The sequence below is a fragment of the Acinonyx jubatus genome, chromosome A1, assembly GCF_027475565.1.
Source record: "Acinonyx jubatus isolate Ajub_Pintada_27869175 chromosome A1, VMU_Ajub_asm_v1.0, whole genome shotgun sequence".
NCBI lineage: Eukaryota > Metazoa > Chordata > Mammalia > Carnivora > Felidae > Acinonyx > Acinonyx jubatus.
Genome location: NC_069380.1, coordinates 195577026 through 195635610, shown reverse-complemented (window position 1 = coordinate 195635610; position 58585 = coordinate 195577026). Strand labels below are relative to the sequence as shown.

General features: G+C 42.2%; 1 protein-coding gene across 1 annotated transcript; it reads right to left on the bottom strand.

Annotated features, from left to right (window-relative positions):
* Window positions 1–45281: 45281 nt before the first annotated feature.
* Window positions 45282–55964, bottom strand: ESM1 (endothelial cell specific molecule 1). Its single transcript, XM_015086128.3, has 3 exons — window positions 55221–55964; window positions 51794–51943; window positions 45282–48195 (listed from the first exon to the last, which is right to left on the bottom strand). The coding sequence occupies exons 1-3, from the start codon at window positions 55519–55521 to the stop codon at window positions 48098–48100; spliced, it is 549 nt and encodes a 182-aa protein (XP_014941614.1). The 5' UTR covers window positions 55522–55964; the 3' UTR covers window positions 45282–48097.
* Window positions 55965–58585: the final 2621 nt, after the last annotated feature.

Here is a 58585-nt window from a genome sequence, read left to right as displayed (position 1 = left end):
ACAATGCAGTCCCACAGAGCCTATGCATGGGAAAAGAGGCCTCTTATCTGCCCTGGCCACACAATCGCCCTTACATGAAAGGCCTGTTCCAAAGTGAGTGGGTGCATCTTTGTAGTTAAGTCCAATGACAAAGTTCTCCTGATAGCCAGCAGAAGCAGGTCCAAAGGGATTTTAGGTCTGAAAATCAATTATTAAAGTTCCGCACTTTGTAGAATTTTAAACACCATTCATTCAAGGACAGTGAGTCTCCTACAGTATCCAAATTAAACTCTATCTCACACCATGAAACTTACCACTTACAATTATCTGACATCCTTTATGCTAATTAACACACTGTTTTAGGTTTTATTGCAATAAGAATACTTTAAGTGCCCCGAAATCTACTCCTGGGGTTTGGATTTCTGTTTAATGTTCTGCATAACTAATAACACTGTGAGTTTCAAAAATTATTAATCACCTCTAGGGTGCAGATTGGAGTTAACTTGTACACAAAAATTACAGTTGATACAAATTATTTTAAAGTCAATTAATCTAAAGACAATGTAACATTGACTCTGTTGCTACTTGCCAAGAATAACAGCTAATACCCCCTACTCAGGGTAGCCCTCACTTCCTTCCCATGTAAAGCAACTAGTAATCAATTTCTCTGTCTCTACTTCTCTCTCACTCATTTACTCCCTTCCACCCTCTCCCCTCTCTGTCTCTGTCTGTCTCTTACACACACACACACACACACACACACACACACACACACCATTCAACACACTTCTCTGCTTGAATGGGAAGGAACAGAGAAAATTAGGCAGCAGTGTGCACTTTCACAAGGCTCCTATTTCTCTAGCTCAGCAAAACTGATGATTTAGTTCATTTACTCTCCATGGAGCATTTCTCAGAAACCGTAGGGAACATGCATTCTGGGAGCATGACTGGAAGGTTCCGAAAAGGCTTATTTGGTCTTTTTGTGAGTCTGAGGTTTCAGATCTTACTGCTGTGAAAACTGCAGAACTCCCGCTGCACCAAGTATGGGGCTCTGCAACTGAGGGGCAGCGGGTTCCTGGTAACACGGTCACACCCCAGGACTCCCACAGAAAGTCTCCTCCCCCACCCAGTCACATGCCCTCCCCACCAAACCGCTGTGTGGGGGTCACCTCTTCCTCCTCCTCATGCCACACCCTACACCTTCTAGTCTCCTCCACTGACATTGGCTTGTTGTGCCCTGGTGATTTGAGTACTCACATCTTTCTTATAAGCCACACAGTTAGATCCAATCTAATATTTTCAACAGCCTCATGGCACCTTGCACAGGATAGGTGCCTCACAAATATGTGTTTCCATTTTCTCTGTAGGGTATTGACTTATTCAATGATTTTTGGACTCAGGGTGGAATATTCAAAAAAGACTCCGAGGGGGCAATTTCAAGATGATTTAATTTTTAGCATTGAGCTCTGCTCCCTGGGTGGGTCTGTTCCAGGTATCTAGAAAAGACGTGCAGGTCAGATTTTGGAGACAAGAAGCGTTTAATGAGAAGTTGGTTCAGGCTGTAAGCTAGCCTACCTCTTCCCACATACCTCTTGGATCGAGGAAAAAAATTAGTAATAATAACAACAAAAATTAGTATTTTGAGAGTGTTTCCTTTTTGCCAGACATGCTATGAGTGCTTTACTCATTTAGTCCGTATTATAACTTTATAAGATAAATGCTGTTAATATCTCTGTTTTATAGATTCCATGGTGCCTGCTGTTAGAGATTCATTTAAACCACATCCTCTTTCAGGCAATTCTCCCTATTTAAATGCACATATTCCTCAGTATGACAACGTGATGAAGTATTCCAGAGGAAAAACAAAGCTTAGTGTGCATTAATTTACAAGATGCCTCACCTCCTAGAGGTCTGCACTTTTTGGCAGAGCTGGAGGAGGAGGCTCCGAAGAGAGGGCATAGGCAGGTGCAGAGACAGAAAGTGGGGAGACACCGACATCATATCAGTCTGGGAGCCCCGTGTCTGGGGTTTCACTGCGCAATGACGGCAGATGTTGGCCACGACAACTCTTGTGTCTTTTTAATACAGGGTTGTCCCTTGACCCCAGACCAAGCAAGAGTTTGGAGAAAGTGAATTTGAGCCTAAGAACAATGGACGAATGACGCCCAGACCCAACATTCAATCCACAGCTGGTCGGCAGGTGAGGGTGATTTTGCCCCCAGACACATTTGCTGGGTAGGGGTGAGTGCTGGTCAAGGTCTACTGGCACTTAGTGGGTAGAGGCCAGATATGCTGCCACACATTATCTGGTCCAAAACAGAAGTGGTGCGGATGTTGAGAAACTGCGTTAATACATCTAGAGCTGTACCTGTACGGCTCGGAGTCCTGTCTGGGCTTCTGGGCAGGGATCAATCTGAGCCTAAGTCCCAGGGGTGCCCTCCAGTGGCCATTGCGAATCTCAGGAGCCGAAATCCATGAGTGGCTGCAGGTCTCAATCCTTTCCCCACTGTCGGCTCAACTTCCGGTGGAAGAACTGGAAAGGGTGTCCTATCCTTGGCAGGCACTGTCTCCTCCCCCACGCACATGAATTTATGTGAAAGCATGGAGCATGAGGCTTCTCTCCTCATGATGAAACTCCTCCAATTCGCCAGTCTGTTAACTTTATGAATACAGCTTTGAGTGGCAAGAGAAAGGTACAGAGTGCCCTTTTCTGAAGAGGAAGCATGCAAACCAGGGAACTCGTTCTCTTTTGTGCCAACGAAACGCACCAAGTCAGTGTGGGGACTTGTACTCCCAAAACCAGCACAGTAGTGTCTTCATTGCTCTCCTGGGCATATTAATGAGCTTAGCAACTACAACCACTTCCTTCTGATGTCTGTGAAACCAACAAGCCTCCTTACTTGTGCCTAGATCTCTGACACCCTATTAAATTGATCTTTCATTTGCACAACAATGAAAACACATTATTGGAGCTTTTCTTTCTTACTTCTGTAGTGTTTAAGCTCTTAGATAATCGCTTTGATGCTTATGTGAAGTCTGTATAAAATACCCAAATTATTGGTAAAGTGTAAGCCTGAGACTCATTCTACGTTCTTTTCTTTCTTTTTTTATTTTATAAGTTTTTTTCTTAATGTTTTTTATTTATTTTTGAGACAGAGAAAGACAGAGCAGGAGCAGGGAAGGGGCAGAGAGAGAGGGAGACACAGAATCGGAAGCAGGCTCCAGTCTCTGAGCCATCAGCACAGACCCCGACGCGAGGCTCGAACCCACAGACCGTGAGATCATGACCTGAGCCAAAGTCGGACGCTCAACCGACTGAGCCACCCAGGCACCCCTCTACCTTCTTTTCTGACTCATGTTGGATGAAGCTATTCGCTGTCTCCGGCCCCAGACCACATGTGCCAAGCTAGGCTTCTGTTGACTTTTGATCAAATTACTCAGCCTGGTAGAATGAGGGGAGGTGCAGTGCTTCTCAGCCTCTAGAGGGCTGATTCTTTGGTTCAAGTGACTAATAGGACACCCACACAACAGAGATTGAATTGTCCAGCCACAGCCGTTGGCTTCCTGTCTCTCATATCGGCCGCCTCATTTCTACTGTGCCGGGGCTGTGAAGAGGTCTGGTGAATGGTTGGCCAACCTGTGGGAAACTCTGAATCCATCTACTGAGAATGTTTCAAAGATTTTATGTTCAAAGTCAGTCTTGAAGAATAATGCCCCAAGTGGTTCTTTCATCCCACCAGTAACTTGACCACTGACACTTCAGAGGAAACCAGAGAACGAAGCAGTATTTACTACCTTGTAAAGTATAAATCACTGTGGTTCTTGAGACTGTATGTGTAGGAGGGAGAGGTCCACACTATGCTTCATTTGAAAGTACTTACTTATTCTTTTCAAGGTAAAAGATGTTACTCAAACACCAACTCAGCATGAATCTCTGGTTATAAGAGCAAACTCACCCTTCTCATGAGAATGTTCAGAGAAACCATCAACCATGCGCTGTAACATCAGTGTATGCATCTAAGTTTTGTTCTCATGGCAGCAGGTAGCAAGAAATATCTCCCATGCTCCAGGGATCAATGGCTAAGAAGGGAGAATTTGGATAGTCATCTTAAAAGATAATAAACCTACCTGATAGCTTTGATCATTAGATCAACCTTAGAAAGCTCCAATTTCTAAGAAAGAAAGCTTCTGAAAGGACGATGATGAGATTTAGGATCCTGAAATGGGATGTGCCACTTGAGGGCGCCATCAGGTTTTAAGAAAAGAACTTTATGTTACTTTCAAGTGCTCTCTTTGGGAGCAATATATATATCCAACAAGTTCTATGAAATAAGACTTAATTTGGGTCTCACTTCTAGGAAACGAAAGGGAAACAGTAATCTAGTCTCTTTAAGCTCAAGTGGGATGAACCAAGATTCAGTTGACAAGTTCTAAATTCCCTTCTACAAAGCAGCCTTTACCCAGCCAAATGAAATAAAAAGGGATATTGTGTTAAAAGATGCTCTGTGTATTTTTGTAGAAGAGACAGTTGCTTAAGATCAACATTCCAATGTGAAGTGAGAAAAATAGTGGGAACGAATTGCATAATAGGAGCCTTCTTGACTTTAAACTGGAAACTGAAACTGTTTGGGTTCCACGGGGAAAACTTTGCTTTACTTGGGGATTTGAAAACTCCCACAGAAAAGAAAAGCTGATATGTGACCTCAGCTTCCTTATCAGCCTTTGTCTTCCCGACACAGGTCCTATTTCAGAGGGGAATAGTAGAAAATGATGGGGGGGGGGGTGGTGGGGTTAGATTCCCAAACTAGGTGCTATAGAGGGCTCCTGTGGGAGAGTGGGTGAAGCTTGAGAGTGAATTTTCAAATTCAGTGAAACATATCAGTGTTTATGAAGAATTTTCAGAATGAGGTATCCAAAAGGAAAGTAGATTGTAACAGAGTTACAGAGAACAGAACAGAGTGGTATTGATCCAAATTGGTATTTCTTCTCCCCGCCTTCCATCTAACCCAATCTATTCAATATTTGGTACTGAGTGCAAGGTTCATGATTTTCATAGAGCTTTCTTTTATTTTTCCAAATGATCATTTCATTTCTTAATTTTTTAGTGTATGCATTATATTTAATTTATGCATATATGTACATATATGTATGTATGTGTGTGTATATATATATATACATATATGTGTGTGTGTGTGTGTGTGTATATATATATATACAGCTCTAATTGTTTCACATGTGAATCTAGGCTTCCCCACTAGACTATAAGATCCCTGAAAATAAGGAACAAATATTGTATCTTTGTCATTCCTATTGCCCAGCCCAAGAACATGTCGGGCGCATAATTAATGTTTCCAAATTTACTGAGTTATCTATCCAAAGAGAAATAAGAAGATGCAAAGAGTTTCCTTCCATTTGCTTCTCTCTAAAGGAAAAGAAGGTGATTTCTATTAGTGAAAAAGCTTGAGGATGTCAAGGACTTGAAAAGAAATATGGATCCAAGTTTAAAAACACATACATACTAGATGTTTGTCCTTCTTAATATCTTTCACCTAGTTTGCCCAGTCCCCCAGACTCTGTGTTTATGAGTCTGTTTTTGTTTTTTGCCTTGTTTCTTAGATTCCACATATAAGTGAAATCCTATGGTATTTGTCTTTCTCTGTCTGACTTATTTCACTTAGCATTATACCCTCTAGATCCTTCTATATTGTTGCAAATGGCAAAATTGCATCCTTTTTTTATGGCTGAGTAAAATTCCACTGTGTGTGTGTGTGTGTGTGTGTGTGTGTGTGTATAAACAAGTCACGAAGATTAAAAATACAGCACAGGAAATATAGTCCATAATATTGCAGAAATGTTATACTGTGACAAATGCGGGAGCACTGGGTACTGTATGGAACTGAAAAATCTCTATGTTGTACACCTGAGACTAATATAACATTGCATGTCAACTAGACTTCAATAATAAATATTACAACACAAACGCATGCACGTTCTCTACCCGCCACTGAGGCTTTTTTTTTTTAAGGTCAATTAAAAAACAATCCAAGAGCTGTGTTTTGGGGAAAAAGAATCTAGTAGGATTGCAAAGGTTTATCAGAAGGAAAAACCGGTGTCCAAATTCATTATTGTTTATCAGAGGCTGACTCTGTGCAAGCCACTTTCTAGTTATTCTCTTTAAGCTCCAGGAATCTTGCTTGGAGAGAACTAAGCAACGCATCAAACGCCTGGGGTGACTGGCTGGTAGAGCTGAGACTCAAACTCTGAGCATGTGATGCAAAGATTAGGACCCTTTCACTACACGGAGGCCTTTCTGGGATAATGGCTGTGGGGTTTTAAGCCGTAGGCCAAGCAAGCACTCAGCCAGAGCTGGGGTAGGATAGCGAGGAGGTGTGGCTGCAGCCCTCCTCTGCCAGCTCAGCCTTTGTGGGTGCTGTGAGTACCAGCCCCTCCCTGGTTCTAAGGGGACTGGGCTCTGAGCCCTGCGGGCGTTGCCACGTGACCAGTTGGAGACGTCCCATCTCACTGTGGTCTCCTCTCATTATTAGGTGGCCACCTGGAGAGCTGGGATTGCCTCCAATGCCCTCTTGCATTTCCAGCAGGGCCTCTCCCATCACTGGCACTCACTATCTGTGGCATTGAATCTTCCGGAGGGAGATAGGCAAGTCTAACTACGGTTACGGTAGTAGGGCCGGAAAGGAAACGTGGGGCCGAAAAAAAAAAATCTAGAATTACCAACTAGTTAGCACATGTGAGAGTGAGGAAGACTTTCATATGCTTCTAAGAGTCTATGTCCAGGAAAAAAAAAAAAAAAACTCAGAGGGGAGGTGGTTAGAGTGAGAGGGGTTAGGGGCAAGATACACTTGTAGCATTAAAAAGACATCCAGATGGACTTGCCCAGACACAGCTTAAAACTGTAGGGCTGGCGGCTGAGAGAGAAACCCATCCTGTTGGCCATGACTTAAAAATCATCCAAAGTTTCACTGTTTTTCATTCCCTCTGATACCATACTACCTGGTCGGAGCCACCATCGCTTTTTGTCCCAATTATTGTGGATGCCTCTTAACCGGCTTGGCTTTTTCTGCATTGGCACCGTACCTCCCCCAACCCCCGCCCCCCACCTCCCACCTGTTCTCAATAGGGAGGGCCATGTTATTCTTCTAGAGTGTCATTCAATTCTCTCCTCAGCTCAGACCCTGCCATGGCCTTCCTCCACACTCAGAGTAAATACCCAAGTCCTCACAGAGGCCTGCCTGCTTGGCCCCACCTGAAGGACAGTGGCCCCGTCATCATCCTCAGACGTCATGCTCCGCTGCCTCTTCCCTGCTGACCCAGCTCCGGCAACACCAGCCTCCTGCCTGAAGTGCGTGTCGGCCAGGCCCACCCATACCCTGGCCTCCGCCCTGGGCTCTTCCTCTGCTTACAGCCTCTCCTTCCACTCAGCCCTATGCTTCACTCCCTTCCCTGCTGTAGGACTTTGCTTGACCGCCATTTTCTCAGCGAGGCCTCCTGCAACCCCTCACTTTCAAGTGACAGTAACCCCACCCCAAGTGACTCTCCTTTCCCTGTTCTTTTTCTCTCCAGTGCTTACCACCCTCTGACATTCTGTGTATTTTCTTTGCTTGGTAAATTATCGTGAACTGTTTATTGTCCATCTTCTGACACTAGAAGCCGCGTGTGTGCGCGGGTGTGTGCCTGTGTGTGTGTTTCAGCAAGCATTAAGAACGGTGCCTGGCACATGGTGAGCAGTCACTAAATATTAGTTGAATGCATGTTGAATTATTGATGCAGACTAATAGCTTTAGCTGTGAGATTGCCAAGGGCAAGAACGTAAAGAGAGGAGAAGGGGACTTGTTGTTGTTTTATCCTTTTTCAAGTTTTTATTTAAATTCCAGTTAGTTCCCATACAGTGTAAGAGAAGGGGAGCTTTGAACCAAGCCTGGGCACAGAGGGGTTGGGTGGGTGGTCACCCAGGGCCCCATTGCTAAGCTGGGACATAAACCTATGCTCCGACTCTGAGACCACCCATTGATCAAGACACCAAGCAGCTTTATCTTCCAGAAACTGGAAAGCCCAACAAGGGCAAAGAGGTAAGAGGGAGCGGTACGTAACCATTAGTAATCATGTTTCAGATCCCAGGTGTCCATAAGAACATAGAGAATTATTTTTCAGTCTGTGGCAATGGACGCCACTAAGGATCTAGTGATTTTGCTGGTTCTGGAAGCAGAACCAGGGGTTATTATTTCATTACCACTGGAGCCCGGTTGTACCGCCTGGAGAAACGAGGGTTACTTTAAAATAAGGCGGGAATCAAACTAGTCTCCAGATATGAATTATCACCAGAACATTAGTTAATTTATTGAAACATGGCAGTAGCTTACTAAATTGTACCCCGGCAGCGTGGAAGGCTCAGTATACTTTCCTCAGGGGCCTGAACTGCCGCGGGAGACGCCTCAAAGACCACGGGTTTGTATTACTTGATGATGCAGTGACTATCTTGTTTCGCCTGGCTTTCCCCCTAAAACTCTGCTGGTTATTTGTCTGGAAATTTGACTGTTCAGTCAAGGTGGTCGTGTGTTTTGAATCATGAAATGTGGCCCATTGTCCTCTATCCAAACCCACAAGATGATTTCAGAAGACATCAGCCCATCACGAGTCCCTGGAAGATTGGTTCATTGAAAGAAAGCCGTGTGGTTAATCGCCTGTGGCCCTCCAGACACAGCTGTCAGGCTCAGTGTTCAGCCAAGCAGCAAGACTCCACTGCAAATAGCTGCTGATTAGCTCCGCAGCCAGGCAGTAAATTGGAAAGCCAAAGAGTAAAACCAGATCAGTGGGAAAGAATTGCTCACTCATCAGTGAATCTAGGTATGAGAAGTCCTCAGAGAGCACCATTACAAAAATGGCTAAATCTTTGCAATTGTCAGCGACACTTGGGCGCCCCAATGTTCAAACGCGCAAGGACCCCGGACGTAGATTCATCAGCACCGCCGTCATCCACCTCCGCGGAAGCGGAATGCACTCATTAAGTTCCCACTGTCTCCATCGTGCTATTCTGACCACCCAGCAAGTGGCCCCAGCACTTAGATGTTCACGAAATAATCTAGAATAGTTGCCTAAGGCTGAAGCTACCTTTCACAGCGACCAGCTTCTACTTGACTGATGTGTTTTCTTGTAGTTGTTGTTTTAACCTTTCTGATATCATGATTCATGCTGGCGTCAGATACAGGCTACTTTGGATTCCCTGCCCAGGAAGAGTAAAGAGATAACTGTCTGAATAGTATTTTCATGAGTATAAATCCATTTATTCCACGCAGTAACTCTGAGGGGCAGATATTATTTTTACCAGTTTATAAATGATGAAACTGACTCTCAGATAAGACAGGTGACTTAGCGTTTCATCATCTTGGATAAGTGGTAGAATCCATGTTTGATGACTCTGGGAGAAAAACTCCAGAGAGCTATATAAGCTTTGCAAAGGAGAACCCTAGTGGTTTACGAAGAAAAGGATATTGCTGACACCAGTGTGTGTGTGTGTGTGTGTGTGTGTGTGTGTGTGTGTAAAGGGAATAAAAGAGGCAGGAAGAAAGACAGAGGGAGAATAACAATGAATCCACTTGTGCTGATTCAAGAAAGAAACTGAACCCAGGGAAACAATGGAAGTTTAAGCACCAGGACCAAAGAAAAAGCCGCTCATAGGATGGCTGTGAACAGAGCCCATGGGACCCTGCCTGAATGAGCAAACGAAGTGACCTGAGGGGCCGAGAGAAGCAGAATGGAATCTACATCTGGAAGGGAAGAGGCTTGGACTAGAAAGACAGGAAACAGCCACACAATCATTTCGAGCTTGTGAATGGGCTTTGATTCTAGAAGGAGACTGAAAACAAGGAGTGCCTGGAAATGCTTGCACAGTGCAGCAAACCTGTGCTAGTCTGTGTGACAATAGACTCCTCAGCTCTGGAGAGCTGGGCCCCACTCTTTCTCACCTGAGTGACCGTCTCTGTTGCTCTTACTACCCCTGTCTGGCCCTCCTCTGTCCCTTTCACCTCCCTTTGCCCTTGCACGTGGTCAGGTCCTAGTCCCCATCCTGTACCAACCTAAAGGGTTTCCTCACCGAACCCTTCCCACTTTTTGTTCCCTGTGCCTTCTATGACAGCATATTTGTCATTTCTTCTCAGGCTCCGCTACTGGAATGTGTGCTCCATTAGGGCGGAGGCCCCGTCTCTCTTGTCCAGTTCTCTGCCTCCAGCTCCTAGGGGAGCATCTGGTACAAGGAAGGGGCTCAGTACGTACTTTTTACGTGGAATTGAATGAAGAATTTGGATTCACTTCGATGAACTCAGCAAAATGCCATTATTCAATGATCAGAAGTTGCTATCTCAGAAGAGGAACATGGACAGAGGCTATACGCCTTAGGGCTTCATCTTTGAAAGTACTACCGTCCTTCTTGCGTTGCAACTTTTTCTTGTGTTGGTTAACTTCCCACTGTCATCATTATTCTGGAATTCATGTCAAGAATATAAACCAGGTTGAGTTCCCTTTGGGGACTACTGAGGGATACTCCATGCTTCAGGAAGATCTACTGCCTTGTAACAAGCCACCTCAACCCTCACTGGCTAAAACAGCAATTATTTATCTTTTCTCACAATCCTGTGAATCAGATATTGAGTTAGAACTTGGCTGGGTCGCTCTGCTCCGCAAGGCATTGGCTAGCGTCACTAACTCAGCTGTCTCCAGGTGGCAGCCGGGCTGGGCTACAAGGCCCAAGAAGGCTTCACCCACATGTACAAGACATATGACCACGGACAATGTCATAAGACCTCTGTGTCCCTTCATCGCTCCTCCTATGGTCATCTTACAGCATGGCATCTGGCTTCCTGGGGGAAAGTAAACACTGCCTAGTTTTTTAAAAGGTAGGCCTAGAACCAGCTAAGTGTTATTTAACCCATTCTGTCGGCCAAAGTAAATAACGAGTCTGGCTCATATTCAAATGGGAAGGAAACGGACCCCATCTCTTGGTGGATGAAGCAGCACGTGTAACAGGGAAGGGAGGAAGTCGCAACTTTTCCTTTTCCGCATCCCCCAATTTAAGGCCCCAGATGAGCATATTAACCTTCCTTTGTGTTTTGTGTCTATTTGCCTTCATGTATCCCAAAGGAAAATTAATCTGATACTCAAAACAAAAACAAAAAACAAAATCTGGGTCAGGTGCCCAAGTTCTTGACTCTAACCTGCAGTGAATGCCGGCTTGCCTAAAGACTGCTGATGCTATGCGGAAATGAAACGACGTTGACACGCTGCATTCAGATTTGTAAAAAAGAGAATGGTGGCAAAGCCTCATCTGAATTAGGGATTGTGTTCTATGCCCGGATCATTTTGGATTTGCAACCTGCTTGTGCCACTGAGTTAATAAGACTCTTTATATAGACTTAAGAACACTGAATAATATCCCCAAAGATCAAACGCCATGATCACCCCAAACATCAAACCAATGAGACCCGGAAACAGATGGAAACAAGGCATAATGCTTGTGCCTCTAGATGTCAGCTCCCGGAAGTACAGAGGATGCTACTTGCATTGCAGCCTCCAGTAGATCGTTTCCTGAGGATGGCTTCAAATCATAGATTGCAAAGACTTGTATTATCCAGCTCAGGCCAGTCTGTGCCTATAATCGCCACCCTCTCTGGTGATCTCCATAGCCCTCAGGGTATCTTGGAAAGTTTCTAAGTTCTGGGTTCAAGATTCAGCCCTATTGTTTACTAATTGTGTGGTCTAGGGCTAGCCGAGCCTCTGCGTATTCTATGACCTGCTTGCAGGACTGAGACAAGAATCAAATGAGAAAAGAGATATAAAAAGTACTTTGCGAATTGCGAAAACATTCCTACTTCTGGTATTTCTTTCAATTACATCTCCTAGCATGCACATATTCTCAGTCGCTGTAATAGACAGATGACCCAGCTGGACTAATGCTATGTAAGTACTTGCTTTCCTCGTCACTCTTCTAACTTTACATGTTAACTTATTTGCTCCTCACAGTAAGGCAGAGTGTACTGTTTATTATTCCCATTTTACATATGGATAAACAGAGGCATGGGGAGGTCAACTAGCCTGTCCAATATATTCCAGATAGACAATGTTAGAGCCTAGATTTGAATCCAGACAGTGCGGCTTGAGAACTCATACTCACAAATACTAAGTCACACCATTTCATCACCTCAGAAACCATAACTGGTCCAAGAATAGAGCCATTGGTCAGTGATAATCAAAGCTGTTTTGGCATTGATGTGTGGATAGAGAGAGAGAAGGGAGCTCTCTTTCCGTTGGAACCAGGTCAGCCTGGAGGTAGTGACAACTATTTTCACTGACACACAGAAAAAGTTATCTACAGAATGGAGATCTCATACAGGGTCTATCGGTCAGGAAGGCTCTTCATTGTAACAAACAATCCGAGTGAGTTATTTTGGTTTCTTCCAACAGTCCAACACCAGTCATCTTGATGGAGCGGCTCACCTCCAAGTAGCAACTTTGTGACCCATTTTCCATCTTTTTGGTATTGAAGAAACTGGGTGGCTTTCTGTTGGAGCATGCCGTCTGGTACTTCTGGACTTAGTTCACGTGTGTGGTTGAATAAAGGACAGAAGAGTATGTGTGGGTAGAGTATCCAAAAGCTGGACTTAGTTCTCCACTATCTTATTATTCCAAAATAGATGTCTAAAGAAATGTCTAAGGTCAGAGAGGGAGAAGTTAACAGCCTTCCCTTTTTTTATATCTCTTCTCCAGTCTCTCCTGGCTCACAAATTCAAGCCAACGTCCCCAAACAGTGGGTTGCTGATGGAAACAGGCATGGGACAGGCATTGGTACGTTAAAGGCTTAGATGCACGATTCTGGCACAAAGGCACACAAATGTCTGGAAACAGAGGCACAAAATGAATTTTACTACTTTTGTTTCATTTTAATAAGCCATGTTGCATATACTTTGTAGCCAAATGCTGAGGTATTCATTACTATGGTGAATAAGACCTAGCCCCTGTAAGTGTATAAGACAGATGCCATATATAAACAACAAAACGTGATCAATCTACAGTCGATGTCAGGGTAAAATGCTTGAGAAACCAGGAGGCAAAGGAGATCAATGAGAGCCTCACAGAAATGTTGCTTCCGGTAAGACTTTATGGATCTATGAAGGATCCATGGACAAGAAAGCTTTGGGATAATCTCCTCAACATCTTACCATTCCACTCTGAAGAGCAGAAGGATTGCCCCCTGGGATTCAACAACATCAGAGCTTAGCTCAGGTAATGTAAAGAACCTAATATCCTGCAGCTGCATCATTCGTATCAAAGTGTTTCCTGAGGGAAAATACAGATCGGAGTCAATACTCACCAACTCTTGGGCTTCCCTGAAAGTCAAACTCTTCTGGGACCTGGGACCATCCCTTCCTTCCTCCCTTCCTCCCTCCCTTCCTTCCTTCCTTCCTCCCTCCCTCCCTCCCTCCCTCCCTCCCTCCCTCCTTCCCTCCCTTTTCTTTCTTTCTTTCTTTCTTTCTTTCTTTCTTTCTTTCTTTCTTCCTTTTTCTGTGTCTCATATCTTTGAAGTGGACCAGGAGCTTTTTTTTTTTTTTTTTTTTTTTTACCTGTGATTCAGGGCTTGTTCATTTCTATGCTATTTTGTGCTATTTCCTTTGTTATTGTCTGTGGCTGAAGCTTATCTACCTTCTAAAACTTCCTGAAGTTTAGACTTCCCCTACCCTGTGACTTATTCAATTCAAAATGGCACAGTTATCTCATAAGCAGCTCATTTTATTAATTAAGTATGGGGTCAAGTTTGAAATACTGGCTGTATAAAATGAAACATCAGGCTCTGTGAACTGTGAACGTGTGACTCATTCTGTGACGAATTAGTAAGGACCCGCAGGCCCCATCCCCTTCCCTCTGGCTTTCTTCCACCTTTCTCCGTGTAAAGGGCTCCAGTGGTGTTTTAGGTCAGGTGATGGTATAACTAATCATCACACTGGGACAATTTTGCCAGTGAAATTAGGTACTAACAAATCATTAACAAGCATTGATTGAACTACAGCAGGCATAAACTGGGACTGTTGAGGCAAGCTGAGAAGTGAGAGCATGCAATTACTGTGTCTCCTAAGGCATTCTTTTGGTGGCCCTCATCTTGGCCTGACTGTGAAATGACAGAGAAAATATTTCCCCTTTTCCTGCACAGTGAGGGCTTTTCAGGCAGAGGAAACTAAAACCTGAGCGAGAGGACAAACCTTAGAAATGAACTGGTTTTAGATCTGAAGCGGTAGGCTTCCACTCACAGAGGAGTAAAACCTATCTCCCCTAGAGCCAAACACTTGTTTGCATTCCTGGGAAGGGACTTTTCCCCTTTCTCTTCCTGAAATCAATGGTTTACATTCAAAAGGTTGAAAATGACAAGGGGAGAAATGGCCGTTTCTCCCTCTTTCAAAAGCAGAGTTTCAATTGATGGCCTTTTTTTTTTCCCTGTGTATGGGTCAGACTTTCTTGTTTCCCTACATATCTCACAAATTTGGTTGAAATCTGGACATTTAAAATAATGTAATTTGGCAACTCTGGAAATCAGATCTCCCTTCCCCCATTTGTTGCTGCCATTATAGTTCTTTATTCAGTGACTCTTCTGAACTAATACCATAAAACATATATTTTTTGTCACGTGTTATCACTGAAGTCTCTACTCAGCTTCGTAATCAGAATTCTTAAATGCTTGAACCTAGTAAATCTTCCAGTCTTTGCTGTGGGGCTCTGTGGCATTGGGCCATGCCTTTGACATTCAGTTTACAACTCTGCCTTAACCTTCACTTCCTATAATCACAGAGCCTCAAAGTCAACCAGAGGTGAAAGACTGGGGCCTCCAAGTGTCATTAATGAGCAGGCACACAGCCCTATGTATGCACATGGTCATCTAGGTTTTCAGGAATATGTTGGGGTGTTTCAATGCACCTAAAGATACATTATTCTCTAGCACTTCCTTTTAAGCTTTTGTTTATTGTTTGCCCCAATTGTTAGCCATCATCTAAGATCAACTGTGAGATAGCTGTAGGGAATCCCAGGGAATTTGACAAATCTTTCACTGTTTCAGGAGAAGCCAGAAATCTATATTTGCGTGTGTGTGTGTGTGTGTGTGTGTGTGTGTGTGTGTGAAATGCCTCAATGTCTAAATGCGAACAACGAATTAGTAATTTAAGATAAGCAGTGATTTAACAGGTAATTTGAATTAGTAATAGTTAACAACCTTAATCAGCAATTGAAATTAGTAATTTAAGACAAACTGAACAAAGTCTACAGATTGTGAATAAGCAGGCTGCAGGCTCTATGCAACCTCTAATGTGATGTTAACAGTGGGACATAATGGGAAACATTTAATATGGTTGGGCTGGGGTCATATTATAAAAAAAAAAAACTTGATTCTAGGTTTGGAAATTGTGCTTAAATTTGTTTGCTCTAAAAAAAGTGAATATTTTGGGGCAGTAAAGTGGAGTGATGTGAGTTCTGCTAGAAAAAAGTTAATCTGTTGATGGAGTAGAAAGTAGGGAAGAAAGTTGGGGGAGGGAAAGTGGAAGGCACGTAGATAATTTATGAAGCTACTGCTATATTTTAGGCAGGAGATTGTGAAGACCTGGGTAGGATTTGGGTAGATGTCTAAAACATGCATTCAACAGAAAGAAGTTGCAAGGAATAATGAAATGCAGATGAATCAGTACAAATAAAACTCTACAGTCGTGCTAGAAGAATCCATGGGGCCAGATCATCCTAAAAGTTTAAGAGCTGGATTAGAAAGAACAAGTGGGTTGTGAATGCTAACAAGTTTTGCAGCTGTGTCCTGTGCCCAGCCACAGTGAGGAAAGGTGGGTCTCATGCACTTGGCCCCACACCCACAGGGATGTACCCAATAGCCCGAGGAAGAGAGCACTAAGGAACCAAGCAAGCTAATGATGAGAGATGAGGCAAGGGAGCACAGCCCTACTCTGTCATTATGTTGATGGAATCCCCAAAGTACAGAAGGACCAAAAAGGTCAGAGCAGTTTCTACACCAGCTACGAAGCGTATCTTCTAGTTTCCTTCCATCTCCCAGCGTTCTTAAGCTGGAACTGTCATGTCACTTCAACTGTCTTCAGGGACTGCTATCCCAACTTTGTTCACTTTTCTCTTCCTCATTCTCTCTCCTCTCCCCAAAACAACTCAGACCTGATCTCTGTTTTGTTCTTTCACACTTTTGTTCTAGATCTCAGGATAACCCACCTGAGATAGACACCACTGATGCCCACCCCAGACTGTCTTACCCCACCCGAGTTTACCTGCAGTTGCTGTGGGAACTCTTGTGCATTATGCCCACATCAGGTACTCCCATCCTGCTGTCCTCTGCTTGGGGCTTTCTCCTGTGCCTTGGGAACTTGCCTCGACCATGCACAGGCATCCTGGGTGGTCCAGGAATTAAACACCCCAAGGGAAACCCTCAGCCATAGAGGGATGGATGTCAGGGGAGTAGTACCTGATCTCAAGGGAATAGTTCTAATATGCATTTCATACATCTTCTTTACATTTAAAGGATCTTCAGCAGGAGTGAGGCCTCATTGCCAACAGCAGTCATTCTCTCTTTAGTACAACTTTTAATGATTTTTTTTCTCTTCACCGTCTGACTTCCTCCACTCCTTCCTCCCACCTACCTGGAATCACTTTCCGGGAAAATTGCCTGCACAGGAGTCTTTATGTAAAGGTCTGCCTTTTGTGGGAAACCCTAAAGAGATACTACTTATTCTATCTGTCAACAAGTCATTGTATTATTAAGTTGCCATTTTTAGATTACACTTGAGTGATTACAGATGCCCTCTCTGGAGAAATAAAAATGATTCCCTTGATATAAGGAGGTGACAGTGGAGTTGGTGACTGGGGGGCACTGTTATAGTCCACAGCAGAGACACTTAAAGGCACATGGTTCCTATACATATCCCTAAACACCCATGTAAACCCATATGTAGAGGCTTTTGCCCCATGTGAACATGAGAACATGCCCTCCATATTTACATTTAAAACCACAATGTAACAAACAGAGGTCCCATGCCTGAACAAGCTGCTTTGTTCATTAGGGAAAGACATAAACTACTTTTTCTCTATGGGGATCAATTTGAACTGCAAATTATGAATGTGGTAGAAGCCGAGGGAAGTCAAACTTGGCACTACTGCATACAACCATTGATTGATGAACTGCTATGAACCAAAATGGTCAAGCAGCATTCAAAATATGTCTGCAAGCCCTATAATTCAATTTAAGTGGAAAAACCTCTAAAAGCCCACACCATTTTACGGTTTTCACTGCACTCATACAAAAAATGTTGAGTTTAATGTGGAAATAAGCTACATTTACATTTAAGAGACATTATGCCCAGAGTAGAGAGAACGGTATGGTAATAGTCACAGTACTGGCAAAACGCATCACTTCTTTGTATAAATTTATATTCCTACATTTTCCATTGGCTCTTCCCCTTTTGGATTTCTTATAACCCATCAATCCTTCAATATGTTGATTTGTGTGTATTTATTGAACAGCTACTTTGTAAAGACACACTGTCATGCCCACCGAGATCTGGCCTTCCATGAGCTTCCAGTCCAACAGGAGAGTGAGCTAACACAAAGGGTTAGATTTTCAAATCAAACTCACGTGAATCAGACATCTTACCCAATGTCAAGCTTTATTAACAATGCAAGGATACAAGCATTCAGGAAGCCCAGACAAAAGACAAGGAGGTCTGGAATATCCCATGTGGCCCCCCACATCCAGATCCTTTCTCCCACATTAGACATGTGCTTTCTGGCCAGTGTAGATAAAGTTTCTAAGTGACAGTCATGGATCACCTTAAATAGCAGGGAGTATGGACGTTATGACGTATCTCCATTTCAAAACCAAGAAAATTGTATCGCTTATAAGACACTCTCCAGGGACCAACGCTTCATAATCCATAAATACCAGATATGTTCCCTAAGCAAACCAAAGACATCCTGTTAAAAGCAATTCACAGAAGACTCTCCTCCTTAGAAACACCATGAGTCTGGGGAGCCTGGGTGACTCAGTCGGTTGAGCGTCTGACTTCGGCTCAGGTCATGATCTCGTACTCTGTGAGTTTAAGCCTCGCGTCAGGCCCTGTGCTGACAGCTCAGAACCTGGAGCCTGCTTTGGATTCTGTGTCTCCCTCTCTCTCTGCCCCTTCCCCGCTCATGCTCTGTCTCTCTCTCTCTCTCTCTCTCTCTCTCTGTCAAAAATAAATAAACATTAAAAAAATTAAAAAAAAAAAAAAGAAATACCATGAGTCTATTTCCTGGAAGTCCATTTATCATGTTGACAAGGACATTCAACCAGGTCACCTGCCTTCTTTTCTTGCCCTAGGAGCACCGCACCCCACTGAGTAATGGGGAGAGAAAATGGATCATGGGCCAGCTGCTTCAACTCCTTCCTCTCCAGGGAGGTAGGACATACACCCAAACAACTACAAGACCCAATAGAAATCAGTTGTTATAAGGTGTCATATGGTGACTGGTATAGAATTCAGAGGATGGTAAAGCATAGAAAAAATTGTACTGTCTGGGAGAGCTCACCATGTACGTTTTCTTTTTTTTAAATTTTTTAATGTTTTTATTTATTTTTGAGACAGAGACAGAGCATGAGCAGGGGAGGGGCAGAGAGAGAGGGAGACACAGAATCTGAAGCAGGCTCCAGGCTCTGAGTTGGCAGCACAGAGCCTGACATGGGGCTCGAACTCACGGACTGTGAGATCATGACCTGAGCTGAAGTCGGACGCTTAACCAACTGAGCCACCCAGGCGCCCCTGTACGTTTTCAATTATCTGAAATTGTGGCTCCTTTCTGTAACTGACACATCCAGGAATCCTCAAAGACCACTAGTCTCACCATTCTTTGAAGACTGAACCAACCAAATGAAGATACAAATGTATGATGATTAAATGAGATCGTCATTGTGCGAAACACTCAGCACATTGCGCATAGCCAAAGAGGAGGAGCCGGTATTATCAACCTAAGTGGCAGAGAAAGGATCAGAGTACAGTTGTCTGGCACGCATTCAAGTCCCTTTCAAGTCCTTTTCCACTATGATGTTTATTGGAAACAGGGCCAGTAAGGATATCCAATCCATAGTTCCATCTTTCTCTCATGGAATACACAAGCTCTCAGGGGAGAGTGGGCTCTTTTCTGAGTATCATTTCCCTGATCCCACGACACGATCTTTGCCATATACTCCATGCCACTCAACACCTTTTATACATGACTGTCAGACTACCGCTGTGAGGGGTCCTGGCTGGGGAAGTCATCCTCCACTGCTTCTCAATAGAAACTGAGCCCCAGAGGAAATGGAAGAAATGGAGATGGGGGGGGGAGGGGGGGGTGCCTCCCAGGCATCTACTCCCGGGAGGTGACTATGTTCAGCTGGCGACAAAAATCAAATGCAACATTAAACACCAAAAAGTTAGACAACACTTTTTGTTGCCCTGGTCACTTTAGTAAGTGATCCTTTCATTTATACTGACGAAAGGCGTATTCCCTGAGTTTACACAGCCAAGAGATCATACGAAGGAGGTAATCCTTTAACAATGGTGTTCCCGTCCTTGGCTGACCATAAGAATCATCTGCCAGCTCTGTAAAATACCAGTGCATCACTTCCATTCCAGATTTACTAAATCTAAATTACTGGGGATGGAACCCTGTGGCTTCTGTGTTTTTTCAGCGTCCAAAATAATTCCAATGTGCAGCCTAATGGTCTAACATTAAAACTATAAAATTGGGAAATAATTCCACAGGTCTAATACTGCCATTGAACAAAAAAAAGCACAATTTAGATCTATATTAATTTCCCATTGCTTCTGTAACAAATTATTACAGATTTAGTAGCTTAAAACAACACAAATTTATTATCTTATAGTTCTGGAGATCGAAAGTCCAAAATGGGTCTTACTGAACTAAAATCAAGGTCTTTGCATTTTTTTTGGAGGTCCTAAGGGAGAACCTGTTTGTCTTTTCCAGCCTCTAGAAATCACCTGAATTCCTCGACTTGTGGTTCCTTCCTCCATCTTCAAAACTAGCATCTACAAATCTTTTTCACTGCTTCCGCTGACACATATAAGGACCCTTATAATTACAGGGGACCCATCCTGATAATCCAGAATCATCTCTCCATCTCAAGATCTTCAATTTAATCTCATCTGCAACATCTATCTTGTCACGTGAAGTAATGTATTTACGTATTCCCAAGGTGAGCATGTGGATATCTTGGGAGGTCAATTATTCTGCCGACCACAGAATCTTTTCAGAATGGAGAAATGGTAGCAGGGGTCCATCAAAGTGCAATTGCCTTTGGCTGCATAGCTGGGTAAATTTTAAAAATTGCTTAGGGCTGCCTGGGTGGCTAGGTCAGTTAAGTGTTGACTTTCCATTTGGGCTTAGGTCATGATCTTATGGTTTGTGGGTCTGATCACTCTGCCAGGCTCTGTGCCAACAGCATGGAGCCTGCTTGGGATTCTCTCTTCTCTCTCTCTCTCTCTCTCTGCCCTCCCCCTGCTCTCCCTGAATTCTCCCTCTTTATCTCAAAATACATTTAAAAAAATTGAAAAGAAATTTTAAAATTGCTTAGACCCTGAGAATGAGTTTTATCCCATCACCCGAGCAGAGAGATTTCAGGTATGGCTTCTGGTCTGACTCTCACTACTGCTGGCTCCTTCCCTTCATGCCTCTGACCAAACTCTCCAGTACAAGTTTAGGTTTCTCTTCAGGCTACTAGACAAATGCCTCAGTGCTTTTTATAGTAAGTACATTTGGAGAAAAAGTGGAAAATTATGGGTTTCCCATTTTTGTCAAGAAAGACATCATTTATAACAAAAAGAGAGGAAAGACCCTAAATATGTGAACACGGTTGAGCCGTCGAAGCACAGCCACTCACTTCTTTTCTTAGCTGGGACACACACACACCCATTGGCACACTCTCACAAGCTCACATTGCTCTCCAGCTGGAAATCCTTTTAAAGAAGGAGGGAGAATCTGCGGTCATTCTCTCTCTTATCATCTATGGGAAGAAAACCTTGCAGACAGACAGGTGTCACGACGCCGAAACCTTTCCAGAACTTTTCCAGGATGGGCATCCCATTTTAGTCCACCATTTCTAATCACCCTGGGGATGATTCTTCCTCTTCAGGGACCACCTCGCACTGCTTGCAATTGAAAGGAGATACTTTGATAGATTACAAATTGTTTTCAGTAGCTGACCTAGACATAACATCACCGCTTCCTGATTATATTGATATGTGTTTCTATTATTTGCTTATTTGCCCCTCCAGAAACAATTCTTTTTTGTTGTTTTATGTAAACAGCATTGCAAGGTCCCTGTATTAAATCATAATTATTTACCCATGCAGTTCATGCACCTTTGTCCCTGGGGAATCTGGTGACGTGAATTTACAGGAACATCAGGGTATTTCTCACCAACAGTTTCCTGTTATTGATATGCTTTTGTTTAGTTGTGATTTTTTTTTTTACTCATTCAGTTTCTCAAGGGAAAAATAAATAAGCACGTGACAATTATCACAGTCGTGGGATATCATCTGGGAACCTCACAAACGTGTTTTCATCAGGGACTGAGCACTCTGGCAAGGCGCAAACGCTGTGGAATTGTATGGACAGACAATTGGTTATCATTCATTTGTTCTCTCTGTTTCCCACGTGCTTCTGATAGCTATGTCAGTGAATGTGTATTATAGCACATACGAGAATTTCCACAGTCTAGAAAGAGCCCATACAAAAATAGAAAACAATTGAAAAGACCTATCAATGAGAAATAATTGATTTTTCTGAGCTCCAAACTACAGGAGTCCGAAGTTTGATTTTTTACTTGCCAAATCACCATGTAGTTAGTCTAATCAATACAGATTAGAACTCTCCTGAGCCAAAGGCTTTGTGCCAATTAAAGTAGAAAATTCGTATTCTTCCACTACTGAATTGAGACTTTATAAAACTTGGAAAGATACGACATGCACACAGATTTTCTTATCGTCTCTTTAATACATATTTATCATGATTTTCAGTGTCTACTGTTTTTGAGAAATAAGAATCCTTGTCATCAAAAACATTCAGGAAAACAGCTGTTTTTATAAATCTTCTTTTCATTATATCAATATGCTTATAAAACATGTACTGAAGACTGACACCAGCAAATACATTCTGGAACTGTCCTGTCCAATGCCATGGCCACTGGCCACATGTGACTATTTAAATTTAAGCAATTAAAATTAAATAACAGTAAAATTCCAGTTTCTTTGTCACACTAGCCTCATTTTAGCTACTCAATAGCCACATGTAGCTAGCGGCTATCTAATTGGAAAGCAGACATTACTGGATGTTTCTATCATTGGACAGCAATATTCTAAGATGGGACTCAACTTGCATTAAAATCCCACAACTAGAAAGTGAATACCTTTTGAGATGAACATTTACCAACGGAAATTGTAGCTAAACTTCAAACTTAGGTTTGAAGACTCTCCACCTGAATACTTCCCGCAGTCTAAGTGGCCTTTTAAGCCCAGCATCTCTCTACATTTCTCTGTCCTCTTCAGTTCTGGCTCATTTTGGAAGCAAGTTAATAGGGTATATAGATCTGGTAAACCTCAATAATGAATAAGGAATATATATAAAAGAGGGGGGGATTGCGAAGGAATATTGTGTCCTGGGGCAATAGTACTTACTGGGGCCAACAGACCATTTGCCTGATGCTTATTCATTTTTCTTTTCCCCTCCTTTAAGCATCAGATGTAAGTGCACATTTAGGTGGACATCAAAGCCCGTAAGTCTAGAAATCAGTTGTTGAAATATTACCCTTATGATCTATTTGCCCTTCTCGTAGGCCCCTTTCCTTCTAGGGTCTCTCAGATTTTATTACCCACCTCCCCTCCCCCAGACTCACCTCCAGCCTGTTGATCTCTTAAATACGTTCAAGAGAAAAACTAGGGGAAAGCCTCTACTTCGGATTTTGAGTCCTGGATCTGCCACTTACCTGGAGCTTTATGACTTTGGGCAAGTGACTTCTCCTTTCTGAGCCCGGACTTCTCACTCGTACAAAATGAGAGCTGCGCCACAAGGTGGCTGTGAAGGCTCCAGGGGATGATAGATGTGATGACAGCACATGAGCAGTGGCACATACCGCTAATGCAAGGGGCTGTCATCACTAGTTATTCTGCATTATTGGCTCTACATGCGGTTCTGAAGGCCACAGCACCTGGGAGTCACGTGGAAGGAAAACGGAATCATTGATAAGCCCAGAAAAACTGCACTTGTCAACTCTAGGATGCGGTATTTTCCATCATTTTCCACCTCATTTTAGAGATGGGAAAATCAATGCTCAACATTAAAATGCTTGTCCAAGACCCCGCAAGTCTTGGCCAGACAGGGCCACTGGACATTGTACACTGAAGTTCCTCTTTAGAAACTAATGTGGCTCATTAGCCTGGGTGGCTCAGTTGGTTGAGCTTCCAAATTTGGCTCAGGTCATGATCTCAGGGTTTGTGAGTTTGAGCCCCACATTGGACTCCCTGCTGTCCGCGCAGAGCCTGCTTCAGATCCTCTGTCCCCCTCCCTCTATCCCTCCCCCCACTTGCGCTCTCTCAAAAATAAGGAAACATTTAAAAAGTGTGTAACAAATTAAAAAAAAAAAAGAAACTAATGTAATCTAATTTATACAATCTTATTTAAGTCACTTAATCAGGGTATTGTTTTCAAAACTATGCACTAAGAAGTAATATAAACATAAGCATAACAGAATAAACAAAATCATAGTGTGATGAGAAAGAATGGAGGGGAAGCATCTATCCAAATAGAGCATTTATAATTTATACTCAGTTGGTTCTATTTTTCTACTTAAACTTCACTATAAGGTTCTCTTCCAAGCAGAAGGAAAAATAACTTTTGTTCTATCCCTTTTGTATCTAGTCATCTCTGATTTGATTTTAAGGAGAAGGATTTCCTTGTTGACGAGAGAATGATTGATTTTTAAGTTCATGAAATTGAATTCTTGCCAGGATGATACCAGCCAAGGCAGTTTTTGCAACAAATCTCTGGCCAGGCTTCCAGCACACCCCTGCTGGTCCTCCCCACTGTCTGGGGATTTACATGGACAGGGTGATGTTAAATGTCATTACACAGCCAAGTTAAGGGACAGTGTGAAGATTGCACACATTACCCCATGTCACATGCCAGCCCAGAGCTTGGCCCATGGAAGATATGTGTCAATATAAGCTGATCTCCTCTTCCCTCTTGAATGCGCATGGTCTATTCCATTTAACACGCATTTACTGAATGTGCAAGATCCAGACAGCACTGCGAGGGAAGCAGTGCTGACCAAAATGGTCTCCACTCCTGAGCTGCTCACACTTTAGGAGGGATAATGAAACAAGCACGCTATAACTATACACAAGGCAAACTGTAAATAACTATAATACAAGGCAAAATGTGACAAGTACAGAAGAGGGCAACAAGCAAATTTCTAAGGAGGCACAGAGGAAGGAGAAAACAATTTGACGGAGTGGTAGACACGCCTGAAGATTTTGGGTTTGTTGAGAGGTGACGGAGAACACATTTACAACAAAGCAGCATGCATGATTGCAAATTAAATCAGAGACATCACCGTCCCTCAAAGGTCCCCAGCTAACCCACCAGGAGTTTGAACTTCATGCACCTTCATCTTACCTGGTCTCAGCCTCTCTCCATCTTCGTGGTTCCTCTCTCTTCTGTTCTTTGGTCTCTCTAGCGCTACCCAGTTGGAAAAAAAAAGGAATATTATTTTAATTGCTTAGATCAACTTACTAGCATCTCCATTTCCAAAATGGAACGTAGCAGGCTTCAGTGGCCATTGGAAAAGCAGCCCAGTATCACTAAGCTGAAATCAAATGCCACCCTCTCTTTCCCCACCTAGAGAAACAAATAAATTCCTTTCTTTCTTTCTGCAGAGGAATTCACTCTTCGCTAAAGCTACCGCAGCACTTCCAGACTCGAGGGGTTCCCCCCTTTTTGCACCAATTGAATCTTGGAAAATTCAAGGGGAAATTCTGGCGTCAAATATTACAATAGTAATATTTTCTACGCTATCAGTCCTATTTACTACTTATCACTATTTCATTCTAGTCACACTTCCCTCAGGGCTGGTAGGGGGCAGTCTGCCAGGGCAGACGATCAGTGTGCTTTGGCCATGTCAAGAACCGGAGAGAAAAGCCAAAGAATACTAGAAAGGTCATAATGCTTTTATGTGCCTATCAGTTACCCCATCTCTTCTAGGGGAGGAGGCTCTAAATGGGATTTTTTTCTGCCCAAGTAACCATAATTTTTACCACTGTCACTGAGTGAAACCAAGACATCTACTGTAATGTTGCTGCAGCTGATTTGACCAGAGCTTAGTGACTGAGCTAAATGAAGGGCGAGGATGGATACACCAGCCTGGAGAAAGCTAGTCTCCTGGGGGTGATGTGCACTAAATCTGCATAATGAGGGCCCTGAGTGTTGAATGGTGGCACATTATCCCAATCAAATCTAGAATCAGCCAAGAGAAAGTGAATGTTCCGAAGTAACTTTAATTTTGGCAAAATCTTTATATATGTGTGTGTGTGTGTGTGTGTGTGTGTAAAATTTATTGGCAAATTGGTTTCCATACAACACTCAGTGCTCATCCCAACAGGTGTAATTTTGGCAAAATCTATCCACACTGATTGCTTTCCTTTCCTACCCCTGACCTGAAGCTTCCTCCCTCCTCCTAAGTTGTGTTTTTCTGTTTACTGATAGGGTGTGCGTTACTGTGGGCTCTCATTATTCGAATAGAGGGCAACCAAGTCTAGGTGTATAAGTTGGGTAGATAATCTAATGATCTAATCCATCCAAGTGGTCCTCTGTTTTTACTCGGTTAGCTTGCATCTGCTGCATAGACAGTTTGAAGATATCTTGTCTGAGAATGCAAAGTTTACTTTACTGCTGGGGTTTTTATAAGCTTCATGAGATGCAACTTTCTGTGCTTTCAGGCTTCTCCATCACCTTGAAGGTGGATGTAAATGGGGACAAGCACAACCCAGGAAGGTAGGGGAGTTTACCCCTAGGGGTCTCCCTTCACTAATGGGAGATAGGAGCTAAGGAATAAATGCTTCCCCCCGGTCGCCTTACAGGAGTACTGCTCTAAGATATATTTCATAAGGTTTCTAACGAGGCCCCAGGATGGAGGACCAGTTGCCCCAAACTGATCAACTGGATGACACATTCTAATAAGGCCTTTTCCTGCTTTCCTGTTTTCTTCTCTTGGCTTGGCTCCCCCTCCCTGTGAGTACTTAAAAATACCTGCAAGACTTTATCACAGGCTCTGCTTTGGTGGAAAGACATCTATTATAAGACAAAACACTGCCCGATAACTATTTGTTTTCAGGATAAGAATTTTGTCTTCCTAACATTATTTCTTTTAATGTTTATTTATTTTTGAGAGAGAGAAAGAGACAGAACGTGAGCAGGGAAGAGGCCGAGAGAGAGAGAGGGAGACACGGACAGGCTCCAGGCTCTGAGCTGTCAGCACAGAACCCAATGTAGGGCTCAAACTCACGGACCGCGAGATCATGACCTGAGCCCAAGTCGGATACTTACCCAACTGAGCCACCCAGGCGCCCCTTGTCTTCCTAATATTAAGATGCCACACGCACGCTGTTCTCCTCAACGAATGGATGCTGGTGGCACACTGACAGGTTCTCAGAACCCAGCGCTCTGCCAGTGTAACCCCCCAAATCCCTGTCATTCGGCAACAGTCTATGGAAAGCTGAATAATTCAAAGACAATATGAATAAATTACATCTTCATTCTTGCATGGTATGATGTATGGAATGGCATGCAGGGCCTTTTGATGAACTCGAGAACGCGTTCTTTTATACATGCAACCATCATTGGTGGTACGGGGGTGGGATTGCAGAAGTGCTTTCCACTTTCGCTTTAAAGTTTTAAAAGAATCCTAAAGTATACGTATATGCAAGCATTACTTTCCAGATTTACCTAAGACGTACTTTTTTCCACCCCTTTACTTTTCATCTTTTTGTATCAGTTTTTACTCTTTGTATAGAGTATGGCCTTTGAAAGCAAATAGATTTTAGCTTTTTCTTACCCAATCTAATAACTTCTATTTTCCCAATGGAGGGAGAGGGAAGCCACTCTATGTATTTGAATTTATTTCTTCCGTCATCTCTTAAAATGTCTTCAACTTGTATATTCAACAGAATGCAGACGCACTAAAAGAATATTGTAAAGCTTCTTTATTCGTTCCCTTTTTTTCCTCAGTGAGTTTTGAAGTGTTGGGCTATAGTTTTAGTTTTTGTGATTATTCTTAAGTACGTTTGTTTTTTAAATGACTTGAATTTTTCTTGCTTGTCTGAACTTGTTCTATCCTTCTGAACAAATGATAGATCTGAATATGCTTTAACTACTCTTATAACATTATCTGCTATTGTAATAATGTCAAAATTTAGTTTTACCTATTTTAAACACGTGCACACACACACAATGATCATTTGCATGTCAGTTCTTTAATTTTTAAATTTTTAATGTTTATTTAATTTTGAGAGAGAGAGAGAGAGAGAGAGTGCAAGCAGGAGAGGGGCAGAGAGAGAAAGACACAGAATCCGAAGCAGGCTCCAGGCTCTGAGCCCAGAGCCGGACGCGGGGCTCAAACTTGAGAACCGTGAGATCATGACCTGGGCTGAAGTCAGATGCTTAACCGACTGAGCCACTGAGGCTCTCCTTGTTTTGTTTTTAAATTTGCCATCTGAATGACTTAAATTGTTTTTATGTTTATTTATTTTTTGAGAGACAGACGAGGGGGGGCAGAGAGAGGGGGACAGAGGTTCAGAAGAGGGCTCTGTGCTGACAGCGAAGAGCCCGACTTGGGACTCTAACTCACGAACTGTGAGATCCTGAGCTGAGCTGAAGTTGGAAGCTTATCCGACTGAGCCATGCACGTGCCCCTCAATTTTTTTAATTTTTAAAATTTATGTATTTATTTTGAAAAAGCGAGCATGAGCAGGGGAAGGGCAGAGAGGAAGGGAGAGAGAGAATCCCAAGCAGGCTCTGCGCTGACAGTGCCGATGGGACTCGATGGACACAATGGGACTCAATCTCATGAAAGGTAAGATCATGACCTGAGCTGAAATCAAGGGTCAGGCACTCAACCGACTGAGCCACCCAGGCTCCCCTGCAAGTCAATTTTTAATCAAATTTACCAACTTAAAAACATTTATTTCTGTGTTCACAGTTGTGTCTTTAATTCCATGCATATTCTTTTCCTTTTGTTGAAGTAGATACAATAGTAATTCTTTCAGTAAAGACCTATGGGTGGTAAAGTCCTTCAGTCTTGTATGTCAGAAAACGCTATTATTTTGCCCTTATCCTTAAATTTTTCTTAATGTTTATTTAGTTTTGAGAGGGAAAGAGAGAGAGGGAGAGAGAGAGAGAGAGAGAGAGAGAGAGAGAGAGAGAGAGAACGAGTGGAGGAAGGGCAGAGAGAGAGGGACAGAGATCTGGAGGGGGTTCTCTGCTGACCGATGCTGGGCTTGAACTTATGAACTGTGAGATCACGACCTGGGCGGAAGTTGGCCACTTGACCAACTGAGCCACCCAGGTGGCCCTCTTTTGCCCTTATCCTTGAGTGACAGTATATCTGGATATAAAAAGTCTTGTTGATAGTCATTTTTCCTAAAATACTGAACATATTATTCCAGTTTCCAGCAGCATCATTGTTGCCAGTAGGAAATTCCTGCCAGACCAATGACTGTTCCAGACTAATTGCTGTTCTTTTTAAAGTAATCTCTCTTTTCACTCTGGAAGCTTCAGCTTTCTTTGGTCTTTATTCCTAATATCCTGCAGTTTCACTCTGATGTACCTCAGTATGGATTTATTTATTTTAATTTTTACCCTTTGGGGTAAAATAAATTTTATATTTCCGAGACTTGTGACTGATTTTTAAACCATCTATTCTTAACACATTTCTTTCTGTTCTATTTGCATGTGCGTCTTCACTTCTGTGTGAACATCTAAATGTATATCTAGGTCCTCAGGTTTTACAAAATTAATTTCCTTTTTAGAAAATGCATGTTTCAATTGTTGATTTTATTGGCCGTCTTTCTTAGCAAGTATTTTGGAATTCTGGTGTACAGGCATATTTTTGAGTGGAAAGTTTGAGGATTTTGTTTCTGTGGGATTTTTTTTTTTTTTTTTTTTTTTTTTTTTGCTCTCTCCCTTCCGCTTCCATGTTCCCATCCCTATTTAGTAGTTTTGTAGTTGACTCCATCAGAAGCCACCGTCCTTGCAAATAACCTAACAGGCCAGGGAGTTTCCGCAGTGATGGTTTTTGGAGAGACTACAGATTCATTCACCCAGAGGGCATCTTGGTTCATAGAACTACATTGGGAGGTTTTCCCCAGTTCAACAGCTTCCTTAAATCATAGCTTCTGGCAGAGGGTTCAACCTTCCTCCACACCTATGAAAGTCCACTTGGGCTTTCAAAGGATTCTGAGTCCTGGTCCTACCTTTCAATGCTTCCTTGTCCCCACGACCCTTGCAGAGACTAACCCTTCAGTTCCAACCCAGAACTGGCCCAGAAGGCTCATGGCTTGAGCCCTGCTCACCACATTCGAGCATCTTCCATTTCAAGAGGATTATTCATGAGGGCATTTATCTTGTTTTCAATCTGGCTAAGTCTTTTTTATTTTCTCAGTATATGCGTCTTATTACTCATACATGAACCTTTTAAGACATTTTGACAGAAATCTTCCAATGCTTTTATATTCAATGACAAAAAGAAAAATGTAGTTACTTTTTTTTTTTTCCAAGCAACACATTCTTTTTAAATCTTAGCTCGACTGGTAAAAAAAATATGAGATGGAAACTCATTTTAAATTGTAAAAGATAACTTTGTAATTTAAAAATTTCAATGTGTTTTCTTTTTTCTGTTAAAGTTTTTGTTATCTCTGGAGACATTTTTTAAATGTTGGTGGCAATGTGGTTTTACAGTAATTTTGGTTCTTGACTATTAAGTCATAAATATATTCCATTTTCAAAAAAAAAAACAAACATCCAGCATAAAGTAAAAAACTGTCCTGGCAATACACTCTGTATGCGCTTAAATTCCAGACTGAACATAGTAAGTATAAAACTAATGACTGCTTTGGAGAGCCACAAAAATATATGGCAAGATTTTCCATTTAAACCGTAGGATAGAAAATTCAAAATATGTCTATCTATGGATCTTTTGGCCAAACTTTTAAAAATGCAATCATTCCCTAAGCAAGCACTCCATTTGAAAAATAAAAAGCACTCAAAAGCAATCTGAGTCTTTAGTCTATTATTTGTTCCCAAACATATTTAAAATTTGTATTATTATTATTATTATTCTACTTTTGTAACCTTCACATTTGTACAAAGTGCTAAAACAGGCAAACAAATTCTAAATCTAACAGTAGAATTTGGAACCAATGGTGCCTGCTCTCTTTTTCATGAAGAATTTTATTCTTCCCCTGTATTGCTGTCTTCTTACTATAGTTAGCTCTCTATCTCTATTCTGGAGTCTTGCTGAAAGAACACTGTACTACTTTGTCCAGATCCAATAAATTTTAACATGGTCTACAGATAATTAGAGTATCAGGAACAGGTAAATCTGTGGTCACAAAGCATCCCCAACCCACACCTCCTTCAATGCTCTGAATGCCAGGTCACCTTACCCAGCTGTATCTCCTGTGTAGGTTTGTCCCTCAGTGGATCTGCTAGTCCAGGGCCACATTTCCATGGGAATGATTAACTAATAGTGTGCAAAGGCCCACCTGCAGATCTCTGTCTTTCCAGTAAATGGATCACTTCTGGCAACCCTAAATTTCTATTGAAAGAAGGTATGTGCCATAAATCACTGCGTGCTTTTAGATATGCCATTTCACTCCATGCTGGGGAGTCTGGAATATTGTTGTCTCTGTCTATCTCATAGTCTAGTGTAAGGATCCAAATGGTATTGCATTTAGAAAAGACTTGAGAACTGGAAATTCTCTATCGATGTAAGGGCATTATTTGTGTTTATCCAAGTCTGGATATGAGGTCATCCCACAACATAATAAACAGCCTGACAGGTCAAATATCCTGCTCGTAGCACTTACCATCCTCATTGTTTCATAACTGGGCTACCTCTACCTTGAAAAAGTGAACAGAACACTTGTCCCCCTGTCATTCTGCATCTGTTACATCGGTATACACATATAGAATCGAATTCATCATTATACAACTGTGCACAGAATTGTGCTCAGCTTCTATTTGTTTATTACAGGGGAAAATCAGTCACTATATACAGTGCTAAAGACCTTGCACCATCTGTCTTGAGCCTGTCTTGCAACTTCATCTCAAATTTCTTCATCCCCTAAGCATATTACTCATATAGAATTACTTAAAATTTCCCATAGGTGCCATGATCTCACAAATCTCCAGGCCTTTGCAAATGCTGTTCCCTCTGCCTCAAACTTCCTTGACCCACATTGCTCTTCTTTTTATATGCACATATAATTTATTGTCAGTGTGCTCTTCTTGGTTTTGGGGGTAGATTCCCGGGATTTATCGCTCACCCACAGCACCCAGTGCTCATCCCAGCAAGTGTCCTCCTCAATGCTCATCAACCGTTTTTACACTGTTCTTGATCAAACTCCTACCAATCTCAGTTTACCTTTTCTGAGATGTTTCTCTGAGGCCCCCGTTGACCCGGACACACCTTACTTCATAGCTTAGCCCAATGTGTTATCCTCTCTGGAAAATAGTCTGTCTTTCTCTTGAACTGTGCGCTCCCTTTGTAGATCCAGCATCTGGTTTATAGAAAGCAGTTAACAAATTTGTTGAATGAATAAATCAGTGAAAACATATGTTGTGAAAGACCAAGGTTGATCGGTAGGAGCTGGATTCATTCATTCATTCATTCATTCATAACTAAGCATTTACTGCTCTTTTAACCTATGTGAAATGTTGGACCAGCCCTATCAAGGATACAAATGACCTCCCTGTCTTTAAGGAGCTTACATTCTGTTCAGGGTAATAATACATACAAATAACAATTCAAGGCAAATCTTCCAACCTACCTCATTGTCCCAAGTCCTATTTACAAAGGAATTTTTCTATTTTTACTGTGTGGTCACTTTGGACATTCCATCTAGAGTTTCTTTTACTTGGCCTAAAATTAAATTTAAGTAGTCCTGATGGAATTGTGCCTTTTCTCTGGTTCCTGTCTATTGTTTGCCAAGTGCCCATGGGCATAGTGGGGAGCTATCACAATACTCAGGAGATGCCACACAACACTAAAAAATATTTTTTGATTGGGCCTAAATAGCAAGCAGGAATGGATTTCTCAGCCATTTTCCTGTCACCTCAGGAGCTGCCTTTAAATCTGAAGAGTGATTTCCGTTTTACATTTTTTCTCCCTCAGGTTAATAAAATCACAAGGACCTGAGCCCTGAAGAACTACCTATGGAATTTCCTTTTGGTTTATTTTTTTCCTCAAATTCAAGACACTCTATTTCACTTCCTCCTTAATGTTTTTCCCAGAAATATTTTTATTTTTGTTTCTACTTTATCCAAACTTAAGTAATAGGCCTGCACCCTGGTGATATAGAGCTTGGGTTGGCAAAAGACACTTTCTGGTGGCTTAACGCAAATTGCAAAAGAAATCCAGCTAGGCAGATGTATTATAAAGGTGGCTCCTCCCAGCTGATGAGTGACACAAATGTGTTCCCTCCGGACAGAGGAGCTTCAAAAAAGTTTCCCACTGGGGCAAATGACCACAAAAGGCAGCTATGCCTTGGTGACCAAACATGGGTTGCATGGAAACCCCTACTAACCCTCTAGGCTGGGTCCTTGCTCCAGGTTGAACTCCCTGGGAAGCCAACTCTGAGAAGGAGATGAGTGTGCAGGTGGTTTGTCAGGGCATCCTCTTGAAGCAACACCTGTGGAGAGGAAAGGAAGGGAAAGGAAGAAAAAAGGAACAGGATTGGACAGAGGGAAAGCTAAGCTGTCATGGAGTCTCCACGGAAACTTCAGGGGACCCTGCTGAAAGTTTTGAAGCTGGGGATTCCATTAAGACATCCTTTCCAGCTATGGATGGCCCTCCATCTTGCCTGTCAATGCTCCCCATTTTAGCACGCTCACTGCTTCCCAGAGCCATGACTATCTCTGCAGACTTTTCAACCCCATACAATCAGACCTGATGTCTTTTTGGATCCTGAGGAGACTGGAAGGAAATGAGGCACACTCCAGTGTTACATTCCTGTTTTGCTTTTGTGTCTGTTCTTTAGATGGCGCAGCCCAGGTGCTAAGGATCCGTGGAAGTACCAGTCTTTCTTGCAAAGTGGAGAGATGTGTGGAATACAAGACGGTTCTGCTCCACCTCTCTCATTGCCACTGTTAGCAACACTGAGGCTCTATCTGTGATCACTGAATACTAGTTAACAAGAAACATGCCCCAGGTATGTGAATTGAGCCTTCCCCAGAAGAGGCAAGTTGGTTTTGATATCTTGCCAAATGGAAGTTGAACATGGGGTCTCTTAAGAGAGACTTTGAGTCCTACATGATGCTAGGTGCTAAGGGTTTATATTGGGAGGGTAAATGTCAAGGAAGAAAAGCCTGATCACATCTGCTATCTCCTGACTAAATGAAAGGGTGGAAGTTCTGGGACCTTCTTTTCTCACCTTTCACTGCCTTAGCCAATCATAGACCACATTTGTAAAATGTAAGTTGAAGGGAAATGCACGAAGATAAATTTTGCTACTATATACAATTTTCCCTGATGAAGCAAACCACCTTAACACTAAACTTGGAATGAATGGTTATTGGGTCTCTATTATAGGCCAAGCACTATGTACTTCTTAGAGATAAATAGTGAATGAAAACAATTAGATGCAATTTGTATCTTCATGGAGTTTATAGTCTCGTGAAAAGACTTAGTGTGTGCCTAATTGATAGATAATTGCATCCTCCATAGATGCCTGCAGAGAAATTTGACCGGTGCCTGCAGAGCGTATCAGACAGGAATTTAGCTAAGTCTAGAAATTCAGGAATGTTTCCCTAAAAAATGGATGGTTGCATAGAAATGTGAAGAATGACTAAGAGTTAACTTGGCAAAGGATGGGAGTCAGAGGGACATTATAGGCAAGAGAACAAGATGCATTAAATCCAGTGTGATTAGTGAGAGATGAACAAGCATAGTGGCCAATAACTTGGGTCTTTGACCCCAAACCTAAAAATGTATCACTACTGGAGTTTCAGGCACTATGCTAGACTGGGGGAAGTTTGAGGGCAAGTGACAATTCTATTGCCTTCAAATTGTGTTACATGGGAAGCCAGCTCTACAGTATGCTCGTGGATCGTGAGTACATCCTTCCTGGACTCAGTCTTTTTATTCTTGATCATCTCAAGCAATGAGATGAATCACTACAGCCTAGAGGATCAAAGTCTAATTCAAGACTTTAAAGATAGAATAATGCAAAGGGATCTCAGAGGTCAGTAGACAAAGCCACTCATCTTACAGATGAGGAAACAGTGGCCCAGAGAGACTGAGTTACCTGCCGAATGTTATTCCCTTAGTTAGTTGTGCAACATGGACAAGATTCATGTCCCTGGAACCTAAGCGTTTCTTTCTCCTAAGGTCAGGTGCTGTAATATGCTTCCCAGAACTTATCAACTTGGATGTGTCAATGTTACCACATTGCTCTTCCCATGCCCTCTTACCAGAGACTTCCTCCTGGTTCCAGCCCTTCAGATCCTTGGTAGCTTGTAAACTATGCCCCATATCACCTGTAGGTGTAGCTGATTGTGACTATGGAGGATTCTTCCATAGTCACCCCCAACCATGGCCTAGTCACTCAGACTATCCCACCAAGGCACATGCTGGGACTCTTCTGCTGTAGCTAATTGAGAAACTTCTGGAGTCACTGCACTAGATGGGCACCCCCAGACTGCCTGCTCCTGAGAGACAAGGAAGGAGATAGAATCCCGATGACATAAGTGTAGACCCTGGATTAAGCCAAGCCTGAAGCTGGCAGGACCCACTTTCTGGGATTCCCAGTTAAAGAGCTGATACCTTCCCTTTTTTTTATTTAAATGATTTTATACTGAGTTTCTGTCCTTTGCCACCAACAAATAATTTGAATTTGTAGTGAAAGAGCTATGATAGATACATTTAAAAAAAAAAAGTGAGCTGGTTGGCCTGTGCCGAAGCAAATTTTTTTTTCTCACAAATTTGTGCTAATGTATTCAGAGACTATCCTGTAATCAACTAGTGTGTTGGAACTCTAGAAAAAAAAATTTATGTAGGGCTGGGGAAGGAATTACTGCCGAAACATGGCAATACCTTGAGCAGGCCAAAGTAATGGAGGAGTTAAAACAGAGCCAAATTGCCCGAATTGGAGACTCACCTCTGCCCGTACCAGCTGTGTGATCCTGGGTGAGTTACTCTCCTTTGCTATGCCTCAATGTACTCAATTGGAAAAATGGGTATAAAAGTAGTACCTGCCTCATGGGGCTGTTGTGAAGACTAAACTAATTTTAATACACGTAAAGCTCTTAGAACATGGCATGAGCAGAATAAACATGCAAAAAGTGTTAGCCACTACTGGTATTACATTATGATTATTAACATTATGGTTAACCAGAAGAAGCCACCTGACAGCAAAGAGGATGGACCAGGCATGAAGAGTCAAACAAGGTTAGGAGCAAAGTCCCAAGAGTACTGACAACAGAGGGAGAGAGAGGAGTTGTGTCTGTTCCAGATGCCTCCTTAATTCCCATAGGGCCAACATACTTTATAAGATTTCTATATCCTCAAAATAGCGCCCCCCCCCATTTTATAATGTGAGCCCTTTTGACGTTCTGTTCCTTGTGATCAAGCAAACCTAGACAAAAACATCGCATGTGCAGAGCACAGTGCAGGCCGGACCAGATGGCACTTGCCTGTTCAACACCGTCCACTGCCCCTGGGGCATCTTATTGATGTGTATTCTCGGTTGAAATCCATCAGAATTCTTGAAATGCACCTCAGAAGCAAATGCCTCCCAGATGGCGGGCACCAACATCATCTCAGTGGTGCAGACAGCTACAGGATCTAACCAGGAAGCCCTGGTCTGATTATGTGTAGGAGTTCAAGAGGGAATCCTCTTAATTTCCACCTTTGAAGAGCAGGTAAATCGTTTCCTTTGTTAAGATCAGGCATCCAGGATTGCCATGTGAATCCAGAGTGTTTCTAACATGCTCTTTGCTAAGTTCTATTCATAGAAAACCTTGGCCCAGGTCCAGGTCTGTGTCACATTGTTTGTGTGGAATGAGGATGTGCTCTGCTTTTTCAGAATAACAAGCCCATGTTTTCGAGTCATTAAAGGAAAAACTTTTCCCACAGTGTGATGAGTGGAGATCACTTCATCACAGCCAAGGTGTGCCATTCTAAAAGTCACATCAAATCTCCCCAAAGAAGAAATCCCAAAGCCACCCACATCCCAGCCCCCTTGTCCATCAGTAAACAGGGCATCTGAGAAGAGTCCCCCCAGTGCCCTGGGACACTTTCTTCCCCAGGCGACTGGCTCCCTGTCTCTTTTCTCCTTACTTCAGAACACATAAAAAAACTCCATGAGGGCAGCACTCATGGGAAAGAAAACGCTCTGGAAAAGATGAAAACATCCCGTCCAGTTTTTCCCATCTGAAGTGTTCACCCACTGAGAAGTCAAAATTCAAGTTTATCCTGAATTTCACAGTTTCAGAATTACAGCCCTGACATGCCAGGGCAATCTCCAGCACAGCCACCAACCTATAAAGATGGAAGTGTATAAATATACTAATAATCTTCCCATCTATTAAAACCTTCTCATCTCTGAAAATGGAATGTTAACTTTGCTTGAATAGGAACAAGTAAACATAGTTCATTAATTCTTTTTTTTTTATTGAGGCATAAGTGACATATAACATTATATTAGTGTCAGGTGCACAGCTTAATGGTTTAATAATTGGCATACACTGTGAAATCATCACCAAGGTAACTCTAGTTAACATCCATCACCCTACCTAGTTCCAAAATTTTTTTCTTGTGATGAGAACTTATAAAATCTACTTAGCAACGTTCAAAGATGCAGCACAGTGTTAATAACTCTAGTCACCATGTTCTGCATTTATCCCTATGACTGATTTATGTATAACTGAAAGTTTGTACCTTTTGACCACCTTCACTCATTTTGCCCATTTCTGCCACACCTGTGGTGACCACCAATCTGTTCTCCATATCTATTAACTTGTTTTTTGTTTGTTTGTTTGTTTGGTTTTGGTTTTTAAATTCTACATATAAATGAGGTCATTTAGTATTTGTCTTTCTTTGTCTGACTTATTTCACTTAGTATAACGTCTTCAAGATCCATGCATACCATCCATGCTGTTAAAAATGGCAAGATTTTCTTTTTTTATGACTGAATAATATTCCAGTGTGTGTGTGTGTGTGTGTGTGTGTGTGTGTACCACAATTTCTTTATCTATTCAACCATCCATGAATACTTAGATTGTTTCCATGTCTTCGCTATCATAAATGATGTTGCAGTGTATATGGGGGGGGGGACATATCTTTTCAAGTTTGTGGTTTCACTCTCTTTGGATAAATGCCCAGACATGGAATTGCTGGATCCATACACTCTTTATTGCCCGGAAAATAATTACACAAATAAAAAAAGGCATGTTGACCAGATGTGGTACTTTAGAATAAGTGACAATGATCATAGGGTTAAGAGGAGATTTGCACCTGCCCTGGGGAACTCCTCCCCAGCCTCCAATGTATCATCTCACTAGGGTGTGGACACCTCCTCTAATCGCTGCCGTGCTGTGGGTGTTCGTGCCATCTTGGCTTGGCCCTTGCTGGCCTTGCTGCTCTCTGCCTACAAAAAGTAGGTGTTCTAGTCCCTCGATGCTTCTGTCTTGGCTTTTATTGTTGCTTTTGTGTGTCATGGCCCCCATGGAGACTCAGACATGGAGAGATAGTGCTTTCCAGAGCCTCTGAAGCAAGAGGGGGGTCAGCACCCTGAGCATATTTCCTAAGAGTGGCAGCTTTTGAAGGTTTGTAACAGGCGTTATGTTGATCTAATTGTTGTAAAGACAATGAGAAAAGACAGTAAAGGAAGCAGCCTGGAAATACTCATCAAACCATCAGTGATCCCCTTTTTAATATTTGCTTTGACCTAATTTCAGATTTACAGACAACTTTAAGAAGAGAAAAAATTCTCACATACCCTTTACCCAAATACCCCAAAAGTTAAGATTCCCTCCCTCAATTTGTGTACATATTGTATGCTTTTTTTTCCTGTTGAAGCATAAGTTGCAGCCATTTAGGTAGGATGGAAGAGAAGAAGGTTTTTAAAAATAATACTTCAAGATGAAGAATATAACCGTTCTTCATAAATGTATATAAAAATATAAAATATAAAAATAGCTGTTAAGTGGATTTTTCAAAAGACAATTTTGCCTTCAAGCAATTGCGAATAGTAATGTTTTTGCCTTTGATATCAAATAAAGTTATTTAAGAAAAAAAAAAAAAGAAATCAATGGCCAGACTATGAGATAGATAAAGGGAGCAGTCAAACTGTGATTTCTTCCTGCCACTGACACCATGGCCATGAACCTGGCCACGCCTCTGCTTCATCCATGAAGAAGCTTCAACCAACCTGCAAAAAACACCTGAGCAACACTTTCAGTGTTTCTCCCAAAAGCACCAACAACAGAAATGACCTACAGTGGGCTCCTACTTCCTAAATCCCCAAGACCATGGAGTGAGTTCGTGGTTCTCTAAAGCACTCCTTCCGGCTCAGATTCTACTATTTCTTTCTTGTTGTCTTTCACAACTTGTTTTTCAGCAAAACAGCACTGCCCAAATTGATCAACATCTTATGGGCCAGACTGGGTTCTGAAGGGCGTTGGCTACATCCAAAAATGAAACCCAGCTACAAGGGAAGAATGTTTGTCACCATCGAGCTATTTGTTAAAAAGGGCCATAAGGTCAAAGGACAATATCCCAAAAAAGGAGTTTCAGACAGGCGTGGAACAACTGAGAAGCACTAGAATATGCACAAAATGACTGTGACTCTTTGTCCCAGCAGCAGCACCCCCGGGTAATGTGTGGTCGCTCCTGTCACCTGCACCTCCCCAGCTGCCCTGCCTCCTCCAAACCAATGGATTCAGCAGGTGTTTTGTTTTTCCATTTTAATGTTTATTTATTTTTGAGAGAGAGAGAGAAAGAGAGAGTGAGCAGGGGAGGGGCAGAGAGAGACACACACACACACATACAGAATGCAAAGCAGGTTCCAAGGTCCCAGCTGTCAGCATGGAGCCCAACGCAGTGCTCGAACCTACAAACCACGAGATCATGACCTGAGTTGAAGTCGGACGCTCAACCGACTGAACCACCCAGTTGCCCCTGTTTTTCCATTTTGTGAGGCACCCCCATCCTACCAAGATGTTACATGTTTGTTGACGTTGGCCGGAGTCCATTTTTCCACTGTTTTGTTTCGTTTTGCTCTCGACCAAACAACCACAAAGTACCCCCATGATTGAATTGGGCACCTGTGTGTTTCAGTTCTTCCCTATCCCATCTCCACAAGGCTCTTTAAAGACAGGGACCACACCTCATCTCTTCACCCTGCTTCCGTTGACCCTGTGCGAAACGAATTCTCCTCCAAGCAGACCACCTAACTGCTCATGGGTAAAAGGCAAAATAGCCTTCTAGTACATCTACCGCGCTTTCTCCTTATTTTTTAAACTGGATTTAGCTTTTGTGTGAGTCTAAGAGAAATGTGTCCATTTTCAAATTCCTCTGGTTTCCAGAGGCCAAGAAACAATTTCAAGAAAATGGTATTCAAAATCTACTGATCTCTGGTCTCAGACGCCTCCCTAGCTCGGATTCATTAAATAACTAGAGAGTCAACCATGATCCTGGGTTTCCAAGGTTGTTTTCAAACCAAGATCTCGGCTACTGCCAAGACTAGCAGGGATTTCTGAGCTGGCCAACATTCCTTGAGCTTCCTTTGAGAGGTGAAAAAAAAAAAGGCAGCTTAAAATGCATTATATCAGAAAGAAAGGTATGAACAAGTTAAGGGGAAACTACAAAGGAAGCGGGCCAAGTCCCAAAATAAAAGGCAGGAATAGAAAACTAAAAATAACATGCAGGGAAGTGTGCCACATCTGTAGGGCTCCCTTGCATTCTCCTGGAGCATTGTACCTTTTTTTTTTCTTTCAGGAGCATGCTAATAATTGTTTGGAGATTTAAATAGAACACTATTATTTGTTCTTTAAAAATAGTCACGTCTTTTGTAGAATTGTGAGAGAGTTTCAAATGATATTAATTGAATTTCACTCATGGCCATTTACCTTTTATGGACGTCTTCAAGTGTGTTAAGGAGTCAGTTTTCTTCAATGTCTTTATGTATCTGTCTTTAATGGAACACTTACAATGTTTGAAATGCTTCAGTCTTGTTGCAATTAGTGGACATATGAAATACACAAGAAAGTTGGCTTATATGACAATGCTTTAAATGATCTGCCATTTATTAGAAAGCTTAGCACATGGCAGATGCAATGATAGGATAAAATGGCATGCATAGAACATGGGTCAAGGTCCTTACAATGTTGTACATGAGCCATTAGCCACACTTTTCGCAGAGGACACTAAGGGGCAGCGTGGGTAAGTAACAAACCAAAGTCAATAATTAGTGAATATGATAATGAGTTAATCCTGGCTCCCTTTGACTCAAAAAATCTAGGGTCCTTCAATAGTACTTAAGATAATCACAAATATTTTTCACATAGGTTAACTATGTATTGTTAGCCCAAAGCCATCGATAGGGATTTATTGCTCACTTTCTTTGTTTTGCTAACTCTTAAAGACTTATAATTAAATTTATATTTAAGTTCTGAAACTGCATAGTACCCACCCCACGTCTAAGATAAGGTGCCATTCCTCCTGGTTCAAAGGTTTGTCTTCCACCATTCAGTTAGCTGTCGGATTAGTGTGACAATCACATTTTTCCCTTAAGAGAAATATGTTATGATAGATTTGAAGAAAATGAAGGCTCATACCAGGGAAGTACATACGTAGAGGTCGTTCACAACGTTTGTTTAATAATCGCTTCCAAGTTGTAAATTCCTGTTTTCTCTAGACACAACAAAAACAGGAAATATTTACCAACTTCACAGGTGTCAGGAAATACTTTAAAACCCTGGTGGCCTAACCACCAGCTTAAGCAGATAGCATTTCTGTGCATAGGTGCAGAAGGTATATTGTACTTTAAAATGTGTACCTATGATCCAGAGACCTTCATCTATACTTACTAAGGATTCACTGGCTTTGCTTCTGTCAGACCAAAAGATTTTCTTCCAGAAGAGAGAAGTATAATGTGCTAATGTGCCTTGTAGCCTTTCTAGGATTTATCAGAAAATTATAATTCTCTACATTGAATTGGTTTGAAATCCTATTTCTGTATCTAACCGAGTGCCAAGATGACAAAGTACATCACAAAGCCACTGAAATATAGGATTATTCCCTTTGGTCACCATGTACGCAATAAACCACAAAGTCATCTTCATTTGTTTACATTTGCTACAATTGAAACTTTCAAAAACGAAGAGAGCTTTATTCTTTTTGCCAATTATAAAACTAGTGGCAAAACTTTCAGAATATAGGTACAGATATAAAGAATAAGATAGGCATCGCTCTTACTATCTCTATTTATATTTTTTTTTCACAGAATAAGATTACCTATGGCATCGTAGCATGCTTTTTTCCACTTACTATAGAGAAGTGTTCTTAAGCGATCTCCCCGTAGTGACTTCACTGAGATCACCATGTGTCTCTATTCTCTCTGGATAACATACAGCTGTGATATCCAGGGTGTACGCTAAAGGGTGCAGGCACACAGACCTCCCTCTGGGGCGCACCTGAAGACTTGCATTTCTGCCAGTTGAAATAGAGGCATACAAAGAGTCTGTTGCATTTGTTACTGAACCTGCTTGCGCCAGTTATCACTATTGCAAACCTGAATAAAAATTCAGTGTAGATCAATAAACCAGCAACGCAAAAAAAAGGATTGTTGTTTCTATAAAAAACTAAAGTGTTTAAAAAGTAGCTGCTTTCGCACTATTAACAATGCCCGAATTACGGAAAGAGCCCAAATGTCCATCCACTGATGAATGGATTAAGAAGATGTGATACATACACACACACACACACACACACACACACACACACACACACTGAAATACTACTCGATGATGAAAAAGAATGAAATCTTGCCATTTGCAACAACATGGATGGAACTGGAGGGTATTACATTAAGAGAAATAAGTCAAAGAGAGATATCGTATGATTTCACTCATGTGGAATTTTAGAAACTTAACAGATGATCATAGGGGAAGGGAAGGAAAAATAAGATAAAAATAAAGAAGGAGCAAAACCATAAGACTCCTAAGTACAGAGAACAAACTGAGGGTTGATGAGGATGGTGAAAATGGGTGATGGGTATTAAGGAGGGCACTTGTTGGGATGAATAGGTGTTATAGGTAAGGGATGAATCACTGGATTGTACTCCAGAAACCAAGACTACACTATATGTTATTTAACTTGATAATAAAAAAAAAAATAGCTGCTTTCGAACTGGGGAGAGGGACTCTGTGTTTAGGCAGCCACACGCCTGACCAACTCCTGGCCCTGATTACGTTGTCACCTTGTGCTTTGGAGTGAACGTGTCCTCTGTCAGTCATTCTAAACACACTTCATCATTTACAATGGCTAGGTTGTAGTCAGTTCATGGCTACACTGCCATTTCTTTATCAAATACCCCATCAATGACCTTTTCAGATTACTTACAATTACTAACAAAACATTGCAACTTTTTTTTGTATACAGTAAGAACTTGGATTGGGAGTAACTTGCTCTGCAAGTGTTCCACAAGACAAGCAAACATTTCTAATAAATTTTAACTTGATAAAGGAGCAATGTCTTGCTGTACAAGTAGTATGTGATGCCGAATGTCACATGATCACAACTGAGCCAATGGAATTCGCTTTGATATACAAGGGCTTTGTATTACAAGTATGTTTCCGGAACGAATTACGCTCGCAAACCAAGGTTTTACTGTATATGTTTTTGTACGCTCAAAACAATTATTTCCTTAGAATAAATTCATAACAATAGAATTTTTGTGTGAAAAGATGTATACCTTTTAGGTCTTAATATAGATATATATGTATATATTTCTAAAATTTTTTTAATGTTTATTTTTGAGAGAGAGAGAGACACACAGAGCATGAGCAGGGGAGGGGAAGAGAGAGAGGGAGACATAGAATCTGGAGCAAGCCCCAGGCCCTAAACTGTCAGCACAGAGCCTGATGTGGGGGGCTCGAACTCATGAACCGAGAGATTATGACCTAAGCCGAAGTCAGATACTTAACCAACTGAGCCACCCAAGCACCCCTATGTGTATATATTTTTTAAATATGTAGTAGGTAAACTACAGATATGAATGTTTTCCTTTAAAAGTATTGAACGGCTAAAAGTGGTACAATGATAAGTAGTAGTTTTCACTACCACACACATTTTATCACCAAATTTATTTGGGTCTAGGTGTTTCATCTGTAAAATAAAAGGTTTAGACTAGAATTCTTTAGGCTTCTCTTCTGAACTCCAATATTTCAGATTTCTGTGTACTCCCGTAGTTCCTAGAGGGCTGGAAAGCGTATAAACACATCTACTCTGTGAGAGTTATGTCCAAGGACCTGTATAAATGGAATTGTATTAACTGGGTTAATATAATCACATCAGACTCTATCATTGCTTTAGAATGGTCCTCCTGAGGACTCTTTAGCTCTCCCTGGTCTCTTCATGACACATGGTGCCACTGGTCACTCTTCTTGAATGTCTTCCTGTGAGACCACAAACTCCCTGACTGCTTCCAAATTCTCTGGTTCTTTCACCTCCATCCTTCTTTGATGGTTTGCCACTTGTCCCTGACAAGTCCCCACAATTTAAAGTTTCTCTGACATTTTTCGACCCTCCCCGTGGCTTAGTTAAGTATCTTTAAACAACAAAAATAAGTTGAATGAAACAACCGGTTAAGAAATCTTGCAGCACATTCTTTCATAAGGCCAGCAAGAATTGGTTTCGATCACACCTTAGTTTCTTTCCTTTCTAGGCAAGTCTAGATCTCCCTGTATCAGTGATTCTCAAAGTAAGGTCCCCTGGACCCAGAGTGTCTGCATCGCCTGGGGAACTTGTAACAGTGGAAAATCTGTGGGCCTCATCTCAGACATAACAAATAAGCAGTTTGTGCGCAAGGCCTCTAGGTAATTCTAATGAATAATAAAGAATTGCAGGTCTATAACATGTGTCCTTTTAAAGCCAGGCCTTAACTCAATGATTAACACTACATATGGGCAATCAGAAATAATCAGTTCTGCCTCCAAATATCTGTTGTGATGTTGAATTATAGCTATGCATCCTTTACTCCTAGGGACCTCAGGATAAAGGAAAGGAAACAAATACAGAATGGAAACAACAGTCCTCCTGAACTGCCTTTCACAGACGATGACAATGCAATCTGGCTACCACTAAAGTTACCTTACACATTTTGTTACCACAGGTGATGTCCCCACTGCTTGATGGAGAAGCACTCCCTGTTGCTGTGGCCTTGGACAACCTTACTTGTCAGATTTACTGACTCTCACGGAGGCAGCCAGTTTTTCAATCTCCTAGGGTCCTAATAGGCAGGATAACAGCCATCAAGGAGATGGGAGCTGGTAGATGAAAGGGATGGGAGGCCATCTGCTCCATCGGTTCTGCTGGAGATAGGCCTGTCACCTGCTTCATTCATTCATTCATTCATTTGTTTATTCATTCCTCCAGACATCCACTCACCCAAGTCTCTTCCATCTTTCTTCCCAAACATCCTTCTACCCACCTATCTACCCATCCATCCTTCCATTCATCCATTTATCCATCCAACTATTCATCCATTAATCCATTCATTCCAGAACTATTTATTGTGTGGAATATGTGCCAGTTTGGTTTCTCTTCAATATCAAATGAGGTTGAGCCTCACTAGGAACCAGTGACATTTGGCATTTTCTTTTACTTCTCCAGTGTTTCCCATGATAGTCCATAGGGGTGTAGGAAAAAAATCTCAGAACTCCTGTTTCTATTTATTTTTTAATCCCTTAAAAATTTCTACTTTGAGTATATGTGCTATAATGAACATAGTGTATTAACACTATGCTATGTATTCAGTTTAAAATTGCATGCTCAAAAGTATTGCAGTCAAAAAGTACAAAATCCAAAGATTTTGGAGGCCACTTCTATCAAGAATAGAGTCAGAAGGCTACAGAGCAATTTGAGACAGACCAGTACCAGCACTTGAAGTGAAATGCACAGAGGGGTCCCAGTAACAGGAAGCTGGGCAACTAGAAAACATGCCTGCGACTGAGAACAGATGAACCCACCTTTGTTCAGTTATATTGACCATGATCTCCCAGGCTGCAGAACAAGGACCAGAGGCAAGTCCTGCCCTGGTCTAGCTCTTGTTCCACTGTCAGCCCTTCCCCAGAGGGACATTTGGACTGCAGCCTGGGCTTCAGGCCAAGTCAGATACAGATACAGATGCAGATATTTAAGTAATCTCACTCCCTGAAAGCATGTCCTGAAACCCACTGCACACTGGTAAGAGTAAAGACATACAAACATATGTCTTATGTAAAGACATAAAAACATACATTGTTCTTATTTAATAATAATATGAATATCTCACATTGATAACACATTGATAGAAATTTTTATCTCATTCACTTTCTTTCATCTTAAAAAAAAGAAAAAGATCAGGCAGATTGATGTTTTTGCTAATACAGACAATTTTTTTTTTTGGGCATTGTGTCAATTCATTTAAATGATTTCCTAATTTGCCCATAATAAAGCTAAGTGAAACTATACTGTTCTTGGACATGATACTCTCAAGCTCCAAAGCCAAATGCTACTCTATTCTTTCACAGACACCAAAAGATCTGTCTTTGCAGACACCTTCTAAAGTATAAGTATCTTCAAAACACTGACAGAAGCATTGTTTTGTTTTTGTCTCTACACATGGATTAATATTTAGGGACCTACGTTTCAGGGAACTATAAGGCATGGGTAGACCAAAAATGTGAGGCAAAGAAATAAATATTCTAGCCTCATGTTTTGACAGAAAATGCTTATCTATAGCAGCAAATTCAGTTGAGAAGCCAACTTTTAATAGGCACACAGACTTTTTGTTCATTGGATGAAACTTTTTTTAAAAAAATGCTTATTTTGAGAGAGAGCACACATGTAAGCGAATGGGGGAGGAAAGAGAGACAGGGCGACAGAGAATCCCAGGCAGGTTCCGTGCCGTCAGTGCAGAGCCCGACCCGGGGCTTGACCCCGTGAACCGTGAGATCATGACCAAAGCTGAAATCAAGAGCTATCAAGAGCGGGTCGCTCAACCGACCGACCCATCCAGCACTCCATCAAGTGAATCTTAAATAACTTTTAATGATTTAACAAAGTCATGAATGGACTCAGAGCAGCTGTCTTGTATTTTTATTGAGCAGCCATAAACTTTTCCTTTTAAAACAAATCCAACAGCTTATGCAGCTCATGATCCAAGACCTTCCCACACACGCATTCACAACTCTGTGGCAAACTTTGAGAATAAAACATAGGCAAATAGTGAAATAATCCTTAAATAATCTTCACTCCAAATAAAATAGGTCTGCAAACGTTTCCTAACAAAATCTAGTACAACCGTCCCATTTGTGCTGAGATCCTCCCGTGTGCGCTGAGATCCTCCCGTGTGCTCATAATTCCACTTACCAACTGACTTTGAAGGAAAGAAAAATAAGAAAATGAGCCCTATTTTAAAGCTGACGCTTCTTGACTCTCTTCCAAACCTCCTAAAAAGTATTTTCTACTTTAAACCTAAAACACTTCTAAGTCACTGCACTGGCTTTTCAATAAATTCCTTCTGTTGCTCATTTTCTGACATTGTATACATTTGTCATGACTAAGTTATTCCCAGGGTTCTCTTGTGCTTATTACTGTAAATATTACTATAATTACTAATAATAAATTTACCATGCCTTGGGGGTTTGGAAACCTTAGAGTGTTATACCTTTATTCTACCCATTTTAAACGAACAGTAGAGGGTGATGAGTATGTCTGTTAGGATGACTCATACTAACATAAATCGTTGACAAAATTATGTAAATATTTACCTTCCCACCTCCTCTAAGTGGGAAAAATACTGCCTGGCTCTCTCGGTCTGAGGTGGCCTTCTTTAAAACCATTTACAGGAGTTTGCCCTCTGCCCCAGAATCTCCCTTCAGATGCGGTCATCTGGGAATGACACGTAGCAGCCTTTGAAACCTGCCTCACTATGGGGGCTGCTACCCAATCTCCTACAAGCTTCAACTATCCCCCTTCCTTCAGGGCTGGTTTTGTGTTTACTTTTCCCAAAGTTAAAAAAAAAAAAAAGCACAATTAAATTCTATTGGTGCTACTACAAGGAAGACCTAAATACCATACTCCCCCACCCGCCCCCACCTTCTCTCGCTCCGAACTCTCCCTCCATCCTGTATCCCAGCATCAGTGCACATCCGAGTCACAGGCACTGTGGCCTTCAGCTTTAGCTTCCTCTGGGGCTGATCTGCGTCCACGTTAATATGATCTAAATTGTGTTTTCCGTTCTTCAGTATTACTATAAACACATATTTAACAAATCTGTATGTATTCATATATTTCACAAAGATCTAAAAGTGTTCAGTCATATGCATTTTATGGATTGTTAGTAGCCTACTTTATTATTTTTTTTTTCTGGACCCCCACACTTGGCCTCCCGATATCACATGTCCATATGCTATAATCTAGACAGTTCCTAAAATGTTGGCTGTGTGTTGAATGACCATTAAGATAAGAGTCTTCTCTCAGAAACCCCACCCAGGCTCAGCGAGGATTTAACCATTTCATTACAGGCGAGCGGGTATTCTTTTTTACAAGTTCTTCTGTCACAGTATTGCCGTCTCCGGATGCCATGTCATGCTCTGAAATGAGAAGGAATCCAAATCATGCAAGTCCAAATGTTGATAACCCTAAGATCAAGAACAGTTTTATATTATTTTCTTTAAATTTTTTTAACATTTATTCATTTTTTGAGAGACAGAGAGAGAGCACAAGCAGGGGAGGGGCAGAGAAAGGGGGAGACACAGAATCTGAAGCAGGCTCCAGGCTCTGAGCTGTCAGCACAGAGCCCAATGTGGGGCTTGAACTCATGAAACGCGAGATCATGACCTGAGCCAAAGTCGGATGCTTAACCGACTGAGCCACCCAGACGCCCCTATATTATTTTCATATTACAAGGGATTTACAATAATTTTTTATAGATTCAAAGAGTCTATACTCACTGTATTCACCCACTCTCTGTTAATCGGCACCTCCCATCTGAGTCAGCCCCTACCGCCGACTGATTTCTCCTCATACACCTGTTACCACCAGGCATTATCTTACACATGCATTTGCCTTTTTTATTTATGTGTTATTTCACTCCACCACTAGAATATCAGCTCCAAGAAGGCAGAGGCTTTGTTTTGTTCATTGCTACTATAGTGCCTGGAACATAGTAGGCACTTAATAAATACTTATGGAATGAGCAAATGCTATAAGAGTAGATCTTTAATAAGATTTTCCTATTATCTGGTATGGAAGAAGGGTTAGCTTATTTTGTGGCTCCAGAAGGCAGAAGGCAGACCAAAGGGCAGAACTTTTATAAAGATGGTTTTTGCTCAAATAAAAATTTGTAATATTTAGAATTTTCCAAAATGAAATTTGTCTGCTTCTAAGAGTAGCGAAGTGTATTTGCCTCAACAGTGCACATCCCAAAATGGAGCCCTGTACGATTCGTGCAGCCCGGCAGATGAATGTATGCAAAGTAATCAAATATTCCAGATCTTACTGTCCCTGTCCCCCTAAAAAAAAGCTACTTATAAATTCCCCATCTCAGAAAATTGGAAATCTCACTACAAAACAACAACAACAAGAAATGGAAATAGGAAACCCACTTGACAAGATCGTAGTAGCCATTAGATAGAAATCTAGAGAAGACGAGCTCATGCAATCAGGGCATAGAAGGGACCTCCAGAAGTCCCTGTGCTGACGAACGTTGGCACCATTTACAAAGGCTTTGAAAACAGATTCGCACAGAGGTGATGTGAAGTTGATAGCCAGACAAGCCCCCTCCTATAAATGGTAGCACATGAACCCTGGAAAGTCACAAGGAGACAAGGTACCACTGAGCAGCGGAGCTCTTATGCTGCCTCTCCACAAAGCCTTTAGGATATTCTGCTCCCATCCTGAACCTAAGGTTTACCAAGATTAACCAGTAATCATTTTTGTTGCTCCTTAACTAACAGGCAAAAAAAAAAAAAAACAAAAAAACCCACACACCTCGGGTCAGACAATGCTTTTCCCATAGATTTCTACTAAGAATCTTGATACCTAATTTGGGTATAGAAATGTTTTTTGTGTGTAACCCCTAATGTAACTTCCACCCAGAAAAATATGTGTGGCCAAGGCATCTATCTAGTAGTCAAAACATCTGCAGAATCTGCAAGCAAATAAGCAAGGGTGACACGCCGAAGGGAAAGAGACTGTCCAACAGTCCAGTGGAGAAGAGGGCATGTGGCTGGGTATACAATGGGAGGGACGGACGTGAGGATTATTATCCTTCCTGAGGATTACTCCAAAGGTGCTCTCATGGCCTCCCAAGCATTCTTCCCAAACACCAATAAGATTCACAAGGGAGTCCATTCTCTCTCTCTTGGTGGAAAAGGTTTAGGCACAACCATAAATGAATGAAGAGGAATTCAGAAGTTCTTTACAGTGTTTTGTAGTCTGCAGTTTTGAGAAGGCGAAATAAAACAAAAAAAGATGCAAGCATTTGAGACAGCTGACTGTCCTGAGACAGTAAGTTTCAAACCTGTACTGAAGTAGTCAAATCATTCAAAAAATGTGCAGGTCTAAGATTGATGGTTTCCAGGGGCTGGGAGTTGAGGAATGGGGACAACTGCTTACCGGATAGTGGGGTTTTATTTTGAGCTAATGAGAATGTTCTAGAATTGGACAGAAGTGGCGGCTATGCAGCGTTGTTAAGGTACTAGCTACCACTGAACTGCTCACTTCAAAATGGTTAATTTTATGTTGTGTAAATTTCACCTTAATATCAATTTTTTTAGGACTTAAAACTCAATCTTTTTCCATTTTGCTTTTTAAGTACCATAGGACAAGTCCTAAGTATTTAACCTATTAATGACTTTCTCAATTTCCAGATCAAATAGTCACAAAGATGCTCACCTAATAGCTCTAAAAACAGGGGTTTCAGTTTAGATGAATGTTTAGGGGCATAACCACACTTCAGCATAATAATTCCCTTCTTAGCACAATATTTCCTCCTTCTCTTAATGTACTCTTAATGGATACTCTCTTAATGGATACTTAATTGTATCCATGTGTGAGAAGGAGGTAAAGTTAAGAAATAAGTACATTTGCCAAATATTTCAAATCTTAATTTGAAGCGCAAAGAACCAGAAACAAAAACTAAATAAAATGGACTTGGATTGTCAACTATTTCTATCTAAGGGGGAGAAATTGCATAGTTTGTTGATACTAACAGTTTCTGTGACCACATGTTTTAAATGTGCTATTTTCAATTTAATGAAGTTTTACGATACTGATTGTTTATCCAACAAGGTAACCAAATATGTGCACAGCACCATCTTATACGTGGTATTTCTCACATTCCAACAACCTGATAAGAAATACACATGCATGAACAAGCATCATGTGGCTATTACTACAATTTCATTCAAAGGCTTAGAGATAATTCCCAAGTTTCAGTCACAGATACTCTTATCCTCTCCAAAATCTATAAAAACACATGCTGGGAAATATTCTTTGGAGATACTTCCATTTGGTTAAGAAAAGAAGAAGTGTTCTATATTTTCTATCTTGGCTGTTAAACCTTATCTAATAAATTCTTGAGGGTATTTTTTCTATGTGAAGTTGAGAGAGAAGTAACTTTGTCTACTATACATAAACATCACTGAAGAATTTAGGGAACTTTGTGTATCTTGGTTATTTTCTTATTACAGGTGCTTTGGTAATCAATCATATTTATTCTCCATATGGCTGGGTAAACTTTATGGAAAAATGTATAATCCTCAAAATTATTAATAAAATCTTTAAAAAAAAAAAACCAACAACAGCAACCGAACTCAATCACCACCCCTTTCCCCTGACTAAAATAAAAGACAAAATCATTCAAAGCAATGCTTTATTCTAATCCTCTATATTGCTTAAGTTATTCAAACTGAAAGTGAGATTATTGTTCTGATGTTTGTACTGAAATCGATTCTTTTTTTTATTTAAAAATAATTTTTTAATCTTTGTTTATTTTTTGGTGGAGGGGGAGAGGGGCAGATACAGAGGAAGACACAGAATGTGAAGCAGTCTTCTGACTCTGAGCTATCAGCACAGAGCCAGACATGGGGCTAGAACTCACGAATCAGGAGATCGTGACCTGAGCCAAAGTTGGACGCTTAACCAACGGCGCCACCCAGGTGCCCCTATACTGAAGTCAATTCTTACCTGTAGAAACAAGTCTCCTGTTGGAAGTCTTGGCTACTGAATATTGGAGGAAGGGAAATTTCAGACATTTGCCAGTCACTCTGTCACATATGCCAGACTGACAGTTGCATGTCTCCTTGCATTCCATCCCGAAGGTGCCGTAGGGACAGTCTGAGGACACAAGATAGGTTTAGAGAGGGAGCTGCTCCTTGTGCACGAGCCCCTGCCCGCACAGCCTCCATATCTGAACACGCCTCGTGAACCTTGACTGTCAGATACAAACCACTTCTTTAAAAAAACCCAAGTTTGGGAAGTTGAAACTTTAAGTCACAAATGTGAAATCACACCCCAAGAGCAGGACACCTCGGCTCTAGTGTCCTGCTCTGGAGTTTAGTTGAAGACGGCTAGACATAACCAACATCCTTGAACCAACCTTAATTCTGTTCACTTTCTGCTTGGGTACCAACAGACAGGTTCCCGAGACTGCTTCCGTGACAGGTCGGTGAAGTGGGCAACTGAACAGACCTACGGATCAGCTGCGAAGGAGTTTAGGGGCGCCTGGGTGGCTCAGTCGGTTAAGTGTCCGACTTCAGCCCAGGTCACGATCCTGCGGTCAGTGAGTTCGAGCCCTGTGTCGGGCTCTGGGCTGATGCCTCAGAGCCTGGAACCTGCTTCCAATTCTGTGTCTCCCTCTCTCTCTGCCCCTCTCTCGTTCATGCTCTGTCTCTCTCTGTCTCAAAAATAAATAAACGTTAAAAAAAATTAAAAAAAATAAAAGATGTGACGCTGTCTTTGAATCCACCATACTCACAAACAACTCGCTATTTTAAAATAGCAACATATAGGAAAGGACCCCACGCTACCCAGGGACTGAGAGAGGTGTCGATGCCAGCTGTCCACCAAGTGCTCAATCCTCAGTCTGTGCCAGCTTTCATCAGCTACCTTATCTGTTGACACGGCAGTACAGGTCACCTAGCTCCCCTGGATGTTAAGAGGATTTTCTAGTAAAATGTACTGCAAACCTAAGATGTGCATGCTAGGAAGAACGAGAAAGCTGAGACTTTGCCTATATACCTCCCCAAATCTGGAAGCATTTAGAGCTTCAGTGCTTTCATACCTAGACTCAAACATATTATGCTGAGAAAAGAACAAAATCACTTATTAAAAATGCAGGATTGTTATGACATAAACAGCATCCCGATAGAAACAAGTCTATCCTTAACAGCCAAGCAGAATAGATGCAGAATACGTATTCTCTTGGCATGAGAATCTTCTCGTACGTGTAGTCACACATGGGGGAGAAACGAACTGTGAAGCAGCCGAGCCCTTAGCAATCTAATATTCCACAAGAATGATCGAGGTAGACATGAATGAACTTTATTTGGGGAAGAGATTTAGAGTTCTTCTCACTGGCATTCTTCAGATTGCGGAGGAGACTGGTTTTAAACACTGGCCTGTCTGCTCGCAAGAACAGCCCTTAAAAAGGATCCCCAAAAGCCTCTTTCGGAAGAGCATACAGGATTGGAATTTGAGTGCGTCTCTAGTGACATTGAAAACTCAAACTTTAGCCAAATTCTCAATTATGCCTCTGTTTCATCCCCTAGCGTATTGAATAGTGCTGGGCGGATAGCAGGTGTTCAGTAAATAGATGTTGGCTGGCTGATTGTTAACTCGGCAGCCTAACGCCAAACATCTGAATATTGAGAAAACATCTGGATGTGCAGCTAACGTATACGGTTCTGTGCAAGACTGAAAGAGGGAGTCCGCCTACAGCAAAATCCAACGTCTCTGTCTGAAGTTGCTGAGTTTCACGCAGGGTCACTGTTTCCAGCAGAGAGAAAAATGTTTGAAACCAGACTCGCTTGCAGTCTGAAGGATGCCAAGAAGAACAATCTTAAGTGCATTTTAAGAATCTATCCCGTTAACAGCTGCCTCAGTCATTCAGTAGAAGGGTAGATTGCTAAAGATCCCATAGGCCTTGTGCCATTTCTTTACCCACATGTGACAGGGCATTTACAGTCCCATTGATAGAGGCGATTTTTGTGTCCAGAGAAAAAACAATCCACTGCAAATATTTGCTATGTCACAAGTATGATCGGTTGAACTACTTCCTCCCTAAATTCCTTACGTGAAATCCTGTAATTTATAGAAAATACAGGTTCTCCTCAGCTTAAATAAATGCTCGTGAATGTTCACACACACACACACACACACACACACACACACAGGTTCCTCAATATTCTACTTTTTAGTGGTTATAAGCAAAACTAAACTGAGCAAAAAATAAAATTCTCTTCCTCCTGCAAGCATCCATTTCCTAATCTTTAGTTATGTTTTGCGGGTGAAAAGGTAATTGATTCATAAAATATTTGTCTAAAAGGTAGGTGTATGAATGAGACTGGATCAATGGTGGATTATTATCATTAATAAAAGCATACAACTGTTTCAATTACATAAAGTATAAGAATGAAATAAGAAAGAAAATATAAGAAATACATTACCCAGCCTCTTGAATCATTTTAAAAGCTGCTTTGTATTATAAAACTGATGCATGGGGCTATAGCCTGTGTTTCATCTTAATAATAGCTTTTAATTATGAGATCATGAAGTATCCATATATATATTTTAAATCACCATTCTTTTGACCTAAACATTTTTTAAACTACAGTCACCGAGTTTGAAATAAATTCTACAGATGTGTAACTACATTGTTTACCTATGATTTCAACCTAATGACACTTTTTTTAAGTCTGTAAACTCTCATTCTTCACAGACTTCCAATTTTTATTTTTCTTGACTGTTATCTGTACTTGTACTTGTCTGAGACCATCTGCCATTTTTCTAGGTGATCAAACACTTCCATAAAGTGGAACGAGGCTTGTTTTATACTTCAGGGTACCCTCCTTCAAGAATGTGAGTCATTTCGTTTCATGATCAAACCCCACCCTGCTTCATAAAGTGCATCAGCCGTTCATCAGAAATACTTGATCTTGAGAGATGCCCACCAACCCATGGACCCTTTCAACATCAAAGACTCACTAAGCCCCAGCCTAGACACCACCAGGGGTTATCTAAGTGCAGACCTCTGTAATCACTGCCTTGCAGAGGAGACAGCACCTAAACCATCCAAACAGATTACCTGTCAAGTTTCTAAAGTTTTCCAGAAAGGGAGGTAACACGATTTCTCATTGCAACTTTTTCCTTCGGTCTCCTACACACACATAATGAGTGAAATGCTGTCTTGCTTTCTGTGCTTTCCTGCACACTGGCTGTCAGTTGCCGTTCGCAGAGTTCTCTCTCTCCCTGTGACAACACCCGTGCGGGGCCTTGCTCCTAAGCCACCTGCACTTTCCCTCTCGTCCTTCGAAGGGAAGCCTCCTTGCCTCCCACGCTGGCTAAAAGCCCTCCGTGTGCCCTGGACGGGGAGGAGCAAGGGGTCACTCTTTACCTTTGCAGATACCAAACTCGTCACCAAAGTCATCTTCCTCACTGTAAAACTGACACCTGAGCCCCGGGCCACACTTGGCGCCGTCCATGCCGGAGACGGTGCGGTAGCAGGTTTCGCCCAGGCCCGCGGCGCACACCCGGCAGCAGCCGCAGTCGTCCAGCACTGTCCGCTTGCAGCTCAGGCTGCTTTTGCACTCGGCGCGGTCGCATCGCTCGGGGCAGTCGACCGCGTACTTGGGGCTCCAGGTCGTCGCCAGGTGCGCGGGTACCAGGAGCGTGGCTAGCAGCAAGAGGCTCTTCATGTTTCCCGCCGGCTCTGGCTCAGCTCCCTGCGGGCGGCGTGGTTCTCTGCTGGCGGGAAGCAGCTGTCCAAAGTGGTAGCCGAGCCTCTGCCTACACGTTTATGAGCTTTATACACTGGGTTGCCCGCATGCTTCCCCGTCATCAATTTCCTCAACCCAGCAGCAGCGCTGTCCTCTTGCCAGGCTCTCTTGTTTTAGTTTATGAAATCCAGGATGAAGGCTGGATTAACACGCCGCTGCCATCCAGGAATTGAAAAGCCCAAGCTGATGTCATCTGTTATGTTTAGATGGTTGTTTTGCATGAGCACTGAAAAACTCGCTCACATCCGTCTCGAGGGCTCAAGGACGTCTGTGAAGGGGGAATAAAGAAGGTTGCATACCTTCCTTCGGGACAGGAATTGTTCTGACACCGGCATATCACTTGGGCTGTGGCTTTGTCTCAGAGCCTCTGGAGTCAGGAGGAAAATGACATCGACGTGAATCATCAGGACGAAAGAAGCTCCTTTAAACAAAATAAATAAACATTTGGTATTTCCCCTCGGTAAACAGTTATGAGCTCACTTGGGAGAAGAAAGGGTTATATTGTGCCTTTTCAATACTTAGAAGAAAGGAAATATTTGGAAAGGGATTTTTTAAAGACCCCTCTCTTCCTTCCTCCCTCCCTTCCCCCCAAATGTTATCTCTAAAACAATTCATGGCACATATATCTAAGTTTATCATGGATGGAGCTGTATTGCTAGTAAGATGTGGAACTGTAGCTGAGAATTTTCTTTCAAAGTAATACGAAACCCACAAAAGAGGTACGATGCTGCGGGCGCTGTTTCTGGGTTCCTCAGTTCTGGAAAAACTTATCAGTTGGACTTCTGACCCAGAACTCCCTGGGGCGAGGGCTCATCCATCACTGAGTCTGGCTGTCCAATGACTGAGGCCATTCGGAGCTCTATCCCCTCACTCCTGGCATCTCTCAGAGCCCTCACTAAAAACCACCAAACAAGGCAGTCAGCCCAAGGAAACAAGCGAGCCGGCAGGGAAATCGGAACGTGGCCCAGAGAGGCAAGTCCCGGGGAAGGGAAAACATTACCCCTCAGGAAACAGGGTCTTCAAGCAATGGAGGGTCACAGGGCCTAGGTCCCCCTGGGAAAGACAAAGCCGTCCTCTCACACTATCGGCAGGACCAGGGCCTCGTGAAGGAAGGGGGCTGGGCCAGAAAGAGCAAGGTGAGCGGAGAGAGCAGAGTTCTCATATCAGCCACACGTCGGGTCCCCAGCCCCACCCCCGACTTGTCAAAATAGGCACAAACCCGCCGTCATTCTAGCAACTACTCAACCAGTAAAGTTGATGGATGACTCTTGGTCTGTCCCCAATTAGCTATGGGCGAGCCCCAGGATCTCTCTCAGCCTCAGCCTCCTCTTTTGAGAGTCGACAGTGTTCGTTAGGCTAGTTGGTCTCCAGAATTCTTATCCCCATTAGAAGATGAGGCTGAGGCCATTGGATGTGACTTGCTGAGTAGCCTTCCAAAGCGCACTTCTAGGAAGGTGGAAGGAACCGAATCTGGAATGCGTCACGGAACCGAGGGGGTAGAAAACCAAGCAAGAGTCCCAGCTTCCAATTTCCAAATTTCCCATGCGATCCAATTTGACACATTCTATCGGCATCTGCCCAGAAGCAAACACACGCTTATCAGACGCACAATCTGATTTATTGTTTTCAGCAGTGGGTAACATCCACTGAGGGCCCAGTGTATGCCGATCACCTGTTCTGAAACCGTTTACACGTATTAACTGACTTGCTCTTCACCACACCCTCATCAAGTAGATACAATCCTCGTGCCCTTTTCCTGAATGGGGAAATGGAGTCAGAACGAGGTTAAATAATTTGCTCAGGTTCCCCTAATGTCCAAGGTAGAACCCGAACGGAGTCAGTCTAGTGTCGAAGGCGTGCGCTCGGTTGCCTGTTAAGCACAGTGGTGCTTCTGTGACTACTGTTCTGATGGCCTCCTTCACAACTTAGGGCTGACCTGGGAAAAGGTTACTGAACACCACTTTCTGAGCAAAGAGTGGTTAACTGCAATAACGGTTGACGATGGCATCTATTAGAGAAAACTTACCATGTGTCAGACACCGTGTAGAGCGCTGTATATGGAGTGCCACGTTGAATTTTCAAAGCAGCCTCAAGAGGTAGGGACTATTCTTATCCCCACTTCAGAGGTGAGAAAACTGAGGCCTTGAGGGGTTACGTAACTTGTCCAGGGGCACAAAGTTAGCAAACGGTGAAGCCAGGACTCGAACCCTGAAACAGACTGTTTCTAGAGACTGGAATAAGGACTGCAAAATCGAACACATACAGGTACCAATCCAGTGACCTAAGTGGGTAAAGTGGTAAGATATGCCAGATGTACGTGAGAAGGAGGGGAGCTGCTCACCTGAGAGGGCATGCCCCCACTAAGGGAAGCAGCGCCTCCTCAAGAATGGCTGACTGCTTCCATGCTGGACTCTGAGCCCACTGGGCCGAATCTTCTATTTTTTTTTTTTAAGAGAAGCTGGAATCTAGACTTTTAAATGTAATGCCCTAATTTTTGAATGTCGGCCACTATTTCATTCAAATTACGAAACATTATATGCACCCTTATTTCTTTTTTTTTTTCCAAGTTTTATTTATTTTTTTTTTGAGAGAGGGAGCCCATGAGCAGGGAGGGGCAGAAAGACAGAGAGAGAGAATCCCAGGCAGGCTCTGGGCTGTCAGCAAAGAGCCCGACGTGGGGCTTGATACCACGAATTGTGAGATCATGACCTGAGCTGAAATCAAGAGTTGGATGCTTAACAGACTGAGCCACCCAGGCACCCCTGCACCCTTATTTCTTATGGGCAGGATCCAGCCTGCCTATCACTTTGGTCTTGCTATAAAGTTTGGATTCCGCCAGTGCTGGATTTGAATCTTTGCTCTGCCACTCACTACCTAAAAAGCTCAGAAACTGAGTTTAACATCTCTAAGCCTCCATTTTGTCATTATGTACAGTGGGACCACCAGCTTCTTCACAGGGCTATTGTTAGGACTTATAAAACGG

What these genes read in the sequence shown, in the direction of transcription:
- ESM1 (XM_015086128.3), bottom strand. Translation starts at nt 55,521, where the DNA reads ATGAAGAGCCTCTTGCTGCTAGCCACGCTCCTGGTACCCGCGCACCTG. An exon ending in CGAGTTTGGTATCTGCAAAG is followed by an intron (nt 51,944 to 55,220) that starts GTAAAGAGTGAC and finishes TTGTGTCCTCAG; the next exon opens with ACTGTCCCTACGGCACCTTC. An exon ending in CAGGAGACTTGTTTCTACAG is followed by an intron (nt 48,196 to 51,793) that starts GTAAGAATTGAC and finishes TTCTCATTTCAG; the next exon opens with AGCATGACATGGCATCCGGA.